At 44.8% G+C, this 72,089-nt stretch overlaps 2 protein-coding genes and 1 non-coding gene across 3 annotated transcripts; 2 read left to right on the forward strand and 1 right to left on the reverse strand.

Moving 5' to 3' along the window:
* Positions 1–11,402: 11,402 nt before the first annotated feature.
* LOC123147651 (PHD finger protein EHD3) lies at positions 11,403–14,963 on the forward strand. The gene is made up of 6 exons (XM_044566911.1): positions 11,403–11,805; positions 12,085–12,276; positions 12,388–12,699; positions 13,288–13,377; positions 13,521–13,568; positions 13,658–14,963. Exons 1-6 carry the CDS (start codon positions 11,665–11,667, stop codon positions 14,570–14,572), a joined length of 1,698 nt encoding a protein of 565 aa, XP_044422846.1. The 5' UTR covers positions 11,403–11,664; the 3' UTR covers positions 14,573–14,963.
* A 2,057-nt stretch (positions 14,964–17,020) lies between these two features.
* LOC123147652 (UDP-galactose transporter 1) lies at positions 17,021–19,805 on the forward strand. The gene is made up of 5 exons (XM_044566912.1): positions 17,021–17,479; positions 18,129–18,378; positions 18,457–18,664; positions 18,948–19,179; positions 19,273–19,805. Exons 1-5 carry the CDS (start codon positions 17,369–17,371, stop codon positions 19,483–19,485), a joined length of 1,014 nt encoding a protein of 337 aa, XP_044422847.1. The 5' UTR covers positions 17,021–17,368; the 3' UTR covers positions 19,486–19,805.
* A 1,209-nt stretch (positions 19,806–21,014) lies between these two features.
* Positions 21,015–21,087, reverse strand: TRNAR-UCU (transfer RNA arginine (anticodon UCU)). The gene has a single exon. It is a non-coding gene; the product is annotated as a tRNA-Arg (tRNA).
* Positions 21,088–72,089: the final 51,002 nt, after the last annotated feature.

Genomic DNA, 72,089 nt, shown 5'->3' on the forward strand with positions numbered 1-72,089 from the left:
CTTATCATATCTATTAGATCTCACTTCCGTAAGTGACCGTGAAGGGATTGACAACCCCTTTATTGCGTTGGTTGCGAGGATTTTATTTGTTTGTGTAGGTGTGAGGGACTCGCGCGTGGCCTCATACTGGATTGATACCTTGGTTCTCAAAAACTGAGGGAAATACTTACGCTACTTTGCTGCATCACCCTTTCCTCTTCAAGGGAAAACCAACGGAGTGCTCAAGAGGTAGCTGTGTAGCTTTCGATCTGCTCCAGATGGCCAAGCGAATTGGCCTGCAATGCGAAGCCGCCGAACACAAAGATTTGTCCGGGGAGGAAGGTTTCTCCTTGGACAGCATCATTATTGACGATTGAAGGGGCCATCAAACCTTTTGCCGACATCACAGTGGAACTCTCAATGAAAGCACCAATGTCAGTGTCAAAACCGGCGGATTTCGGGTAGGGGGTCCCGAACTATGCGTCTAAGGTCGATGGTAACAGGAGACAAGGGACACAATGTTTACCCAGGTTCGGTCCCTCTCTATGGCGGTAATACCCTACGTCCCGGTTGATTGATATTGATGAATACAAGTATTACAAGAGTTGATCTACCTTGAGATCGTAATGGCTAAACCCTAGAGGTCTAGCTTGTATGGCTATGATAATGAATTCTCTCCCTCTCCGGACTAAGTCCTCCAGTTTATATAAGCACCAGGAGGATCTAGGGTTACACAAGGTCGGTTACAAAGAAATGAGTCTACATATTTGGTCGCCAAGCTTGCCTTCCACGCCAAGGAGAGTCCCATCCGGACACAGGTGCAGTCTTCGGTCTTCGTATCTTCACAGCCCATCAGTCCGGCCCACGGCTAACAGGCCGGACGCCCGATGACCCCTTAGTCCAGGAATCCCTCACCCACTGTTATAAATAATAAGTAATCATGGTCATAAAATCACATGATGAAAGTACTGTATATAAAACCACACAATGAAAATAAGCTGTATTTTTAAAATACAGGAAAATTTAGCAGCAACGCTTTTTAGAACAAGCGTACTGCTACTTACAAGTAGCAGTAGCGTTGTCCAAAGGGAAGCGCTACTGCTAACTAGGTATAGCAGTAGCGCTCCCTTTCCAGCGCTACTGCTACTAGTTAGATGTAGCGCCTTAGTGGTATCGCTGGACCCAGCGCTACTGCTATGCATATTTCAAGCGCTACTACTAGGGTTTTCCCTAGTAGTGTATAGTCATAGTCTAGGTTTGGATTCGAATAAGCTACAGGTGCACGTATTTTTTTCTAAAACTCAACAACGTCTCTTTACTGGTACACTAGCTTGTTCTATACGCCTTCTCAAGTCTTTGATTTTCTTTCTTTTTTGCAAGGAAGGAAGGAGGACAAAATTGAGATTTCCTGGGACTCGAACCCAAACCTCTCGGTTGAAAACCAAGGGTGCTAGTCACTTATGTGGCGAACGTTCCCTGGGAGGAGGATGGTAGACGAACGCATTTTCCTCGCAGTTTTAGTTGCAACGCAAGATCGAACGGTCGCAGTTTCGAGAATGTTATCACGCGAACGAGCCAAGTTTTTCTTTTCTTCCTATACATAAAAAGTATGCTACTTGGTGTCAGCGTAGTCAACAAACGATTGTGCCAACCTTGACCGTTGGATTGACATTCAACGTTTGTCGTGTTTCTTCAGTCTCTTCTTCCTCCAGCCGCCAAAGCCAAACTAGCGCCGGCGGGACCGCCTGCTCCCGGCTCCCACGGTTGGCTGTGCTACCACGCATGCATCGTGGCCACATCGCACCCTAAAACTTTGCGCATTTTCCCCGGCTCCTATTCGTTCCCGTCCGAGGCCTCACAATCGTCCTCCGCCTTGGTTCGCTCGCCATGGCGCAGCCCTCCGGTGTTGTCAACATGGTCAACAACCGAGAGAAATGAGGAGATCATTGTACATGGTGAGGATGACAGTAGGGACCCAGCAGCGCACGCAATAATTTTGTTTTTTTGGGACGGAGAAGGGTATCAACTGGGTTGTTCGGGAGATCTGGCCCGTCTAGCACATGACCAGCCCAATTTGTTTTTTTCCTTGCTGAAAATGGCTAGCCCAGCTATTTTGTTTTTTTGCAGAATAACCAACGTAGGCCTACTTGTTTTTCTATGCCCTGCTGGGCCAGGAATCTTTCAAGACGAGGAGGGGTGCATTTTGCCCGGAAAATGGGCTATAAGTAATAAAAAATGGGCTATAAGTAATATTAAATGGGCTATAAAATGAAAAAATACAACAAACAGGCAATTAGTTCCAAAATACTTTTTTCTTTCGGATTTTGATATTTTAAATTTCATTGTTTTTGTGTGGGTAAAATTTCATTGGATTTAAATTAAGGTATGTTTAGTTTTTAAATTAATTTGAATCTGACTAGAAATTTCGGGTTATATGCTGTTTGGGACAGATTTGGAGGCTGACTCGTGGGTCTACTAGGTTGATGTGTATGAAAGGCTCTGTCAACTTAGTCCACAAACGATTCTAGCAGAAGTGACCGTTGGATGTCAATCCAACGGCCGTGCTTCTTCTTCAATATCTGATCTTCTTGCTCCAGCCGCCCAAACCAGCGCCGGTGGGACTGCATGATCCCGCCTCCCATGGTCGGCTGTGCTGCTGCACATGCCGCATCACCCCACCCTACTCCATTGTTGGCCAGACCATTCCTCTACTCACCCACACCTCATGTTATTTTCCGGCGACGGTGTTGGAGATATGCCCTAGAGGCAATCATGTATGATGATATTTCCTATGTGTTTATGAATAAAGATAGTCCTTGGACATTATCAATGGTGTGTATTAGCAAGTATGTGACTTGTTTGTGGGACTATGTATTGTATGATGAACGTCCTAAAAGGTCCCTAGTCGAAAGGGCTGTGTGGACGCGCAGCCAACTAGACTAGCATATGACACGGTCGATGGCTTGGTCTCACTAGCCATGGGGCATTGGATGCTAACCGGATAATATGGACTCGGAAGGATCTGGTCAGATTCGATGTAGTCAGATCCGAGTTGAGATAAGGTCCGAGTCGGACAGACCCAACTATGAGACGCATCGATATGTCATCTGTGAGTCTCTAGTACAACATACGTTCTATGTCCTAAGACCTGAGCTGGCGCATGTACTCGGAATGGTAACAAACTTGCTTTGGGCCAACCAAACGCTACTCCGTGACTGGGTAGTTACAAAGATAGGTTTCGGGCTTGTCCAAACCCATGCTGCGAGACATGGTCGAGCAAGATGGGATTTGCCCCTCCGATAAGGAGAGATATACTTTGGGCCCCTCATGTGATCCGACCAGGATAAGCATGGCCATGCGACAAGGATTATGAGATAATCTGGTTTGTGGTCGGCATCACTGGAATGAGAAAGAGGCCGGGCTAGCACAAGGATGACAGACTCGCCTTGAGCCCGACAACATATATCGTGTGGCAAAAGGAATGGAAGTATGATGTACAGGTTCGCCTAACCAGCTTCATAGTCTGTTTGGTGTTCGGCATGCCTTGCTAGAGGCCGCTACCAACTGTGCAGTTCGGAGGTGATCCAAACTGCGACCAAGCCGGCTTGAACCTAAGGGGTCCCGCGCTTAAGGGAAGGAACCTACGAGGTCGGATCCGAGGACACTGGTCGGATGTGATCCGAGTTATATTCAGATTGTGGCTGAGTAGACTTATGGGCTTTAGGGTCCGTGTGAGGCCCAAGTGTTGAACCCACGATGGATTCCTATATAAAGCGAAGGTGTCGCACACTCACGCGGTTGATCGCTCCATCGCTGTCACTAGGGTTTGCATGTGTTGCGAATAGACACGCCTTCACTCGCCGCTGATTGTGTGATCGGACCTAGCAGTCCGCCGCACGGTGTTCCTCCTGCACGCGTGGATACCGTTAGAGGCGGTGCACCTGCGCCGCTCCGGCAAACTTGTACGTGGGATCTGACGACCGGCTATTCAGGGAGATCAGACGAGGAGGAGACGATCCACGCGGACGCGCTGCCCCAACTCTTCTTCCGCTGCATGGCACTGCGCGTCTAGTGGTAACGAACTATGATCCATCTCCCGTAGCATGTTCTTGGTTGTTTTGCGCGTAGGAAAATTTTAAATTTGCAGTCGACACACCCTATCGTAGATCCCAACAGTGGTATCAGAGTCTCTGCTATAGGATTTGGATTCAGATCGTATGCATATTAGATATGTGGAGGCGATAGATGAGATCTGTTGTCGTTGATGAGATCGGCTATGTGCACGATTGATGTGATCAACTGCACATGGGGATCGTTGAGGCTATGTTTTCTGATGATCGGAGTCGATGAGGTCGTGACACAACCTACCCCTACCGGTCGGTATCTGCCATCGGGGTTAATAGTGGAACATAAATCTGAATCGGGCTCGCGATGATCGATAAGACCGGTCAGATCAGAGAATTCGGCGTGATCGGAGTTCAGATGTGATCTGTGATCGATAAGATCCATCGTGTTCGTAGCGCCTTGTATTTCGTACACGGTCACTCAAACCGGTAGAAGCGATTCTATGCATAACTTTATTTTGCAGGGTTTGATGTGAATAGTATGGCTCATGTGTATGTGATGCATGTGTGTAAATTATACATGGCCTGCGTGTCATGTTTGTCAGCCGGCAGGAGCCAAAGTGCTGTCATTATATTGTATAACGACCTGCGTGTCGACTTATGACTCTATGTAAAATTCATTACTAGTTGTAGTAGTTGGATAATAGAGATCAGGTTGGCGGCTTGGCGGCCCGGCGTGACAAACAAGATGGAGTTTCTAGATGGTCATCAGAGTTGGAGCCGACCTAGAAGAACATCCATGAAGGAGCCATACTATTTCACAATATATGTTTTACTTGTGATTGTTATGCTTATTTGTTTCTATGCATGTTAGAATGGTAGAAAGATCCCTCATGAATATCAAGTAAATTGCCATTCCCGATGTTGCACCTTCGCACGTCAAGTACGTCTAGTAGTGGGCTCATAAAATTGGGGTGTTGCTAGGTGTCCTTGAACTAAAGGGTTCGTGTCAGACACGGACATGCACTGCATTAGGTTAACTTGACAAGGCTATCAAAACGGTTTTGGGCCTTGTGGCAAAAGAGGTCGGGAGTCGGGGTATGAGATACCTACCCGACCGACAGGAGTCGTATAGAGATATGATTAGCAAGGAGTTGCTTACCAGATAGACATGTTGTCTAGCAGTGATCCTAAATATCACTAGTCGCATGTGCTAGTCGGATCCTAGATCACTAGAGTTTGCGGAGGGATGCTGACTTCAGTGGGAGTATTTCTGTTTAAGGCTAGAATTACTCTACATAAACACATTGCTTAGTGATTGCATATTTTTCTGTTGTAGATCAATGGCACCACCTGCTCAACCCAACTTTGCATTGAAATCAATTATGGAAAAGGATAAACTGAATGGAACAAACTTTACCACCTGGTATAGAAATTTGAGAATTGTTCTCAAGCATGATAAAAAGGAACATGTTCTAGAGGATCCGCTTCCAGAGGAACCTGTCGATAATGCTAGTACCACAACCAAGAATGCCTACCAGAAACTCGTTGATGAATCAAACGAGATCATCTGCCTCATGCTGGCTTGTATGGAGCCCGATTTGCAGCAGCATTTCGAAGACGTTGGGGCTTTCGATATGATCGAGAGTCTCAAGAGCATGTTTCATGTGCTGGCTAGGACTGAAAGGTTCAACGTCTGGCGATCCTTGATGGATTGTAAGCTGAAGGAAGGTGATCCACTGAGCCCGCATGTGATCAAGATGATCGGATATGTGCAAGCTTTGGATCGGTTGGGCTTCCCGCTCTTGGATGAGCTAGCTACTGATGCAGTTCTGGGTTCTCTTCCGCCCAGCTATGGGACGTTCATCTCGAACTATCATATGCATGGCATGGATAAGAAGCTCACTGAATTGCATGGGATGCTCAAAGTGGTAGAGCAGGATATTAAGAAAGGCACGCATCAAGTGTTGATGGTGCAGAAATCGGCTAAGTTCAAGAAGAGTTGGTCCAAGAAAAAGGCTAAGGCAAAGGGCACGGAGACGGTAACCTCCGCCGCTGTGCCGAAGTCTGGACCGGACTCAAAGACCATTTGCTATCATTGCAAGGAAACTGGTCACTGGAAGAGGAACTATAGCAAGTGGCTTGCAGAGCATGGCAAGAAGGCCGGGAATGCTGCTTTAGGCAAAGGTACACTTTTTGCATATGTTATAGACATTTACCTTGCTGACATACCTAGCAGCTCTTGGGTATTTGATACCGGATCGGTTGTTCACATTTGCAACTCGATGCAGGGGCTGGTAAGAACTAGGGTGTGGCACAAGGGGAGATTGACATCAGGGTCGGCAACAAAGCAAGAGTTGCTGCGTTGGAGGTCGGGACGATGCAACTCCGGCTTCCTTCTGGATTTATTTTGGAATTGAATAATTGTTATTACATTCCTGCACTTAGTTAGAACATTATTTCTGCCTCATGCTTGATGAGTCAGGGTTATGAATTCAATTTAAAGGACAATGGTTGTTCGATTTATTTGAATGGTATGTTCCACGGCTATGCACCCATTGTTGATGGGTTATTTATATTGAATCTAGAACAGGAACCGGTCTGTAACATGAATGTCAAGAGGCATAAGCCTAATGAGATAAATCCGACATACTTCTGGCATTGCTGGCTTGGACACATTAGTCTAGAATGCATGAAGAAGCTCCATGATGATGGACTCCTAACTTCGACCGACTTTGGATCGTTCGAGACATGCGAATCATGCTTGCTCGGCAACATGACTAGGTATCCTTTCGCAAAGAGTTGTGAGAGGGCATCCGAGCTGTTGGAACTGATACACAATGATGTGTGTGGACCAATGAGCACAACTGCCAGAGGTGGCTATCAGTACTTCGTGACTTTTACCGACGACTTGAGTAGATATGGATATATCTATTTGATGAGGCACAAGTTAGAAACTTTTGAAAAGTTCAAAGAGTTTCAAAACGAGGTGGAGAATCAGCTCGGCAAGACTATAAAACTTCTATGATATGATCATGGAGGTGAGTACATGAGCCAGGAGTTTGATGATCATCTGAAAAGCAGAGGTATAGTACCTCAGCTCGCACCTCCAGGTACGCCACAAAGAAATGGTGTATCGGAACGGAGGAATCATACCTTGTTGGACATGGTTCGATCTATGATGAGCAAATCGGATTTACCCTTGTCATTCTGGGGATACGCTCTAGAAACTGCAGCTTTCACACTTAACAGGGTACCATCAAAATCTGTAGATAAGACACCACATGAGATGTGGACCGGGAAGACTCCAAGTTTGTCTTTTCTAAAGATTTGGGGTTGTGAAGCATTTGTCAAGCGACTTATGTCAGACAAGCTTACACCCAAGTCGGACAAATGCATATTCGTGGGATATCCGAGGGAAACCTTGGGATATAGCTTCTACAACCGGGAGGAGAACAAAGTGTTTGTTGCTCGGAACGGGGTTTTCCTTGAGAAAGAGTTTCTCAGTCGGGAGGCCAGTGGGAGGACGGTCCGACTTGAAGAAATTCGAGTACCACTCGGGGACGACTCAGCGGGTGATGAGATCATACCAGAGTCAGTCAGGGAACCCGTAGTGGAAGCGGCACCAGAACCACGGAGGTCGGAAAGATTGCGCAGAGTGCGTGATGTATTGTTGCTAGAAAAGGACGAGCCAACCACGTATGCGAAAGCGATGGTGAGCCCGAATTCTGAGGCATGGTTAGAGGCCATGAGATCCAAGTTAAAGTCCATGGATGAAAATCAAGTCTGTGACTTGGTTGATCCGCCGCCTGGCGTAAAGGCCATTGGCTGCAAATGGGTCTTTAAGAAGAAAACTGATGTGGATGGAAATGTTCAGATCCACAAAGCTTGACTTGTCGCTAAAGGTTATGGACAAGTTCAAGGAATTGACAGCGACGAGACTTACTCGCCCGTAGGGAAGCTGAAGTCGGTAAGGATCATACTAGCTATAGCTACATATTTCAATTACGAGATATGGCAGATGGATGTCAAAACGGCTTTCCTTCACGGAAATTTAACTGAGGACATGTATATGATACAACCCGAGGGCTTTGTCGATCCGACTATCACTAGTAAAGTATGCAAGCTCAAGAGATCCATTTATGGGTTGAGGCAAGCATCTTAGAGTTGGAACATTCATTTTTATGAGGTCGTCACTGGTCTCGGTTTCATCAAAATCGATGAGGACGCTTGCTTATACAAGCAGTTAAGTGGGAGCTCGATTGTGTTCTTGATCTTGTATGTGGATGACATACTACTGATCAGAAATGATGTTTCAATGCTGAACTCGGTCAAGGAATCATTGAATGGCAAGTTTTCAATGAAGGACCTTCGTGAGGCAGTTTACATTTTAGGCATCAAGATCTATAGAGATAGATCGAAGAGGTTGCTCGGCTTGAGCCAAAGCACGTACATAGATAAAGTGTTGAAGCGGTTCAACATGAGTGAGGCCAAGAAAGGGTTCTTGCCTGTCTCACGTGGTATAAGGCTAAGCGAGACTCAGAGTCCTTCGACATCTGATGAGCGAAGCAGGATGAGTCGGATTCCGTATGCCTCGGCAATTGGATCCATCATGTATGCCATGATATGTACACGACCTGAAGTTGCTTTTTCAATAAGCCTAACAAGTAGATACCAGGCCAACCCAGGTGAGAGTCACTGGGCAGCGGTAAAGACTATTTTGAAGTACCCGAAAAGGACTAAAGAGATGTTCCTAGTTTATGGAGGTGAGGAAAAGCTTGTCGTAAGGGGTTACGCCGATGCTAGTATCCAAACCGACAGAGATGATTGTCGATCACAGTCCGGATTCGTATATGTCATGAACGGAGGAGTAGTGAGCTGGATGAGCTCCAAGCAAGATACGATGGCCGATTCTACCAAAGAAGCCGAATACATTGCGGCTTGTGAAGCTGCAAAGGAAGGTGTTTGGATCTGGAACTTTTCTGGATGATCTTGGTATTTTCCCATCATTGGTAAAACCATTGGACCTTTATTGTGATAATCTGGTGCCATCGCACAAGCCAAGGAGCCGAGGGATCACCACAAGACCAGACACATAGATCGGAAATATCACCTGATACGAAAGATCGTAAAGAATGGTGATGTTGAGTTATGCAAAATTCACACGGATGCAAATGTTGCAGATCCATTGACTAAGCCGCTTCCACAATCCAAGCATGAGGGGCATGTAAGAGCTATGGGCATTTGTTGTCTATTTGATTGACTCTAGTGCAAGTGGGAGACTGTTGGAGATATGCCCTAGAGGCAATCATGTATGATGATATTTCCTATGTGTTTATGATTTGCAAGGAATGACGAAAACGATTCCCGAGCTCTTTGTGATGCTGAAATCAATGAAGGTAGAAATCAAGAAAAACATCAAATGTTGATGGTTGACAAGACCACTAGTTTCAAGTAAAAGGACAAGGGAAAGAAAGGGAACTTCAAGAAGAATGGCAAGCAAGTTATCACCTAGATAGATCTTGCATGATCGTAGGAATTTTTTTTAAAATACTGCGTTCCCCAACAATAAGGGAGCAACTGTGCCTGCCTGGCCCCAAAGCAAGTCCCAAAGCCTTCCGCTTTGGTGAAAGAAGATCAGGACGGCGACGCGACATGACGGAGGTCATCGTGGAGCCCTCTGCGCGTCATGGATAATCAGGCGGAGAGTGCCTTTCATCAGGATAAGCATCGGTGCCTGTCCCCCTTTGAATTTGCCGCCCTGTGATAACCCTTTCCTGCTCATATTTTTGGGGAAGAGGTCCGAGGCACCTATAAAAGGGGCAGTGCTGCCACCATAGAAGGGGATCATGTAATCTCTCCATTGCTAGCCCCATAGAGCTCCTACTCATCTTGTAGCTCCAAGAGCACTGTCCACAAAGCAATTTCACTAAGTAGGAGTAGAGTTTTCAACGCATGGTGGCCCGAACTTGGGTATCTCGTTGTGTTTCTGTCGTGCCTCGTGCGTAGCTCGTAGTCTCGTGGTTGTGAGCCAAGTCCCCAGAGTTTGAACCAGGGTTTGGGGGGATTTCCCGTAGCTCAGAATCAATCCCCCGACAATGGTTCCCGACCTCGCGCTGTCGTCTTCTTCTTCCTCGGGCCCTTTGCTTGCATCTTTGGCGTTCGACAAAGGGGATGGAGGAGGCGGCCGTCCTTGATCCGGCGCAACCGCAACAAGAGAGTTCACGGCCCGGTGGAAGTTGGCGCGGCGGCGACAATGGCTCCATGGACGACGTGGTTCCCCTGCCGCTTTCGCTTCATGCCGACGGTAGAAGGAATAGGCGCGACGACTCTGATTGGTCCGATGACGCATGGAAAACGTCAGCCGGGAGGTGTGGTGGCTCCATGCCGGCGACCGGAGGCGCGACAAGGAGAGATGGCGAGGGACATGACATGTTGACGATGGAAGGAATAGGCACGATGGCTTTGATTGGGCCGACGACACATGGAAAACGCCAGTTAGGGGCTGTGGTTGCTCCATGCCGGTGACTGGAGGTGGGCGAGGAGAGGCGGCCAGGGACCAGAGGGATTGGCGACGACGGCCCGAAAAGTGAGGAAGTTCCCCTCCCACTAAATCGCAAGTTGGATAGAGCTAGCGGCAAACTGGTTGAGGAGGGGGAGGGGGTGTAGATTTGGCACCTATACGAGACCTGGTCGAAACGATTTTTCGTCTCCCATATATCGACGGTTATTTTGCGGGGCAGGAATATAAAGCATATGCTAGAGTTGCTCTAAACAGCACGCTCGCTCATGCCTCGTTGGCTCGCCTTTTTTTGGCTCGAATCCCCTCTCTTTCTTGGACGAGCACGCCACCGCCGGAGCAGTCCTTACTGCCACCGTGAGTCTCTCCTCCACCGCTAGGCGGCCGTCGCCCTCTTCAGTCGCGAGCGACCTTGCTCCGCGTCTCTTCCACCGGTCGCCGCCTCTCCTCCACCGCTACTCATACGCCAGCCGCCTCCCGTGGCGACGACCCTACCCAACCCAGGAGCCCCTCCATTGACTGCCGGTCCTCCTTTTCCTTTGCCCTTACTCCTCCCCGCGGACCATCGCCCGCTCCTCTTCACCCCACTGACCATCCAGGACCTCCATCGTCACCCCTTGCTCCTTTGCAGTCGCACTACACTCCGTCCCACCGCCGGCCACCTCCGATCTCTGCCCCCCGCACCGCCATCCACCTCCGAGGGGATGCAGCCCACACCGGCACCGGAGGGGATACAAATTAGAGAGACCGTGCCGAATTGCATATGTCCAAAGCTGTTTGGTGGACCATACAGATAGCCGTCCGTCCGTCACCCAGACAGAAGGCCCAACAGTCCGTCCGTCTGGCTTTCCCTTTTCCGTTTTTCCTCTTCCAAAAACTCATCTCCCACCTTGTCCCGCTCCTCTCTGCTCCGCTGCCCCCCTCCCCTCCCCTCACCGGGAGATCCCAACCCAAATCCTCCTCCGCAACGACCCCCCGAAACCCTAGAAAGTCGCCCCCACGCTGCCTTCGTCCCCTCTCACCCCCTCCGAGGCTTCGCTCCCGGTTCCGGCCACGGGCTCGCTCTGCGCTGGGCATGTGCTGCGGCCGCCGTGCCGGAAGATGACCTCCCAGGACGGCGCCGCCCCGCCGCCGGCCCCGCCCAAGCGCCCTGCCCCGGGGGAGCAGCCGTCGTCCGAGGTTCTCGTCACCTACAAGCGCCGCCGCACGGCCACCCGCGGCGCCAGCTCCGACCCCGGAGCGGTAAGCATTGCAATCCCTAGCCTGCTCGTCTTCTTTCTTCTTCCCCCCTCCCCTTGTTGCTGTTGCAGTTGGAATATCTGGCCGTCTTTGCTCTCTGGCGCCACCAGCCGCCTTTCATTTTGAAGCGCCTAGATTTGCAACTAGGTTCTTCCAATGCCATGAATCTTGCCGCCGCCCAGCAATTCTGTACCCAATAAACGAAATATCTTTTCCTCTGCAGATGTTCTGCATAACTGAAAACTATGCTCAGTGCTTTTCCTTTGCTTGCTCTGTGTGCAGCCTTGTGCCACCACCGTCCCCTGTAGCGGTACTTCTGGCCAAGATGGCCACCAGATCCTGCCCAGACATTGGATTACTTGGAGGAACACGTTGGAGGGCTTCCTGCAATCCCCAGGTGTAAATAAGGGTGGAGGGATTCAGTGCTGCATACAAGATGCGCTCAGATACAATTGCTGTCGATCAGTGCAAAAAGTCAGTAATAATGCTCTTGTTCAGAACATATATCTCATAACAGAAGCAATCTTGTGTATAATGTCTATGATAGGAATTTCCCCTGATAGTGAATTTGTCTGTGATTTCCAGGGCAACCTAAATAAAGGCCAAGGAGCGTCAGAAGAGCATCCTGCTGGAGTAGCAGGTGCTAAAGAGATTAGCTCCTCTATTGCATTAAAAGATGCGATTGCAGCATCATTGGATGCCAACACAGCAATGTGCAATAATGCTCTCCTTGACATTTTTGTCTCAGAGAAGTTTGCCATGTTGTGTGATTTGCTAGTTGGAACTTTCCATGTGAGTAAGGTTCATGAGGTCATTGATTTGGGGAAAATTGACGCCAACATGAGAAATGGAAACTATGCACGGAACCCGGCTCTGTTCAACGACCACATCCAGCAGGTAGCTATTTCTCATTCATTCATTGGAAAAAGTAGCCGTGTTCTTGATTATTACCACAATTCAGTGCTAGGCGTTTTGCTATCGCCTAGAGCCTAGTCGCGCCTTCTTTTACTATGATTATTACTGTGTTTTATGATATCAAATAGAGACACGCCAGCATCACTTCTGCTTGGCAGCCTAGAGTAGGCCTTTTATGCACTGTAGTGTCTCAAATGGTCCCTGTATTTTCACCGTGGCATCTGTGAGCACACGTAAACCAAAATTGTCGAATAATTCTTCTGCATGCGCAGTTCAATGCTGGAGTATTAATCCAAGTGAGGAAGTTTTATTTTCCTCCTTCCGTTACTAAAATGGACAGATAGCGAAAAACAACTGTAATGTGTTGGGGTAAGATCAACTAATGGTTAGATTTGGTGAGCTGTGTAGACGGTAGCGCTCCACCTCCCACGCCTCTCAGAAGATGTGTGCTGCTCTTCTTATTTTTTGTCTTTTCTCCTTTTCATCTCTTTTTTTGCTTGCTATAAGTATTCCATGAAACATTCAGGCAAATAATACTTTAATATGTATGTATATTTGTGCATGATATAGATATGGGAGAAGTTTGAACAAGTTGGCCGAGAGATGACAAGTCTAGCCAGCAATCTTCCAATCATTTCACGAGCTTCCTATCAGAAGCAAGTAAGTTTGCAGTTTTTACCCCCATACTTAAGAGACATGTATTTCCGGACAACTGTACCTCAAGCTGCTGTTGATGCTTAACTTGTTGCTATAATTCCTCTTTATGCTGCTGCTGAGCAACACTTATGATATAATCTTTACAGGCTTCTGGAGTTTCTGAAGTAGAGGTTGCTGCTGAGCACAGGATAGAGGTAATTGGTGTGTTTGTGGACAGTTTGCTGGCCACTTTTAAAATGGTTACATCCAGCTAATAATTTTTACTGATTGCATATTTCATTAGGAAACAAGTCTGGGTGGTTTTGTCGAGAAAATCCCGAAGGATTCAAATACGACCACACAGTTCTCCCCATGTGATTCCGGTCATTCTACAATACCAAAGCGATCTGGGACATGTGGACTTGGTCGAACTTGCACTTGCAAACAATGTGGAACCAGTGCAGAAGAAGAAAAAAGCCTTATATGTGATGGATGCGACACGACATACCACTTTGAATGTGTGAAGCGACTCCATCCTGCTATGAAACAAATCCCGGACAACTGGCACTGTCCTGCCTGCAGCAGCAATAAGGGAAAGGGAAAGGGAAAGGGAAAGTCTGCAGGCGCCAAGAAGAATGTTCATGACAGCCTGCATGGTGATTGTCCTCTGTGTGACAAGCTTGAGGTCGTCAAGAAGATAGAACCACCTGAAGTTGCCAGCGGAATCGAGGCAGCCGACGAAAGAGAAGGGAGCTCGGTGCCGAGTGTGGAGGAAGAGAATGAGCCGGACCTGTACACGACCGCCCTGTCGAAGCTGTGCAAGCACTGTGGCACGTGCGAGGACGACGACAAGCAGTTCCTGGTGTGTGGCCACCCTTACTGCCCCTACAAGTTCTACCACATCCGGTGCCTGAGGACGAGCCAGATCGCGCTGGAGAAGCAGAAGAATCTGGAGTGCTGGTACTGCCCCTCCTGCCTCTGCAGGGGCTGCTTCAAGAACAAGGACGACGAGGAGATCACCCTGTGCGACGGCTGCGACGAGGCCTACCACGTGTACTGCATGACGCCCAAGCGCACCTGCGTCCCCAAGGGCCACTGGTACTGCCCGCTGTGCAGCGTGCGGCGGGCAAGGGAGGGGATGCAGAGGTACGAGAAGTCGATCCTGAAGAAACAACAACATATAAGCGCCAAGCGTGCGAGCCAGTCGGACGACGCTTAGCCTAGTTGATGATGCTATTGCTTGGCCAAGAGGGGAGTAATAAGCAGAGCAGCGTTTTGCAAAGATGTTGCTTGGCCAAGCTTTGCTGGGTAAAGGAAAAGGAAGGGACGATGATTATTCTTTGGCCCTCTTTGGAGGGCCATATATGATATATACACTGGCTTGAATAGTTGAATCAGAGCCAGTCAGTTGTGTAGTTGACACTTAGAAAGTCTCGCCTGATGAAACGCTTCTTTTATGTAGGCTGTATTATTATTATTTGCACGAAACATCACTTGATTTGTTGTGTTTTTACTTACTTAGTGCCAGTTGTTCCATTGTAACTCTTGTAAGGAACGAATGATACGACCTTGTCAATCTCTATTCATTGCTGTTGTTTGGTTATAACTAACTCTATTTTTGTGTTATTTTGTCACACCTAGGAACCCTACTTTTGCAAACTGATTTTTCTTTTTGCATGGGTAAACTTATTTGTTGGGACCTTATAATGTAAGAGTACAATGCAATGTGCTTAGAGAGTTGTTTGCGAAAACGTACCCTTACATTATAATTATATACTCCCTCTGTTCTTAAATATAGGTCTTTTAAGAGATTCCACTCTAGACTACATACGGGGCAAAATGAGTGAACCTATACTCTAAAAGACGTCCAATATATCCGAATGTAGTCTTTATAGTGAAATTTCTAAAAAGACTTGTATTTAGAAACGGAGGGAGTATATAAGCAATAGGTCTATGCTATAAAATACGCATCGGTGCTTAAGAAAACACAATTTTATGGTTTTACAAAGGGCGCTGATAGGCGCCGGTGCGCCGGCCGAAAGTTTCGGCCGATCTAGCCCAGGCCGTTGGATGTGAGCCGCGCGGGTCGTTGGATCCAGGAAAAAAAAACGAATCGCCCCCGGCTTCTTCTTCCTCCCGCACGCACGCGTAAACGCAGGAAAAAAACGGATCTCCGCGGGTCAGCCTCCTCGTGCTCGCCCTTGGACGCCGCGTCGCAGCTCACCGGGGCCGCTCGCCGTCGCAGCTCGCCGTCGCAGCTCGCCGGGGCTGCTCGCCGTCGCAGCTCACCTGGGGCGTTCGCCGTATGCAGCTCCGTCGGGCCGGGCGTGTCTCCCTCCCTCTGGTTGCAGCACCGCCGGGTGAGGGTTCCAGCATTGTCGCAGTCCGCCATCATAGCTCGCCGCGTGCCCGTCGCAGCACCGCGCGCCCATGCAGCTCCGTCGCCGCCGCTCACCATTGTTAGCTAGCCGTTCTCGGTTTGAAGCTTTTTTAGAAGCGCGTTGTAGCTTTCCTCCAAGCCGGTTGCAGCTTTTTGTCGCTGCGAGATGCCGACCCCCAACTACCTCATATCCAGTTGAAGCATTTTTCAAGCTGGTTGTAGCTTTCGTGGCTACCGGATGTAGCATTTTTCAGCACTGGTTGCAGCTCTGACGTACATCCGTTGAAGCCCCTGCTTCTTTTGATTCCAACAAAAATGTTGTTGGTTCCAGCTCTCGATTTGCAGGTTGTAGCAAAAACAAAAGCTGGTTCCAGCTCTGGGTTTTGCCGGGACAAAAATCATTTGCTGGAAAAGCATTGCTGGTCGCTGCTTCCGCCGGTTGCCGTGGTAGCAAAAAACATGCTAGTTGTAGCAAAATCCTGCTACGGTTGCAGCAAAACATCGTTGTCGTCGTCGCGAGGGTCCGAGCTCCGCCTGATGGATGTAGCAAAAAGCTTCGCCGGTGGTAGCAAAATTCAACTATGGTTGCAGCTTCCCCCTTGTTGTGCAGTGCCATTGAAGCTTTCTATGTCTATGGTTGAAGCTTTTTTGAATGGCCGTTGAAGCTTTTTAGGTGATGGTTGCAACACTTCTATACGCGGGGTGGATCCGGGCATGGCGGGCAGGCAGTTATGGTGGGCGGCGAGGGAGCGCCCTGGCCGCCGGCGATGGAGCTTGTGGTGGCCCAGCCGCTGCCCGGGAGGAGGAGGAGGGGAGGGGATGCGCGCCCTTGAAGGCTGTAGGTTAGGGATGGATCTGGCCATGGCAGCAGGCAGCCATGGCGGCCGGCGAGGGAGCGCCTGGCCGCCGGCGATGGAGTTCGTGGAGGCCCAGTCGCAGCTCGGGGGAGGGGAGGTGCGCGCACGTAGGCTGAAGGTAGGGGATGGAGGCACGTAAGGAAGGAGGCGGGGATCGCGCGGGCGCGTTGCCAGCGTGGCGTGCGAACCGGCGGAACGGTTCGGCCGGTGCGCCGTTTGTAAACACTTCCCTTTTACAAACGCCTACTCTAAAGCCCATTGCATTGTACTGCTACTGCAGGGTTTGACAGGAGATTCGGAGCGGCAAATCCTAGGAGTTAAATTGTTTGCTAATTGCAGTGGCGAATCTCGTTTGCAATCGTCTGTCATTATCTCGCATGCCACGTGTCCAGGCCAGGATAGAAGCATGACGTGAAGGTAAGGAAAGCAGTAACGCGTTCCATGATGACAGGGAAGAGCCTCTCCTCTCCCTCCTTCACACAAACCGAGCTCTCAACCTAAAACCAGGACCAATCCTGGCCTGTGTACCCTCTTCTCTTCTTTCTCCCATATCTCGTGTCTTTCCTTCTCTTCTCAAGAGATCGACGGCGCCGCCTCAAGTTCTCGGCTTTCTAGAACCTTCTAGAAGAACCGCCGATGCCTTATAGAATGGGTCGTCCGGAGAGGAGTTTTCGATGGATTAATTGATTATTGATTAATTGGTTCCGGAACGCCGGCCGGTTTCGGTTTCTTCCCTGGGCCTTGGCCTTCTTCTTCATCTTCTTTCGGAAGAGGCGCGATGGAGGATGGGAAGATGGGGAACGTGGCGACGGTCCGGGCGGTGCTCGCCATCCTCCAATGGTGGGGCTTCAACGTCACCGTCATCATCATCAACAAGTGGATCTTCCAGGTCCCAACTCTTCTCCATCCCCCTTTTTTATTTACCTTTTATTTCCTCCTCATCCTCATGTGCGCCTCCTCGTGTTTTGATGGGTTGATCCGTGCCTTCAGGTGCAGATTAGCTAGTGATTTATCATGCCACGAATGTAAAAAAAAAGGAGTTATCGGATTAGGTTTCCTTGCCAATGGTAAAAAAAGAACTTTTAGGAGGAGAAACAAAACCTCAAGTCCTTCCTTTCGTTCATGTGTTTGATTGCTAGTTTATTCAGAGTTAAACTAGAGGGTAAACCAACATGCCCTGATGATCTAAAAAACCAACATGCCCTGATGATCTAAAAAACCAACATGCCAGGTTTCAGGCTTCATTCAGAGTTTTTTTTGTACTGATATGTTTGACAACAAGATGAATCTAAACATATTTCACCTCCAGTGACATATGGATGAATATTCCCCCTGGGCTTCTTCCACCATCTTTGTTTGGGGGCTTATTTTATGTTTGCATTCAGTTGTCAAGTACAAGTCTGATTTCTTGGACTAGAAATATACAACATCCTGCTGCTGGCACTGGCACTATCCTCGTTAATAAAGAAATTATCCTCGTTAATAAAGAAATTATCTGCTCCTTGCTCTCGATGATTTGAAGTTTTTCTTCGATGCAGAAACTGGAGTTCAAATTCCCTCTGACCGTGTCGTGTGTCCACTTCATATGCTCTTCTATTGGAGCCTATATCGCAATCAAAGTGCTCAAAGTAAAACCACTCATCGAGGTCGCCCCCGAGGATCGCTGGAAAAGGATATTCCCCATGTCATTTGTGTTCTGCATAAACATAGTGTTGGGAAATATCAGCCTGCGGTACATCCCGGTCTCTTTCATGCAGACCATAAAATCCTTCACTCCTGCAACAACAGGTTCTCCCATTTCTTGCTCTCCATTCAACATGCCCTTTTCACGACTGCTGTCGCATATTCTGATTCATTGAAGAACAGTTATTCTGCAGTGGTTGGTCTGGAGGAAATATTTTGAGTGGCGCATATGGGCTTCTTTGATTCCAATTGTGGGTGGAATCCTCTTAACTTCAGTAACTGAACTAAGCTTCAATATGTTTGGTTTTTGCGCTGCCATGGTTGGCTGCCTTGCCACATCTACAAAGACCATCTTGGCAGAATCCCTGCTCCATGGATACAAATTTGACAGGTAAACAGTTGATCTGATCAGTTTACAGAAGAAATGATTACATACCAATCTGTCTCAGTTTTACAACAAAGAATTTAAGGTGTAGGGGAAGGGTGGCTGTTGTCATGTGATGTTTCATAGTAATTGTCATCAGAGATTATCATAGATAATGGAATAAATACCGCTGCTGTCATCATTATTATTATGTAGAATCTCTTGCTATTTTTATAGTACCGCAATCAAGTACGATCTTGCACATTTTCCTTCTAGTGAGGTGATTTGCTGTTCTTTTTCTTCTTTGCAGCATTAACACAGTGTACTACATGGCACCCTTTGCCACCATGATACTATCGATACCAGCGATCGTACTCGAAGGGAGCGGCGTAATCAACTGGCTGTACACATACGAGTCAACCGTCCCTGCACTGGTCATCATAATCACCTCGGGAGTTCTCGCCTTCTGCCTGAACTTCTCCATCTTCTATGTTATCCATTCAACGACAGCGGTGACCTTCAATGTAGCCGGCAATCTCAAGGTGAGAGTAAGAGTGTGAGGCTCTATTCCGCTTTGTTCTGCTTCCCCAGTCCAAGTTTGGCACTGACAAACTGGTACCATGATCGGTTTGTAGGTGGCTGTCGCGGTACTGATCTCCTGGATGATCTTCCGGAACCCGATCTCCGCCATGAACGCCGTGGGGTGTGGGATCACGCTCGTCGGCTGCACCTTCTACGGCTATGTGAGGCATTTGATCTCCCAGCAGGCCGCCTCCCCAAGCCCGCGCACCCCGAGAAGCCGGTTGGAGATGCTCCCCCTTGTAGGCGAAAAGCAAGAGAAGATCTAGCAGCAGGACATATAGGCGCTCTTGACAATCATAGGAATAATAATGAACACACAGCATTTGGGGTTAGAAAGAGCAAAGTTTCGTAGGATACATATTTTGGTGTTGGTAACGATGCTGTACTTGATCCACCCGACTTAATTTCGCTGTTGTTTCATGTCAGTTGCTGCACACGGTTTGTTCTTCGTGGAACTGATCAGACATTTTTTGGCCTGTGCTGCTGGACAAATACTTTCTTGTGCTAGTATAAATTGTTCAGGATGCTGCTTGTAGTAGCATCTGACTACTGACGCTAATAGACTGCTGTTGAAATTTGGGCACAATTTTTTGTTTCCTCCGAAGTGTTTTTTTTTGTTGTTGACGGTGACCATGGCAGGCAACAGCGGGCCTGAACCATTTTCAAATATATTCATCACTGCAAAAACAGAAGACGATACAACACCAACCATTTTCAAATTTATTGAAAAAAAAGAAGACGATACAACACCACAGCTGAAACATGTAGGACGAGGCGATTCGCTGCCCAGGCTCAGCTACATCCGCGATGAACAGAAAATTCAAAAAAAAAACACTGGTGTTGTATCGTTTCTGCCTGAACTTCAAATAATCTGAAATTTGAAGCGCACCTCACGCATCAAATTATCTTCCATGCAATTTTGTTTTCGAATTTTCTCTTCACCGGGTGCAGATGAGCCTAGGCTTAGAAATGGATATTCGCAACATATAGCACACAAAGAAAGAAGAGGAAAATGTATATAGAGAGAGAACCAAAAACAAGCCACGACAAACAACCAGCACCGAGAAATTTATCACCTTAACATTAAAAACAAAAATAACAAGTTCTTACAGATCAGCAGAGGAACAAGCACAGAACACTACCTAAGAGAAGACATAACATGATGATCAAAGGTAATCCATGTTTCTTGTGTTCCACGGACCACGGAGCCCAGCATATAGCAGAAATGCCCAGCATGAACAAACGATCCCCACCGGGAGGAAAACATGAAGCCAATAAGAAGTTTAGCAGAGAAGAAAGACAACAACTACTAGTATTTGGCACAACACCAACAGATCCCCGAACCACCCGTAGAAACTGGACATGAAAAACAATGGTCTCCCAGTTTCAACATTTTTACATAGGGAACACAAATGGGACCTAGCCCAATTTCGCTTACAACATGTTATCTCTAGTATAAGCACAGGATCCTCAAGATGTCGCCTCGCAAACAGCCCGGGAATTTTCGAGCGCCTGAGCCATCATCCATAATGAGCACTAACAAATGTCTATTTTTTATTTTTATTTTTGCTGGTGAACAATGTCTCTTTGCCGATTCATGGATTTAGTGTAAACTCAGCTTTGCTTTTTATTTTACGAAAGAAATGGGAAACTCAGCTTTGCTGGTAAACAATGTCTCTTTGATTTAGTGTAAACTCAGCATCGGGAAACTCAGCTTTGCTGTGTCGTATTTGTACGAAAGAAATGGATAAGTGTGGATAAGGGGGGAAATTAAACAGAAACAGCAAAAATTAGTCACGCTCGGTGGGACTCGAACCCACAATCCTTTGATTAGAAGTCAAATGCCTTATCCATTAGGCCACGAGCGCCTTGTGTTGCACTTTTTCAAGCTTATTTATTTGACATAGGGATTTGAACGCCTTGGAAGTTTGAAGCCTCCGGATTCTTTGGTCGCCAAGAGCTCTTATAAGTTTTACAGTTTTTTTTTGCGGGGGAAGTTTTTCAGATTAATAATACTATATGACTATATGATGATGTAGTGCTCAGGCTGGTTTTGTATCATGTGTCTTTTGCACTTACAGGGCTAGTTCATTTAAATTATATGCGGATGTGTATGATTCTTTTTTACATGTTATGTGACAAAGTATCCATTATCCTACTCTATTTAAGTCCAATTTATTTGGTGGCTGCCAAAATAAGTTGTCCCCTTCTCAACTTATTTTGAAAGCCACCCTCAATTTTTTGGGGGGCTTTGGTGACTTCTGTAATAAGATAAGTTGGGAAGTGGGTACCTTATGCCATAAGCTGTCAGAAGAACTGGACATTACTCTAAATTTATTCCATGTTCGGGTGAACATAATTGATATCCTTGTTCTAGCTAAGACTTATTTTTTGTGGGGAATTCAGAGAGCTTGATTCAACAAAAAAAGGAGATGGCTGATTTGGCTAATCTGTTTAATTACATGTTGAAATACAAAAGTTCAAAATGATGGAACAGGCTCTCCGACTTCTAAAAGAATCATCGCCACAACCAACAGGGAGCTACAACGAGAAGTGCATTGATAGACCAGGTAATGTCAATGTATCTCCATTATCACATGCGGGTAGCCTCGAAACTTAGCAAATATAACGTCATCCTACAATGCCAAAGCTTTCGCAACGAACGGATGAGTGACACCTTCGTGTGACCTTAGCAAATATAATTCTACAGTAATAATTTTATACACAAAAAAAATCCACGGATACCATGGATTCCATGGTGTCCTCCGACGAGGAAGACGCTAGGGGAGGGGAAGAAGATGCGCGAGGGGAGGGGGGGGGGTGATCTCACTGATAACCCACAAGTATAGAAGATCGCAACCGTTTTCGAGGGTAAAGTATTCAACCCAAATTTATAGATTCGACACAAAGGGCGCCAAATAATATTTAAAGGTATTAGCAGCTGAGTTGTCAATTCAACCACACCTGGAGATTAATTATCTGCAACAAGTAATCAGTAGCAAAGTAATATGGTAGTTTTGATGGTAGTGATAGCAGCAACGTCAACGGTAACAGTGATAACAGTAATTTTATAGCAAGTGTAACCGTGATGATAGCAGTAGTAACTTAGCAAGAACAATATAAGATAAATTCGTAGGCATTGGATCGGTGACTTGCTGGATGATATTCATCATGAGACAGTTATAACCTAGGGCGATACGGCACTAGCTCCAGTTCATCAGTATAATGTAGGCGTGTATTCCGTAAATAGTCATACGTGCATATGGAAAAAACTTACATGGCATATTTTGTCCTACCCTCCCGTGGCAGCGGAGTCCATATTGAAAACTAAAAGATATTAAGGCCTCCTTTTAATAGAGAACCGGAACAAAGCATTAACACATAGTGAATAGATGAACTCCTCAAACTACGGTCATCACCGGGAGTGGTCCCGGCTATTGTCACTCCGGGGTTGCCGGATCATAACACGTAATAGGTGACTATAACTTGCAAGATCGGATCTAGAACATGGATATAATGGTGATAACATAAACGGTTCAGATCTAAAATCATGGCACCCGGGCCCAAAGTGACAAGCATTAAGCATGGCAAAGTCATAGCAACATCAATCTTAGAACATAGTGGATACTAGGGATCAAGCCCTAACAAAACTAACTCGATTACATGATAATCTCATCCAACTCCTCACCAACCAACAAGCCTACGAAGCAATTACTCAATCCCGGTGGGGATAATGGAATGGGCGATGGAGAAGGGTTGGTGATGATGAAGAACGAAGATCCCCCTCCCCGGAGCCCCAAACGGACTCCAGATCTGGCCTCCCGATGAAGAACAGGAGGTGACGGCGGCTCCGTCTCGTGGATCACGATAATTCTTTCTCCCTGATTTTTTTCTGGAAAAATAGGATTTTATAGCGTTGGTTTCAGGGTCTGCGGGGCCACCAGATGGGGACAACCCACCTGGGAGCGCCAGGAGAGGGGGCGCGCCCTGGTGGGTCGTGCCCACCCAGGTGCCCCTCTCCGATAGGTCTTGGCTCCAGAAATTCTTATTTATTGTATAAAAATTCCTCGCAAAGTTTCATTCCATTCCGAGAACTTTTATTTCTGCACAAAAACAGCACCATGATAGTTCTGCTGAAAACAGCGTCAGTCCGGGGTTAGTTTCATTCAATCAAATTAGAGTCCAAAACAAGAGGAAGCGTTAGGAAAAGTAGATACGTTGGAGACGTATCACTCACCTCCTCACCCGAAGGTGGCGTCGGTCGCGCTGGTCCGGCGGCAACAAGTGCTGCGATCGGGATGTGGTGGCGGCATGCAGGTCGAGAGGGGGACGAAGTGAAAAAGACGATGGGGTGAATCATACTTAGGCTTTTTTTGTCTAGATAGGGTAGTTAGAAGATGGAATAGTGCTGGCGTGGGCCTAATGGGCCATGCCATAATAAACTGTAGTTAATAGAAGAAAAAAAACTCAGCAAATATCTATGGCGTGACGAAACAATACAACGCCAGTACTAAGGTCATATCAATGTCATACCAAATATAGCTACGCCACAACTATTTGAAAAAAATTAGTTCCCGCATTGTTGGGAAATGGCGCGCCACCAACAAAAATTATGGCTAGTCATTTCTCCACTAGTGCAAGATTAGTTCCCCAAGCTAGATTGGTCTTGCGAAGCTCTCCAACACTCTATAAAGGTGTATGGATGAGAGGCCCCTAACCTGCATTATCCTTTCGAAACGCCAATCGAAATTATCGACACTTTCACTAGTACAGCGAGCTGCTATACAAACCGTTTTTACGCCTTTCCGCGACATCATTCTGAACCGTCGTCAAGTGAGTGTGTGTGATAGGGGGTTCTTCCCACATGATCCAAAAATCGTCGGGATAGGCCCTCCGGTCACACACGCTGGGCAAAATGAGATCGTGTGCAACGATGAGGGATCAAATACAATTATACATGCCCAATTGGTTTCGGTCGTAAGTATATCCCACAGAGCCAAGAAACATTTCCGTTTGTATGTACATTCCATACAGTCATTTCAAGGAATACGTTTCCGTTCTTATGTACATCCCACACAGTCAATCCAAGAAGTACGTTTTTGTTCGTATGTACATCCCACATAGTTAGCCGAGAAAAAGTGTTTCTGTTCGTATATACACCCCACACAGTTTTATATATAGCCTCGTGTATGATAGGTGTAACCGTTTGCTTTTATTCAACTACATCACACACGATTTGTCGATTTGATGAAAAAATTGTATGACATTGAGCTATCCATCACAACCGCTTTTACTGCTAGAACCGTTTACAAAGTTCCATGACCCATTTAGCAGGTTTATTAGTTTACAATTAATAATTTTTATGCAAATTCACATTTCATATCGAACATCTGTTTGCCAATTTCATATGAGCCGCATAAATATATTTTAACATCACAATACGATAGCTACCTGAAAACAACACAATACATCATATAACTAGTTCATCTTCATAAGAACAATATTAGAATAATATATTCATTTCCCTAATCGAGATCAGTCAGGCTCGTCTTATCCACCTCTGCTTTTAGTTCAGTAAGAACCTGTTTTGCACTGACCAACTGGAAAAGTGTCTCCTCATTCGCCAACACCATCTTAGCAAAGTCCAATTTAAAAAATCTGAGCTCATTCTTCATCTTCCTCTTTATTTCTGCATCTTGAAATATTCTTCAGCGTTGACAACACTTTCTCTAAGCCTATCTCTGTTCTCTTTCTCATACATGCTCCAGAGCTTTTGTTGGGGAACGTAGCAATTTCAAAAAAAATTCTATGCACACGCAAGATCATGGTGATGCATAGCAACGAGAGGGAAGACTATCGTCCACGTACCCTAGTAGACCGTAAGCGGAAGCGTTATGAGAACGCGGTTGATGTAGTCGAACGTCTTCACGATTCGACCGATGCAAGTACCGAACGCATGACACCTCCGAGTTCAGCACACGTTCAACTCGATGATGTCCCACGAACTCCGATCCAGCAGAGCTTCATGGGAGAGTTCCGTCAGCACCACGGCGTGTTGACGGTGATGATGTTGCTACCGATGCAGGGCTTCGCCTAAGCACCGCTACGATATGATCGAGGTGGATTATGGTGGAGGGGGGCACCACACACGACCAAGGGATCAATGATCAACTTGTGTGTCTAGAGGTGCCCCCTGCCCCCGTATATAAAGGAGAAAGGGGGGAGGTTGGCCGACCCTCTATGGCATGCCAGGAGGAGGATTCCTCCTCCTAGTAGGAGTAGGACCCTCCTCTTTCCTACTCCTACTAGGAGGGGGAGAGGAAGGGGGAGAGGGAGAACGAAAGAGGGGCGCCGCCCCCCTCTCCTAGTCCAATTCGGACCAGAGGAGGAGGGGCGCGCGGCCTGCCCTAGGCCAACCCTCTCTCTCTCTCTCCACTAAGGCCCATAAGGCCCATTATTTCTCCCGGGGGGTTCCGGTAACCCTCCGGCACTTCGGTTTCCTCCAAAATTACCCGGAACACTTCCGGTGTCCGAATATAGTCGTCCAATATATTGATCTTTACGTCTCGACCATTTTGAGAATCCTCATCATGTCCGTGATCATATCCGGGACTCCGAACTGCCTTCGGTACATCAAAACACAAAAACTCATAATACCGATCGTCACCGAACTTTAAGCGTGCGGACCCTACGGGTTCGAGAACTATGTAGACATGACCGAGACACATCTCCGGTCAATAACCAATAGCGGAACCTGGATGTTCATATTGGCTCCCACATATTCTACAAAGATCTTTATCGGTCAAACCGCATAACAGCATACGTTGTTCCCTTTGTCATCGGTATGTTACTTGCCCGAGATTCGATCGCCGGTATCTCAATACCTAGTTCAATCTTGTTACCGGCAAGTCTCTTTACTCATTCTGTAATGCATCATCCTGCAACTAACTCATTAGTTACAATGCTTGCAAGGCTTATAGTGATGTGCATTACCGAGTTGGCCCAAAGATACCTCTCCGACAATCGGAGTGACAAATCCTAATCTTGATCTACGTCAACTCAACAAGTACCATCGGAGACACCTGTAGAGCACCTTTATAATCACCCATTTACGTTGTGACATTTGGTAGCACACAAAGTGTTCCTCCGGTAATTGGGAGTTACATAATCTCATAGTCATAGGAACATGTATAAGTCATGAAGAAAGCAATAGCAGTAAACTAAAATGATCAAGTGCTAAGCTGACCAAATGGGTCAAGTCAATCACATCATTCTCCTAATGATGTGATCTCATTTATCAAATGACAACTCATGTCTATGGTTAGGAAACATACCATCTTTGATCAACGAGCTAGTCAAGTAGAGGCATACTAGTGACAATCTGTTTGTCTATGTATTCACACATGTATCATGTTTCCGGTTAATACAATTCTAGCATGAATAATAAACATTTATCATGATACGAGGAAATAAATAATAACTTTATTATTGCCTCTAGGGCATATTTCCTTCAGCTTTGTGATACGTCCATTTTGCATCATGTTTTCCTACTGTTATTTACATTGTTTTTATGCATAATAATGCTTTATGGAGTAATTCTAATACTTTTTCTCTCATAATATGCAAGATTTATACAAAGTGGGAGAATGCCGGCAGCTGGAATTCTGGACCTGAAAAAGCTATGTCAGAGTTACCTATTCAGCACATCTCCAAATGAGCTGAAAATTTACGGAGAATTGTTTTGGAAATATGATGAATATTGGAGCAAATAACTACCAGAGGGGCCCCACCAGGTGGGCACAACCCACCTGGGCGCGCCCTGGTGGGTTGTGCCCTCCTCGGCCCACCTCTGGTGCCCCTCTTATGGTATATAAGTCATTTTGACATAGATAAAATAAGGAGAGGACTTTTGGGACAGAGCGCCGCTGTCTCGACGCGGAACTTGGGCAGGAGCATTTTTTCCCTCCGGCGGAGCGATTCCGCCGGGGGAACTTCCCTCCCGGAGGGGAAAATAAGCGCAATCATCATGACCAACAACTCTCCCATATTGGGGAGGGCAATCTCCATCAACATCTTCAACAACACCATCTCCTCTCAAAGCCTAGTTCATCTCTTGTGTTCAGTCTTTGTACCGGAACCTCAGATTGGTACCTGTGGGTGACTAGTAGTGTTGATTACATCTTGTAGTTGATTACTGTATGGTTTATTTGGTGGAAGATTATATGTTCAGATCCATTATGCTATTTAATACCCCTTTGATCTTGAGCATGATTATCATTTGTGAGTAGTTACTTTTGTTCTTGAGGTCACGGGAGAAATCTTGTTGCAAGTAATCATGTGAACTTGATATGTGTTCGATATTTTGATGATATGTATGTTGTGATTCCCTTAGTAGTCTCATGTGAACATGGACTACATGAAACTTCACCATATTTAGGCCAAGGGAATGCATTGTGGAGTAGTTATTAGACAATGGGTTGCTAGAGTGATAGAAGCTTAAACCCTAGTTTATGCGCTACTTCTTAAGGGACTAATTTGGATCCAAAAGTTTAATGCTATGGTAAGATTTTATCTTAATACTTTTCTCGTAGTTGCGGATGCTTGCGAGGGGGTTAATCATAAGTAGGTGGTTTGTTCAAGTAAGAACAATACCTAAGCACCGGTCCACCCACATATCAAATTATTAAAGTAGCGAACATGAATTAAACCAATATGGTGAAAGTGGCTAGATGAAATTCACGTGTATCCTCAAGAACGTTTTGCTTATTATAAGAAACCGTTTTGGCATGTCCTTTGCCACAAAAGGATTGGGCTACCTTGCTGCACTTTATTTACCGTTAGCGTTACTTTCTCATTACAAATTATCTTGCTATCAAAATTACCTATTACCTACAATTTCAGTGCTTGCAGAAATTACCTTGCTGAAAACCACTTGTCATTTCCTCCTTCTCCTTGTTGGGTTTGACACTCTTACTTACGAAAGGACTACGATTGATCCCTATACTTGTGGGTCATCACTTTGCTAGGCACATCTTCAAAGACTGTGGCCACTTTTGATCAACCCACTCCAGATAAGAACACTTTCGTTCATCCTATAATATTTAAAACTAGATTAGTAACAATTATAGGGGAAATGAGTTTCTAGCAACATATAAAATCACCCAACACATATTTTGAAAAACTAAAGAAACATGTTAATTATGACATATCTTCTCAAAAAGATCAATGTGCAAATGAATTAATTGCTACTGAGACAACAACCAAATTCTAAAGCATCAAAAGCTATAATTAACTACAACAACGCTACAAGTTCTTAGTCATGTGCTATAAATAACAAATTGAACATTTTATGAGGAAGCTAAATATAAATGCAACGACATAGTGATGACCCACAAGTATATGGGATCTATCATAGTCCTTTCGATAAGTAAGAGTGTCGAACCCAACGAGGAGCACAAGAAAATGACAAGCGGTTTTCAACAAGGTATTCTCTCCAAGCACTGTAATTATCGGTAATAGATAGTTGTGTGATAAGATAATTCATAACGGGTAACAAGTAACAAAAGTAAACAAGATGCAGTAAGGTGGCCCAATCCTTTTTGTAGAAAAGGACAAGCCTGGACGAACTCTTATATAAAGCAAAGCGCTCCCGAGGGCACATGAGAATTGTTTTCAAGTTAGTTTTCATCATGCTCATATGATTCACATTTGTTACTTTGATAATTTGATATGTGGGTGGACCGGTGCTTGGGTGCTGCCCTTCCTTGGACAAGCCTCCAACTTATGATTAACCCCTCTCACAAGCATCCGCAACTACGAAAGAAGAATTAAGATAAATCTAACCATAGCATGAAACGTATGGATCCAAATCAGCCCCTTACGAAGCAACACATAAACTAGGGTTTAAGCTTCTTTCACTCTAGCAACCCATCATCTACTTATTACTTCCCAATGCCTTCCCCTAGGCCCAAACAATGGTGAAGTGTCATGTAGTCGACATTCACATAACACCACTAGAGGAGAGACAACATACATCTCATCAAAATATTGAACGAATACCAAATTCACATGATTACTTATAACAAGACTTCTCTCATGTCCCCAGGAACAAACATAACTACTCACAAAGCATATTCATGATCAAGATCATAGGAGTATTAATTATAATTAAGGATCCAAACATATGATCTTCCACCGAATAAACCAACTAGCATCAACTACAAGGAGTAATCAACACTACTAGCAACTGATACGTCTCCAACGTATCTACTTTTCCAAACACTTTTGCCCTTGTTTTGGACTCTAACTTGCATGATTTGAATGGAACTAACCCGAACTGACGTTGTTTTCAGCAGAACTACCATGGTGTTATTTATGTGCAGGAGCAAACGTTCTCGGAATGACCTGAAACTTCACGGAGACACTTTTCAGAAAATAAGAAAAATACCTGCCAAAGATGAAGGCCAGGGGGCCCACCATCTTGCCACGAGGGTGGGGGGCGCGCCCCCTACCTCGTGGGCCCCCTGTTGCCTCTCCGACTCCAACTCCACCTCCATATATTGAGTTTCGATGAGAAAAAAATCAAAGAGAAGAAACCATCACGTTTTACGATACGGAGCCGCCTCCAAGCCCTAAAACCTCTCGGGAAGGCTGATCTGGAGTCCGTTTGGGGCTCCGAAGAGGGGAATCCGTCGCCATCGTCATCACCAACCATCCTCCATCACCAATTTCATGATGCTCGCCGCCGTGCGTGAGTAATTCCATCGTAGGCTTGCTGGACGGTGATGGGTTGGATGGGATCTATCATGTAATCGAGTTAGTTTTGTTAGGGTTTGATCCCTAGTGTCCACTATGTTCTGAGATTGATGTTGCTATGACTTTGCTATGCTTAATGCTTGTCACTAGGGCTCGAGTGCCATGATTTCAGATCTGAACCTATTATGTTTTCATCAATATATGAGTATTCTTGATCCTATCTTGCAAGTCTATAGTCACCTATTATGTGTTATGATCCGTTAACCCCGAAGTGACAATAATCGGGATACTTACCGGTGATGACCGTAGTTTGAGGAGTTCATGTATTCACTATGTGTTAATGCTTTGTTCCGGTTCTCTATTAAAAGGAGGCCTTAATATCCCTTAGTTTCCGTAAGGACCCCACTGCCACGGGAGGGTAGGACAAAAGATGTCATGCAAGTTCTTTTCCATAAGCATGTATGGCTATATTCAGAATACATGCCTACATTATATCAATGAACTGGAGCTAGTTCTGTGTCACCCTAGGTTATGACTGTTACATGATGAACCGCATCCGGCATAATTCTCCATCACCGATCCATTGCCTACAAGCTTTCCATATATTGTGCTTCGCTTATTTACTTTCCCGTTGCTATTGCTATCATCACTACAAAATACCAAAAACATTGCTTTTACTACTGTTACCTTTTGCTACCGTTATCACTACTATCATATTACTTTGCTACTAAACACTTTGCTGCAGATATTAAGTTTCCAGGTGTGGTTGAATTGACAACTCAGCTACTAATACTTGAGAATATTCTTTGGCTCCCCTTGTGTCCAATCAACAAATTTGGGTTGAATACTCTACCCTCGAAAACTGTTGCGATCGCCTATACTTGTGGGTTATCAAGACCATTTTCTAGCACTATTGCCGGGTAGCATAGCTCTATTCTTTGAGTCACTTGGGATATATATCTGCTTGTCATTATGAAGAACTTGAGAGATCCAAAAACCAAGATCTATCCCTCAACTACGAGGGGAGGCAAGGAACTGCCATCTAGCTCTGCACTTGATTCACCTTCTGTTATGAGTAAGCTTGCGACACCTACACCTGCTTCTGCTATTCGTTCTGATATGTCGCATGTTATTGACGATGCCACTTCTGCTATGCATGATACTTATGATGAAACTACCTCTATGCCTGATACTACTATGCCACTTAGTGATTTTCTCGATGAACAACTTGCTAGGGCTAGAGAGATTGAAAATATTGAATCTGATGATATTGATGAAAGTGATGATAAAGAACCACTTGCTATTCCTAAGGTTTATGTATTTGATCAAGATGCTTCTTTAGCCATTTTAGCTTGCAGAAATAGAACCGAACTTAAAAAATTATTAGCTAAATGGAGTAAGCAATCTCTAAATGATAGAATGAAACCTGACCCTGCTTTTGCTACTTCACCTATCTTTGTTACTGATAAGGATTATGAATTCTCTGTTGATCCTGGTATAATTACTTTGGTTGAATCTGATCCTTTCCATGGTTATGAATCTGAAACTGTTATGGCACATCTTACTAAATTGAATGATATAGCTACCCTGTTCACTAAAGATGAGAGAACTCGCTACTTTTACATCCCTAAAATATTTTCTTTCTCATTAAAGGGTGATGCTAAGATATGGTTTAATTCTCTTGATCCTGGTTGTGTGCATAGTCCCCAGGATATGATTTATTACTTCTCTGCTAAATATTTCCCTGCTCATAAGAAACAAGCTACTTTAAGGGATATATATATATAATTTTGTGCAAATTGAAGAAGAGAGTCTCCCACAAGCTTGGAGGAGGCTTCTCCAATTACTTAATGCTTTGCCTGATCATCCTCTTAAGAAAAATGAAATACTTGATATCTTTTATAATGGACTAACCGATGCCTCCAGAGATTACTTGGATAGTTGTGCTGGTTCTGTTTTCAGGGAAAGAACACCGGATGAAGTTGAAATTATATTGAATAATATGTTGACAAATGAAAATAATTGGACACCTCCGGAGCCAATTCCCGAGCCTATTCCTAAACCAACTTCGAAGAAGAGGGGTATTCTATTTCTCAGTCCCGAAGATATGCAAGAGTCAAAGAAATCTATGAAAGAAAAAGGTATTAAAGCTGAAGATGTTAAGAATTTACCTCCTATTGAAGAAATACATGGTCTTAATTTACCACCTGTTGAAGAAACATATAATCTTAATTCATTACCTATTGAAGAAACTCATGGTCTTGATAACCCAACACAGGTAGTAAAGGTAAATTCTCTCTATAGATATGATAAAGCTGTAATCCCGTTTACTAAATTTGCTAGCCCATGTTTAGATGAGTTTGATAAATTTATGGCTAAACAAGAAGATTTTAATGCTTATTTTGGTAGACAATTGAAATATAATTGAAATATGCTTGGACACTTGGGTGATTATATGGCTAATGTCAAAGGTGAACTTAAACTTATTAGTAAACATGCTTCTATGGTTACCACTCAAGTAGAACAAGTACTTAAAGCTCAAAATGATTTGCTCAATGAACTGAATAGTAAAGATAATGATTATGCTATTAGAGTGGCTACTAGAACTGGTAGAATGACTCAGGAACCCTTGTATCCTGAAGGCCACCCTAAGAGAATTGAGCAAGATTCTCAGAGAAATAATTTAGATGCACCTAGTGAAGGAAATATGCCCTAGAGGAAATAATAAAGTTATTATTTATTTCCTTATTTCATGATAAATGTTTATTATTCATGCTAGAATTGTATTAACCGGAAACATAATACATGTGTGAATACATAGACAAACAGAGTGTCACTAGTATGCCTCTACTTGACTAGCTCGTTGATCAAAGATGGTTAAGTTTCCTAACCATAGACATGAGTTGTCATTTGATTAATGGGATCACATCATTAGGAGAATGATGTGATTGACTTGACCCATTCCGTTGGCTTAGCACATGATCGTTTAGTATCTTGCTATTGCTTTTTTCATGACTTATACATGTTCCTATGACTATGAGATTATGCAACTCCCGTTTACCGGAGGAACACTTTGTGTGCCACCAAACGTCACAACGTAATCGGGTGATTATAAAGGTGCTCTACAGGTGTCTCCAAAGGTACTTGTTGGGTTGGCATATTTCAAGATTAGGATTTGTCACTCCGATTGTCGGAGAGGTATCTCTGGGCCCACTCGGTAATGCACATCACTATAAGCCTTGCAAGCATTGCAACTAATGAGTTAGTTGCGGGATGATGTATTATAGAACGAGTAAAGAGACTTGCCGGTAACAAGATTGAACTAGGTATTGAGGTACCGACGATCGAATCTCAGGCAAGTAACATATCGATGACAAAGGGAACAACATATGTTGTTATGCGGTCTGACCGATAAAGATCTTCGTAGAATATGTAGGAGCCAATATGGGCATCCAGGTCCCGCTATTGGTTATTGGCCAGAGAGGTGTCTCGATCATGTCTACATAGTTCTCGAACCCATAGGGCCTGCACGCTTAACGTTCGTTGACGATATAGTACTATATGAGTTATGTATGTTGATGACCGAATGTTGTTCGGAGTCCGGGATGAGATCACGGACATGACGAGGAACTCCGGAATGGTCCGGAGATAAAGTTTGATATATGGGATAATAGTGTTTGGTCACCGGAAGGGTTTCAGAATTCACCGGAAGGGGTTCCGAATGTTTCCCGAAATGTTTGGGTACGAGAACACTTTATTTGGGCCAAAGGGGAAAGCCCACAAGGTTTTTGGAAAGCGCAAAAGGAAGTTTTGCGGAGTCCAGGGGCCAGACGCCAGGGCTGGCGTCTGGGTCCAAACGCCGGGAACCCTGGCGTCTGGCCCTGGAGTCCGAGAAGGACTCTTGCCTTTCGGGTGAAACCAACTTTGTGGAGGCTTTTACTCCAAGTTTCGACCCCAAGGCTCAACATATAAACAGAGGGGTAGGGCTAGCACCCAAGACACATCAAGAAACACCAAGCCGTGTGCCGGCAATCCCGTCCCCTCTTGTTTATCCTCCGTCATAGTTTTCGTAGTGCTTAGGCGAAGCCCCACGGAGATTATTCTTCACCAACACCGTCACCACGCCGTCGTGCTACCGGAACTCATGTACTACTTCTCCCCTCTTGCTGGATCGAGAAGGCGAGGACGTCACCGAGCCGAACGTGTGCAGAACTCGAAGGTGCCGTGCTTTCGGTACTTGGATCGGTCGGATCGTGAAGACGTACGACTACATCAACCACGTTGATATAATGCTTCCGCAAACGGTCTACAAGGGTATGTAGACAACACTCTCCCCTCTCGTTGCTATGCATCACCATGATCTTGCGTGTGCGTAGGAAAATTTGAAATTACTACATTCCCCAATAGTGGCATCCGAGCCAGGTTTTATGCGTTGATGTAATATGCACGAGTAGAACACAAGTGAGTTGTGGGCGATATAAGTCATACTGCTTACCAGCATGTCACACTATGGTTCAGCGGTATTGTTGGATGAAGCGGCCCGGACCGACATTACGCGTACGCTTACGCGAGACTGGTTCTACCGACGTGCTTTGCACACAGGTGGCTGGCGGGTGTCAGTTTCTCCAAGTTTAGTTGAACCGAGTGTGGCTACGCCCGGTCCTTGCGAAGGTTAAAACAGCACCAACTTGACAAACTATCGTTGTGGTTTTGATGCGTAGGTAAGAACGGTTCTTGCTCAGCCCGTAGTCGCCACGTAAAACTTGCAACAACAAAGTAGAGGACGTCTAACTTATTTTTGCAGGGCATGTTGTGATGTGATATGGTCAAGACGTGATGAGATATAAGTTGTTGTATGAGATGATCATGTTTTGTTGAAGTTATCGGCAACTGGCAAAAGCCTTATGGTTATCTCTCTATTGCATAAGATGCAAGCGCCAAATAATTGATTTACTTTACCGCTATGCAATAGCAATAGTTGCAAGAGCAATTGTTGGCGAGACAACCATGTGATGACACATTGATATAGATCAAGATGATGGAGATCATGGTGTCATGCCGGTGACGATGGAAATCATGACGATTCTTTGGAGATGGAAATCAAAGGCACAAGATGATGATGGCCATATCATGTCACATATTTTGATTGCATGCAATGTTTATCTTTTATACATCTTATTTTGCTTAGTTCGACGGTAGCTTTATAAGATGATCTCTCACTAAATTATCAAAGTATAAGTGTTCTCCCTGAGTATGCACCGTTGCGAAAGTTCTTCGTGCCGAGACACCACGTGATGATCGGGTGTGATAGGCTCTACGTTCAAATACAACGGGTGCAAAACAGTTGCACACGCGGAATACTCAGGTTAAATGTCACAGCCCTAGAGTTTGCTTGTAACTAGTGGCATTGCATCCATGCATCATGTTTAAATTTCATGAAATTTGAAATGGGGATTGTTGAAACCCTAGCACCAAATGAATTCAACTAGGTTCAATGAAAATATTTTCAATGATCCCAAATGCCCTTTAGAAAAGTTCATGATTTTTGTTAAAGGTGAAAACCTCTGCCAAAAGTCATGCACATATTTCTAGGCCATTTTGGATTTTTGAATTAATTCATATTGTATTTGCATTTGGGCATTTATATGCTATAAAATATTTTAAATGCTCAAATAATCATAAACTAAAATGTTTACTGTTGGATATATTCTAAACAGTAGCCATGATTAGTTTCATGATTTTTGTAAATACCCTGGCATTTTTAATAAAGCTCCGAAGTTACACAAATAATAGAAAACAGAAACAAATAAACGAAGAGAGAGAGGAAGCCCACCTGGGACACTTACCTGGCCCAGCTCCTCCAGCAGGTCCAACCCACCTGGCAGACCAGCCACCTGGTCGGCCCACCGAGGGCAGGGGCGTCTTGTTCCTCTTGCCAGAAGGCAGAGGAGAAGCTAGCCACGGTGCCGCGACGTGCCACGCCGGCAGCTGCCTGCCTGGCTGTCCCCTCGTCGTCCTGGACGTCTTCCGCGACGCCACGCAACTCCCCGACCCCTCTCACTCTCCCTATGCTCCTCCCCCTCCTCTATTTCTCTCTCCCGAGCACACCGAGAGCAGCCGTCGCCGCCGTTCGCTGCCGCCGTGTCCACCGCATCCTCCTCGCTCCCCCGACCGGCCCACGAGCTCCGCCATCATCCGCTACGCCGTCCCTGCCGATCCACGCGACTGGAAGGCCTCGGAGTGCCACCATCGATGTCATCTTCATCCTCGGGCCCCGACGATCGCCACAGTGATTCGCGGCCGTCCGGACCTCCCCGAGCTTGCTGAGCAGCCCTACCGACTCCATGTGAGCCCCTGCTTCGTTTCTCCCTAACTCCACGCCCGATTTTGAGCTCTAGCCGCCTCCTCCACCGGAGCCGAGATGCTCCGCCGCACAAGCTCGATGCCGGCGACACTCTGGTGACCATTTGGTCATGCGCCGGTGTGCAACGCGTTAGCAGCCTCATGTAGAGCAGCCCCCAAGATTTAGTTTGCATGTTTGCGCGCCATAGCACCTAACCCGAGCGGGCCCGAGCTCCGGAAGCCGCTGCACTGCTCGCCGTCGGTGTTTCCGGCCACCCCAGGCCCGGAGCCCATCGCCATTCGATGCGCCGCTTCGCCAGCGTCCCAGAGAGCCCAACCGCGTACCGAACGGTGCACCAGAGGGGTTCTCCGAAGCCCCTCGCCGCCGCTGACCTCGCCGGCGACTCAACGCCGGCGAGTTTGACCCATTCGACCCGGGGTTTGACCTCCCTGGAGTCAATACATGTGGGCCCCGCCCCTAACTCGTTTAGTTTAGGACTAATTACCCCACTTCTGACACTGACAGTGGGCCCAGTGCCTATCAATTTGATTAGTTAATCCTATTTAACCCTGTTAGTTAATTGAGTCACTGACCAGTTGGCCCCACCAGTCAGGTTTGACCTGGACGGCGTCTGTTGACCTGGTGAGGTCAGCATGACCTAATGCTGACGCAATAAGCATTTACTGGATTTATTCTTATTCAGGAAATTCCAGAAAATAGTATAAACTTCAAAAATTCATAGAAAATAATCTATAACTCAGATTGAAATAAATTATATATGAAAAATGATCAGAAAAATCCAATCTTTCCAGCTGTACTAGTTTCATGCATGTTAGAACACTTTAACCTTGATTTTTAGGTTAAACAAGTTAATGCACTAATATGACTTCATAAAATGGGTTTGCATTTGAATCTTTGGTTCAAATGGACTCATTTCGATATAATCCCACTCTCTCGCTCTTGCTCTCTTTTACTGCATTAGGACAACGGCGATTCAACTGTTACATACTGCGGTAGTTGAACCCTTTTCCTCTGCATGACCTATCATTGCCATAGTAAATAGATGAAACCCACTATCATGAGTAGGAGTTGTTTGAGCCCTGATGTGCCTACTCATTCATGCTTGTTTGTCATGCCTTCTACTGCTTAGATTTGAGTCAGGTCTGATTCATCGGGGATGAATTGGAATGTGGTGAACACGTCCTACTGTTGAGAGCTAAGTGTGTGAACACGATTTGGTAAAGGTAGTGGTGAGAGGCCATGTAGGAGTACATGGTGGGTTGTCTCATTGCAGCCGTCCTCAGGAACTGAGTTTTGTGTTTGTGATCCATGAACAGTTACTACCACACATTGGGTTCCGGTAACTCGATCCCTCTCGACTTATTAATCAACTCGATCTCTGTCCAGGAGTTGCAACTAGTTTCTGGTGTTTGTAGGTAGTGTTAGTAGTCTACCAAGTGGCACCCGGTACAGGTGGGCTTGGGACAGACTAGGCACAGTGGCCCGGTGTACCAAGTGGCACCCGGATGGTGGGCTTGGGAACCCTGTACACATCATTTGGGGCCGTAAGCGACACCCCGGCCGGATCTCCTTGCGGATGGAACCCAAATAGGCGATAAACCTGGATGAGAGACTTGTGTGATTAGTCAGGTCGTGTCCAACTCCCTCACTAGGCTTCCGCTTGAAGATTGCCGAGATACACGACGTGTACATGGTGGTAAGTGGCGAGAGCATGTGTGAAGAAGTACACCCCTGCAGGGTTATCATTATCTATTCGAATAGCCGGATTCCTCGGATATGGAAACTTGGACCCCTTGCATAGTTCATAGACAAGTGAAAGTGGATACTCTAAAATGCACAAGATAAGTGTGGGTGCTATGGATGGCATTCTTGCAGGGAGACGGGGAGCAGATCCATAGTAGTGTATTGGTATGGTGAATTTGTGGACTCGTGTGCGCCACCTCAAAAGAGTTGCTTGTAGTCGTAGTTCAGGTTAGCCACTGAGTCAAAGCTGGCTTGCTGCAGTTAAACTCCACAACCCCCTTTGTTGATACCGATGCATATGTAGCTAGTTCTGATGTAAGTCTTGTTGGGTACATTTGTACTCACGTTTGCCTATTTTATGTTTTGTAGAGAGACGCCAGTCTCGCTAGTAGTTCCGTGTGGACTTCGACGTTTAGCTTGATACCTCAGCTACGATCTTGTGCCCTCGGCAGGATCTGGTAGATAGTCAGGCTTCTCAGCCTTTTTCATTTGTAGTTGCCTGTACTCAGACAAGTTATCCTTCCGCATGTGCTTGTTGCTTGTATGCTCTGTATGTTGGGTCATGAGGCCCATGTTTGTAATTCTTGGCTCTTCGGAGCCTAATGAATAAATACTTGAGTCATAGAGTTATGTTGTGATGCCATATTGTATTTACGCATATCAAGCATATTGTGTGTATGATTGAAATGCTTGGTATGTGTGGGATCCGACAACCTAGTTGTTTATCCTTGGTAGCCTCTCTTATGGGGAAATGTAGTCTTGTGCTTCCATGAGCCATAGTAGTGCTACAGCCCGGTTCACCGGAGTCCTGCTAGCCCAGCACTACTGCTCCGGAACACTTGACTGGTCGGCATGTGATTCACTTCGTTCCTGTGTCTGTCCCTTCGGGGAAATGTCACGCGGTGACATCCGGAGTCCTGCCTAGCCTGCTACAGCCCGGGTTCCCGAAGTCCCGTTAGCCCAGTGCTACAGCCCGGATTCACATGCTGCTGACCGACATGCTCGATGTTGATTCATGTATGCTTGTCCCCGTAAGTTAGTGCCACTTTGGGTTCATGGCTAGTCATGTCGGCCCGGGTTCTCTGTCATATGGATGCTAGCGACACTATCATATACGTGAGCCAAAAGGCGCAAATGTTCCCGGGCCATGGTAAGGCGACACCCGTGGGAATACCGTGTGTGAGGCCACAAAGTGATATGAGGTGTTACCGGCTAGATTGATGTGACTTAGAATCGGGGTCCTGACAGCTTTGGTATCAGAGTCTGACTGCCTGTAGGATTACCAAGCCAAGCTGGTCGAAGTTGTGTCTAGAAATGCTTTAGTTATATAAGGGAATTGATTGTGGATGGGAACGTAAGGCTCTTTTTACTTCTTATCCTCATGACCTTCTGATCTGAGTCATCTTATCTTTTCTACGGGGTTAAGAACTAGGCTTCTCTTCTATCTCTCACGATGACATGTTACTAAACCGTAGTTGCCTAGGATTGTTGAGTTCAAGCCTCAGTTCAGTTCCTACTGCTTCCATATGTTCATAGCTGGCCTCAGAACCTTGATATTGTTATGTTGAGTGGTTATGCCACCATTTTGCAGGATGTCTCAAATCATTTTGAGCATTTACAACTGTTATGCTGTCCGAGTCATTCCAGGTTTCTAAATAGTCTGATGCACTTGCAAATCTTTCCTCCATGTTCCCATTGTATTTTGGGCCAGATTAAGCACACTAATCGGTGTGTTGAGGTACTCCCTTGCCTTGACGTGTATGTTGGAGTTAGTATTTTGACCCTAGGTGTCCTCGAGAATTTAGCAATGCTTTCATATCCCCAGTGTGATGATTCTGGCCATCATTCTTGAAAGCATCCCGTGATGTTATTTCGTATGTAGGTATTCTATTTCTGGGTTCTTGAACCCAAGAATCACTCTACTCACTTCCCGTTGTTAGTGTTTGCTCGTTCCTTTAGGTTATTAGTAACCTTTGAGATAGTCCTCATGGTCCATGGTAAATCCTTCTTTCAATACCATACACTACTTATGGCAGAAGTTCCTTGTTGAACCAAACATCACAATAAGAGTGCTCTTGATGAGTTCTCCATTTTGCATTGTGAGTCTGCCAATTCTACCTTTCTACATGGGTTATCCGGAAGAAATGTTGAGCTTTGCTCGACATACTAATCTATGCATCCACAACTCAGAAAAACATATGTTCCTTTGAGTTGTCCCTCTTTAGTTGTACCCTGACCTCCGTCTATCAAGTGATAGTCAGGAATAGTTGTGCCATCGTGTTCATCAGTGTCTAATATTCTTGTGGTCCGTCAAGCCATTCTATTCCAGAATGACTAGGAGAAACAAACTCCAGTACCTCATCCATTTCTAGGATTGGGTCAAAGCAGTTGTATTTCGCAGATCAAATGCAATCAAGCTATTGGTCTGTTCTACCCTGAAGTATTATCCACTTTATGTCAAGAATGTCATGGGAATTGCACCACCTCCTATGAACTCTTGATATAGTGATACTTCTCGCCATCATCGTTCATTGTTAGGTCTCCGTGTTATTGTAACCGGAATACCGACAAGTGAATCGTGGTGTGTGAAATCGATACTCCTAGCAACCCCGTTGCTTGGTGGTTAATGGACAATATTCTCATCCCTAGCGTGTTGGTTATCGAATCACCATCCTAGGACTGATCGTGCTACCTAGTCCATTTCTGTTGGCGCACTCTTCAATTGATGAGTTAGGATTTTGTCAAACCCTTGCTCTATTGATCACCTCGTCTTGCCTTGAAAAGCAAGATTGTTCTCGAGCTTAGTAACATATCAGTGGTTCGTGAATTTCCGAATATCTTCTCGGAAGTGTTACCAGATTGTGACCTGACCGCTATGTTGAGTTCGTGATCAAGTTGGTTTCTTGTAAACCACTCCTTCTCCAAGGATCCATGTTGGATACCCCTGAGCTAGTTGGTTAAGCTAAACAACAACTTGGAGAGTTGGAAGATAAAAGCTTACCTAATTTAGTTCGTTTCACAGGGATATCCTTGTGTTGTGTGTTAGTTGAAGAAAGATGATATCTTCATCGATTGGTCCCTGTGATCAGTTGTTGGACCTATTGTCTTATCAAAACTTGATTTGAGTATGGGCTATCACCAAATCAAATCAGTACCAACGATGTTCATAATGTTGTCTCACTCGTGGTTGATTCCTCGAGCATACACCATTATATCTTTTGGTCTGACCAATACTATCACATTGATCACATAATGGTGGGATTCCAATGATATGGAAATTACGATGAGTTGCTGTTCAGCCCATCAGCAGCATCTTGTCTCCTCCATGATTCGTGTTGAACATTGAGCTTGTGTTGGAAACTTTTGTAAGCATTGCCTTCGTGTCCTGCTCATGAGGTATATGTTTGGGTGAAAGAAGTGACTTTCTCCAAGTTCACGTGCATTAGGTGTAAGTTGCCGCCATGAATTTGAGAAAGGTTTGTTTCTAATTCCTCTGGTACCATCCCAAGTCAGTTATGCATGTGCAAATGTATTCTATGGTTTGGTAGATTAATTACCTCCACTCCATATGTATTCCCTAGCACACCAAGCCACTGATTGATTTGCTCAAGGAAAAGGAGTCTGTTGTGTTAATTCTAGATCATGCACAAGACTCCGATATCCTCGTTGATGGTTCCCCACCTGAACTCGGTAGTGTTTTATTATAATACTACTATGTGGTCATTCTTGTCTTGGACAACATGCTCACATGTGTGTAGCAGAACCAGCTCATGTTTTGGAGCTTGCTATCGTAGTTCATCTCCCGAGAGTCTCGCAACGTTATCTCGTCGATTTGTGTTGCAACCTTTCTTTTCTAGACATGTTGTCTGAAAAAAATCATGTTACCAGTCAGATCTGAATCTCAGGCAGATATGATGGCTGGAACATCTCCAAGATCTATGATGTAGGTCCCGACGAGGTTGATGCTCTGGCCGACACACCTAGTCGGAAGATCTATTACGGTAGTATCTTGAATGAGCAATTCGACCATCTTCTCCATGAGGATTTGGTATGACTTATTCCACAAGTTGTTCCTTATGGATTTTTGTGCTCCCGAAGTCTGACCTTTACTTGATGGCCATGTTGGCGATGCTTTTAAGCATTGACCGTGGTACCTAGTACATCAAGGAGAACATTAGAAGCGGAGTGCTAAATGTCTCTCGGTTAATCACCCAGATTTTGTTTCCTTGGCCTCGCTAAGGTGAAATCTGAGAAGGTGTTATCTTCCTTTGCATCTGCATCGTCCATCACTATTCATCATGGTAGTATGTTGTGTTGCCAGGATCCTTGACACGGATGTTGGTAGAACCTTGATGAATATGGAAATGCTCAAGCTCTTGAGAGCACGCGCAAGCAAAATCATCCATTGCGTTGTCTTCAACAAGGTAGTCCACATCATCCATTCTAGTCCGGGTATGCCATTTCTCTGAACTCCACCAAACAATTGTTGGTGAATTGCCTTAGGCTAGTATAGAGAGTTTCAATGATCTCCGTATCAAAAGTAATTCTTTTTGCCACTTAAGGGAATAACTCTATGAGTCATCTCCCCTGAGATGTCTCGTTATGGTATCATGGGCAACTTAACTCCTCGCTACCTTGAAACCCCTCACCATCTATTTAAGCGTGGGATGGTTGCCCACCAAATCAAACATCGTCGTCTGTTTCTTCCATCCCTCTTGAGGTATGTTTGTGTCTCAACTCGAGAGAGTTACTGTGTCTCATTCCGTGAGTTGATCGTGAATTGCTCGATCTTCGAGAAGATCGTTTTCTGTAGAATCTATTTTTGTCGTCATCGAGTTGCATGAAGATTTTGAAAGCAAAGATGTCAAGGTAAAATTTGAAGCAATGAATCAACATCCTCGAGAAGAGCAGTTGGATCATGAAGATTGTGATAGTTTGAGTCCCTTCTTCTTTTACCCACGCCTGAACCTCGGGACGAGATTCTTGTTTAGTGGGGTGAGTTGTCACAGCCCTAGAGTTTGCTTGTAACTAGTGGCATTGCATCCATGCATCATGTTTAAATTCCATGAAATTTGAAATGGGGATTGTTGAAACCCTAGCACCAAATGAATTCAACTAGGTTCAATGAAAATATTTTCAATGATCCCAAATGCCCTTTAGAAAAGTTCATGATTTTTGTTAAAGGTGAAAACCTCTGCCAAAAGTCATGCACATATTTCTAGGCCATTTTGGATTTTTGAATTAATTCATATTGTATTTGCATTTGGGCATTTATATGCTATAAAATATTTTAAATGCTCAAATAATCATAAACTAAAATGTTTACTATTGGATATATTCTAAACAGTAGCCATGATTAGTTTCATGATTTTTGTAAATATCCTGGCATTTTTAATAAAGCCCTGAAGTTATAGAAATAATAGAAAACAGAAACAAATAAACGAAGAGAGAGAGGGAGGAAGCCCACCTGGGCCACTAACCTAGCTCAGCTCCTCCAGCAGGTCCAGCCCACCTGGCAGCCCAGCCACCTGGCCGGCCCACCGAGGGCAGGGGCGTCTTCTTACTCCTGCCAAAAGGCAGAGGAGAAGCTAGCCACGGCGCTATGGCGTGCCACGCCGGCAGATGCATGCCTGACTGTCCCCTCATCGTCCTGGACGTCTTCCGCGACGCCACACAACCCCCCGACCCCTCTCACTCTCCCTGTGCTCCTCCCCTCCTCTGTTTCTCTCTCCCGAGCACACCGAGCGCAGCCGTCGCCGCCGTTCGCTGCCGTCGTGTCCACCGCATCCCCCTCGCTCCCCCGACCGGCCCACGAGCTCAGCCGTCATCCGCTATGCCGTCCCCGCCGATCCACGCGACTGGAAGGCCTCGGAGTGCCACCATCGATGTCATCTTCATCCTCGGGTCCCGACGATCGCCGCCGTGATTCCGCGGCCGTCCGGACCTCCCCGAGCTTGCTGAGCCGCCCTACCGACTCCATGTGAGCCCCTGCTTCATTTCCCCCTAACTCCATGCCCGATTTCGAGCTCTAGCCGCCTCCTCCACCGGAGCCGAGACGCTCTGCCGCACAAGCTCGACGCCGGCGACACTCCTGTGACAATTTGGTCATGCGCCGGTGTGCAACGCGTTAGCAGCCTCACGTAGAGCAGCCCCCGAGCTTTAGTTCGCGCGTTTGCACGCCATAGCACCTAACCCGAGCAGGCCCGAGCTCCGGCCACCGCTGCACTGCTCGCCGTCGGTGTTTCCAGCCACCCCAGGCCCAGAGCCCATCGCCATTCGATGCGCCACTTCGCCAGCGTCCCAGAGAGCCCAACCGCGTGCCGAACGGTGCACCAGAGGGGTTCTCCGAAGCCCCTCGCCGCCGCTGACCTCGCCGGCGACTCAACGCCGGCGAGTTTGACCCGTTCGACCCGGGGTTTGACCTCCTTGGGGTCAATACATGTGGGCCGCACCCCTGACTCGTTTAGTTTAGGACTAATTACCCCACTTCTGACACTGATAGTGGGCCCAGTGCCTGTTAATTTGATTAGTTAATCCTATTTGACCCTGTTAGTTAATTGAGTCACTAACCAGTTGGCCCCACCGGTCAGGTTTGACCTGGACGGCGCCTGTTGACCTGGTGAGGTCAGCATGACCTAATGCTGACGCAACAAGCATTTACTGGATTTATTCTTATTCAGGAAATTCCATAAAATAGTATAAACTTCAAAAATTCATAGAAAATAATCTATAACTCAGATTGAAATAAATTATATATGAAAAATGATCAGAAAAACCCAATCTTTCCATCTGTACTAGTTTCATGCATGTTAGAACACTTTAACCTTGCTATTTAGGTGAAACAAGTTAATGCACTAATATGACTTCATAAAATGGGTTTGCATTTGAATCTTTGGTTCAAATGGACTCATTTCAATATATTCTAGCTCGCATTAGCCAAAAACACATTCATATTGCCATGTCATAGCATGCATCATATTGTTGCATATCGTCATGTGTTGATTGTGTTCTTTCTCAGTTGCCGGTGTTTGTCCCCCCTCAGTAGACGTTGATCCAGCGATGAGTTCGATGACACCGATGAAGAACTATACTATCTTCAGAAGTGCTAGGCAAGCAAAACCCCCTCGTTCATTCCGATACAATCCCACTCTCTCGCTCTTGCTCTCTTTTACTGCATTAGGACAACAGCGATTCAACTGTTACATGCTGCGGTAGTTGAACCCTTTTCCTCTGCATGACCTGTCATTGCCACAGTAAATAGATGAAACCCACTAGCATGAGTAGGAGTTGTTTGAGCCCTGATGTGCCTACTCATTCTTGCTTGTTTGCCATGCCTGCTACTGCTTAGACTTGAGTCAGGTCTGATTCATCGGGGATGAATTGGAATGTGGTGAACACGTCCTACTGTTGAGAGCTAAGTGTGTGAACACGATTTGGTAAAGGTAGTGGTGAGAGGCCATGTAGGAGTACATGGTGGGTTGTCTCATTGCAGCCGTCCTCAGGAACTGAGTTCTGTGTTTGTGATCCATGAACAGTTACTACCACACATTGGGTTCTGGTAACTCGACCCCTCTCGACTTATTAATCAACTCGATCTCTGTCCAGGAGTTGCAACTAGTTTCTGGTGTTTGTAGGTAGTGTTAGTAGTCTACCAAGTGGCACCCGGTACAGGTGGGCTTGGGACAGACTAGGCACAGTGGCCCGGTGTACCAAGTGGCACCCGGATGGTGGGCTTGGGAACCCTGTACACATCGTTTGGGGCCATAAGCGACACCCCGGCCGGATCTCCTTGCTGATGGAACCCAAATAGGCGATAAACCTGGACGAGAGACTTGTGTGATTAGTCAGGTCGTGGCCGACTCCCTCACCAGGCTTCCGCTTGAAGGTTGCCGAGATACACGACGTGTACATGGTGGTAAGTGGCGAGAGCATGTGTGAATAAGTACACCCCTGCAGGGTTATCATTATCTATTCGAATAGCCGGATTCCTCGGATATGGAAACTTGGACCCCTTGCAAAGTTCATAGACAAGTGAAAGTGGATACTCTAGAATGCGTAAGATAAGTGTGAGTGCTATGGATGGCGTTCTCGCAGGGAGACGGGGAGCGGATCCATAGTGGTGTATTGGTATGGTGAATTTGTGGACTCGTGTGCGCCACCTCAAAAGAGTTGCTTGCAGTCGTAGTTCAGGTTAGCCACTGAGTCAAAGCTGGCTTGCTATAGTTAAACTCCACCACCCCCTTTGTTGATACCGATGCATATGTAGCTAGTTCTGATGTAAGTCTTGTTGGGTACATTTGTACTCATGTTTGCCTATTTTATGTTTTGCAGAGAGACGTCAGTCTCGCTAGTAGTCCCGTGTGGACTTCGACGTTTAGCTTGATACCTCAGCTACGATCTTGTGCCCTCGGCAGGATCTGGTAGATAGTCAGGCTTCTCAGCCTTTTTCATTTGTAGTTGTCTGTACTCAGACAAGTTATCCTTCAGCATGTGCTTGTTGCTTGTATGCTCTGTATGTTGGGTCATGAGACCCATGTTTGTAATTCTTGGCTCTTCGGAGCCTAATGAATAAATACTTGAGTCGTAGAGTTATGTTGTGATGCCATATTGTATTTACACATATCGAGCATATTGTGTGTATGATTGAAATGCTTGGTATGTGTGGGATCCGACAACCTAGTTGTTTATCCTTGGTAGCCTCTCTTATGGGGAAATGTAGTCTTGTGCTTCCAGGAGCCATAGTAGTCCTCTACAGCCCGGTTCACCGGAGTCCTGCTAGCCCAGCACTACTGCTCCGAAACACTTGACTGGCCGGCATGTGATTCACTTCGTTCCTGTGTCTGTCCCTTCGGGGAAATGTCACGCGGTGACATCCGGAGTCCTGCCTAGCCTGCTACAGCCCGGGTTCCCGGAGTCCTGTTAGCCCAGTGCTACAGCCCGGATTTGCATGCTGCTGACCGACATGCTCGATGTTGATTCATGTATGCTTGTTCCCATAAGTTAGTGCCACTTTGGGTTCATGACTAGTCATGTCGGCCCGGGTTCTCTATCATATGGATGCTAGCGACACTATCATATACGTGAGCCAAAAGGCGCAAATGGTCCCGGGCCATGGTAAGGAGACACCCGTGGGAATACCGTGCGTGAGGCCGCAAAGTGATATGAGGTGTTACCGGCTAGATCGATGTGACTTAGAATCGGGATCCTGACAGCTTTGGTATCAGAGCCTGACTGCCTGTAGGATTACCAAGCCAAGCTGGTCGAAGTCGTGTCTAGAAATGCTTTAGTTATATAAGGGAATTGATTGTGGATGGGAACGTAAGGCTCTCTTTACTTCTTATCCTCATGACCTTCTGATCCGAGTCATCTTATCTTTTCTACGGGGTTAAGAACTAGGCTTCTCTTCTATCTCTTAGTATGACGTGTTACTAAACCGTAGTTGCCTAGGATTGTTGAGTTCAAGCCTCAGTTTAGTTCCTACTACTTCCATATGTTCATAGCTGGCCTCAGAACCTTGATATTGTGATGTTGAGTGGTTATGCCACCATTTTGCAGGATGTCTCAAATCATTTTGAGCATTTACAGCTGTTATGCTGTCCGAGTCATTCCAGGTTTCTAAATAGTTTGATGCACTTGCAAATCTTTCCTCCATGTTCCCGTTGTATTTTGGGCCAGATTAAGCACACTAATTGGTGTGTTGAGGTACTCCCTTGCCTTGAGGTGTATGTTGGAGTGAGTATTATGACCCTAGGTGTCCTCGAGAATTTAGCAATGCTTTCGTATCCCTAGTGTGATGATTCTGGCCATCATTCTTGAAAGCATCCCGTGATGTTATTTTGTATGTAGGTATTCTATTTCTGGGTTCTTGAACCCAAGAATCACTCTACTCACTTCCCGTTGTTAGTGTTTGCTCGTTCCTTTAGGTTATTAGTAACCTTTGCGATAGTCCTCAAGGTCCATGGTAAATCCTTCTTTCAATACCATGCACTACTTGTGGCAGAAGTTCCTTGTTGAACCAAACATCACAATAAGAGTGCTCTTGATGAGTTCTCCATTTTGCATTGTGAGTCTGCCAATTCTACCTTTCTGCATGGGTTATCCAGAAGAAATGTTGAGCTTTGCTCGACATACTTATCTATGCATCCACAACTCAGAAAAACATATGTTCCTTTGAGTTGTCCCTCTTTAGTTGTACCCTGACCTCCATCTATCAAGTGATAGTCAGGAATAGTTGTGCCATCATGTTCGTCAGTGTCTAATATTCTTGTGGTCCGTCAAGCCATTCTATTCCAGAATGACTAGGAGAAACAAACTCCAGTACCTCATCCATTTCTAGGATTGGGTCAAAGCAGTTGTATTTCGCAGATCAAATGCAATCAAGCTATTGGTCTGTTCTACCCTGAAGTATTATCCACTTTATGTCAGGAATGTCATGGGAATTGCACCACCTCCTATGAACTCTTGATATAGTGATACTTCTCGCCATCATCGTTCATTGCTAGGTCTCCGTGTTATTGTAACCGGAATACCGACAAGTGAATCGTGGTGTGTGAAATCGATACTCCTAGCAACCCCGTTGATTGGTGGTTAATGGACACTATTCTCATCCCTAGCGTGTTGGTTATCGAATCACCATCCTAGGACTGATCGTGCTACCTAGTCCATTTCTGTTGGCGCACTCTTCAATCGATGAGTTAGGATTTTCTCAAATCCTTGCTCTATTGATCACCTCGTCTTGCCTTGAAAAGCAAGATTGTTCTCGAGCTTAGTAACATATCCGTGGTTTGTGAATTTCCGAATATCTTCTCAGAAGTGTTACCAGGTTGTCACCTGACCGCTATGTTGAGTTCGTGATCAAGTTGGTTTCTTGTAAACCACTCCTTCTCCAAGGATCCATGTTGGATACCCCTGAGCTAGTTGGTTAAGCTAAACAACAACTTGGAGAGTTGGAAGATAAAAGCTTACCTAATTTAGTTCGTTTCACAGGGATATCCTTGTGCTGTGTGTTAGTTGAAGAAAGATGATATCTTCATCGATTGGTCCATGTGATCAGTTGTTGGACCTATTGTCTTATCAAAACTTGATTTGAGTATGGGCTATCACCAAATCAAATCAGTACCAACGATGTTCATAATGTTGTCTCACTCGTGGTTGATTCCTCGAGCATACACAATTATATCTTTTGGTCTGACCAATACTATCACATTGATCACATAATGGTGGAATTCCAGTGATATGGAAATTACGATGAGTTGCTGTTCAGCCCATCAGCAGCATCTTGTCTCCTCCATGATTCATGTTGAACATTGAGCTAGTGTTGGAAACTTTTGTAAGCATTGCCTTCGTGTCCCGCTCATGAGGTATATGTTTGGCTGAAAGAAGTAACTTTCTCCAAGTTCACGTGCATTAGGTGTAAGTTGCCGCCATGAATTTGAGAAAGGTTTGTTTCTAATTCCTCTGGTACCATCCCAAGTCATTTATGCATGTGCAAATGTATTCTATAGTTTGATAGATTAATTACCTCCACTCCATATGTATTCCCTAGCACACCAAGCCACTGATTGATTTGCTCAAGGAAAATGAGTCTGTTGTGTTAATTCTAGATCATGCACAAGACTCCGATATCCTCCTTGATGGTTCCCCACTTGAACTCGGTAGTGTTTTATTATAATACTACTATGTGGTCATTCTTGTCTTGGACAACATGCTCACATGTGTGTAGCAGAACCATCTCATGTTTTGGAGCTTGCTATCGTAGTTCATCTCCCGAGAGTCTCGCAACGTTATCTCGTCGATTTGTGTTGCAACCTTTCTTTTCTAGACACGTTGTCTGAAAAAAATCATGTTACCAGTCAGATCTGAATCTCAGGCAGATATGATGGCTGGAACATCTCCAAGATCTATGATGTAGGTCCCGACGAGGTTGATGCTCTGGCCGACACACCTAGTCGGAAGATCTATTACGGTAGTATCTTGAATGAGCAATTCGACCATCTTCTCCATGAGGATTTGGTATGACTTATTCCACAAGTTGTTCCTTATGGATTTTTGTGCTCCCGAAGTCTGACCTTTACTTGATGGCCATGTTGGCGATGCTTTTAAACGTTGACCGTGGTACCTAGTACATCAAGGAGAACATTAGAAGCGGAGTGCTAAATGTCTCTTGGTCAATCACCCAGATTTTGTTTCCTTGGCCTCGCTAAGGTGAACTCTGAGAAGGTGTTACCTTCCTTTGCATCTGCATCGTCCATCACTAGTCATCATGGTAGTATGTTGTGTTGCCAGGATCCTTGACACGAATGTTGGTAGAACCTTGATGAATATGGAAATGCTCAAGCTCTTGAGAGCACGCGCAAGCAAAATCATCCATTGCGTTGTCTTCAACAAGGTAGTCCACATCATCCATTCTAGTCCGGGTATGCCATTTCTCTGAAACCCACCAAACGATTGTTGGTGAATTGCCTTAGGCTGGTATAGAGAGTTTCAATGATCTCCGTATCAAAAGTAATTCTTTTTGCCACTTAAGGGAATAACTCTATGAGTTATCTCCCCTAAGATGTCTCGTTATGGTATCATGGGCAACTTAACTCCTCGCTACCTTGAAACCCCCTCAAAACAGGATTAGAATCGGGACTTCAAAGATGTTTTCAATGTCATGGACCATATGAGATGTTCCAGGAGTTGAAGTTAATATTTCAAGCAAATACCCGAGTTGGGAGATATGAAGTCTCCAACAAGTTCTATAGCTAAAAAGATGGAGGAGAATAGCTCAAGCAGTGAGCATGTGCTTAGATTGTCTGGGTATTACAATCGCTTGAATCAAGTGGGAGTTAATCTTCTAGATAAGATAGTGAATGATAGAATTCTCTAGTCACCATCACCAAGTTAGTAGAACTTCGTGATGAACTATGATATGCAAGGGATAACGGAAACGATTCCCAAGCTCTTCGTAATGCTGAAATCAACGAAGGTAGAAATCAAGAAAAATATCAAGTGTTGATGGTAGACAAGAACACTAGTTTCAATAAAAGGGCAAAGGGAAGAAGGGGAACTTCAAGAAGAACGGCAAGCAAGTTGCTGCTCAAGTGAAAAAACCCAAGTCTGGACCTAAGCCTAAAACTGAGTGCTTCTACTACAAAGGGACTGGTCACTGGAAGCGGAACTGCCCCAAGTATTTGGCAGATAAGAAGGATGGCAAAGTGAACAAAGGTATATTTGATATACATATTATTGATGTGTATTTTACTAGTGTTCGTAGGAACCCCTCGGTATTTGATACTGGTTCAGTTGCTAAGAGTAGTAACTCGAAACGGGAGTTGCATAATGAACCGAGACTATTTAAGGGTGAAGTGACGATGTGTGTTGGAAGTGGTTCCAAGATTGATATGATCATCATCGCACACTCCCTATACTTTCGGGATTAGTGTTGAACCTAAATAAGTGTTATTTGGTGTTTGCATTGAGCATGAATATGATTTGATCATGTTTATTGCAATACGGTTATTCATTTAAGTAAGAGAATAAATTGTTGTTTTGTTTACATGAATAAAACCTTATATGGTTACACACCCAATGAAAATGGTTCATTGGATCTCGATCGTAGTGATACACATATTCATAATATTGAAACCAAAATATGCAAAGTTAATAATGATAGTGCAACTTATTTGTGGCACTACCGTTTAGATCATATTTGTGTAAAGCGCATGAAGAAACTCCATGCTGATGGACTTTTGGAATCACTTGATGCTTGCGAACCATGCCTTATGGGCAAGATGACTAAAACTCCATTCTTCGGAACAATGGAGCAAGCAACTGACTTATTGGAAATAATACATACTGATGTATACGGTCCGATGAGTGTTGAGGCTCGCGGCGGGTATCATTATTTTCTGACCTTCACAGATGATTTGAGCAGATATCGGCATATCTACTTGATGAAACACAGGTCTGAAACATTTGAAAAGTTCAAAGAATTTCAGAGTGAAGTGGAGAATCATCGTAAGAAAAAAATAGAAGTTTCTACGATATGATCGCAGAGGTAAAATATTTGAGTTATGAGTTTGGGCTTCAGTTAAAACAATGTGAAATAGTTTCACTACTCACGCCACCTGGAACACCACAGCGTAATGGTGTGTCCGAACGTCATAACCGTACTTTATTTGATATAGTGCAATCTATGATGTTTCTTACCGATTTACCACTATTGATTTGGGGTTATGCATTAGAGACAGCTACATTCACATTTAATAGGGCACCATCTAAATCCGTTGAGACGACACCATATGAACTATGGTTTGGCAAGAAACCTAAGCTGTCATTTCTTAAAGTTTGAGGTTGCAATGCTTATGTGAAAAAGTTTCAACCTGATAAGCTCAAACCCAAATTGGAGAAGTGCGTCTTCATAGGATACCCAAAAAGAAAATGTTGGGTACACCTTCTATCACAGATCCGAAGGCAAGTTATTCGTTGCTGAGAATGGATCCTTTCTAGAGAAGGAGTTTCTGTCGAAAGATGTGAGTGGGAGGAAAGTAGAACTTGATAAGGTAATTGTACCTACTCCCTTATTGGAAAGTAGTTCATCACAGGATTCTGTTCCTGTGACTACTACACCAATTAGTGAGGAAGCTAATGATGATGATCATGTAACTTCAGATCAAGTTACTACCGAAACTCATAGGTAAACCAGAGTGAGATCCGCACCAGAGTGGTACGGTAATCCTGTTCTGGAGGTCATGTTACTTGACCATGACGAACCTACGAACTATGAGGAAGCGATGATGATCCCAGATTCCGCGAAATGGCTTGAGGCCATGAAATCTGAGATGAGATCCATGTATGAGAACAAAGTATGGACTTTGATTGACTTGCCCATTGATCGGCGAGCCATTGAGATTAAATGGACCTTCAATAGGAAGACGGACGCTGATAGTAGTGTTACTATCTACAAAGCTAGAATTGTCGCAAAAAAGGTTTTCGACAAGTTCAAGGTGTTGACTATGATGAGAGTTTCTCACTCGTATCTATGCTTAAGTCTGTCCGGATCATGTTAGTAATTTTCGCATTTTATGTAATCTGGCAAATGGATAAACAAAACTGCATTCCTTAATGGATTTATTAAAGAAGAGTTGTATATGATGCAACCAGAAGGTTTTGTCAATCCTAAAGGTACTAACAAAATATGCAAGCTCCAGCGATCCATCTATGGACTGGTGCAAGCATCTCGGACTTGGAATATACGCTTTGATAAGTTGATCAAAGCATATAGTTTTATACAGACTTGCGGTGAAGCCTGTATTTACAAGAAAGTGAGTGGGAGCACTACAACATTTCTGATAAGTATATGTGAATGACATATTGTTGATCAGAGATAATGTAGAATTATTCTGCAAAGCATAAAGGAGTGTCTGAAAGGAGTTTTTCAAAGAAAGACCTCGGTGAAGCTGCTTACATATTAAGCATCAAGATCTATAGAGATAGATCAAGACGCTTGATAAAGTTTTTCAATGAGTACATACCTTGACAAGATTTTGAAGTAGTTCAAAATGGAACAGTCAAAGAAAGAGTTCGTGCCTGTGTTACAAGGTGTGAAGCTGAGTAAGACTCAAAGCCCGACCACGGCAGAAGATAGAAAGAGAATGAAAGTCATTCCCTATGCCTTGGCCATAGGTTTTATAAAGTATGCCATGCTGTGTACCAGACCTATTGTATACCCTGCCCTGAGTTTGGCAAGGGAGTACAATAGTGATCTAGGAGTAGATCACTAGACAGCGGTCAAAATTATCCTTAGTGGAATAAGGATATGTTTCTCGATTATGGAGGTGACAAAAGGTTCGTCGTAAAGGGTTACGTCGATGCCAGTTTTGACACTGATCCAGATGACTCAAAGTCTCAATCTGGATACATATTGAAAGTGGGAGCAATTAGCTAGAGTGGCTCTGTGCAGAGCATTGTTGACATAGAAATTTGCAAAATACTTACGGATTTGAATGTGGCAGACCCGTTGACTAAACTTCTCTCACAAGCAAAACATGATCACACCTTAGTACTCTTTGGGTGTTAATCACATAGAGATGTGAACTAGATTATTGACTCTAGTAAACCCTTTGGGTGTTGGTCACATGTCGATGTGAACTATGGGTGTTAATCACATGGTGATGTGAACTATTGATGTTAAATCACATGGAGATGTGATCTAGATTATTGACTCTAGTGCAAGTGGGAGACTGAAGGAAATATGCCCTAGAGGCAATAATAAAGTTATTATTTATTTCCTTATTTCATGATAAATGTTTATTATTCATGCTAGAATTTTATTAACTGGAAACATAATACATGTGTGAATACATAGACAAACAGAGTGTCACTAGTATGCCTCTACTTGACTAGCTCATTCATCAAAGATGGTTAAGTTTCCTAACCATAGACATGAGTTGTCATTTGATTAACGGGATCACATCATTAGGAGAATGATGTGATTGACTTGACCCATTCCGTTAGCTTAGCACTTGATCGTTTAGTTTGTTGCTATTGCTTTCTTCATGACTCATACATGTTCCTATCACTATGAGATTATGCAACTCCCGTTTATCAGAGGAACACTTTGTGTGCCACCAAACGTCACAACGTAACTGGGTGATTATAAAGGTGCTCTACATGTGTCTCCAAAGGTACTTGTTGGGTTGGCGTATTTCGATATTAGGATTTGTCACTCCGATTGTCAGAGAGGTATCTTTGGGCCCTCTCGGTAATGCACATCACTATAAGCCTTGCAAGCATTTCAACTAATGTGTTAGTTGCGGGATGATGTATTACGGAACAAGTAAAGAGACTTGTCGGTAACGAGATTGAACTAGGTATTGAGATACCGACAATCGAATCTCGGGCAAGTAACATACCGATGATAAAGGGAACAACGTATGTTGTTATGCGGTCTGACCGATAAAGATCTTCGTAGAATATGTAGGAGCCAATATGGGCATCCAGGTCCCGCTATTGGTTATTGACCAAAAAGGTGTCTCGGTCATGTCTACATAGTTCTCGAACCCGTAGGGTTCGCACGCTTAACATTCGTTGATGATATAGTACTATATGAGTTATGTATGTTGATGACCGAATGTTGTTCGGAGTCCGGGATGAGATCACGGACATGACGAGGAACTCCGGAATGGTCCGAAGATAAAGTTTGATATATGGGATAATAGTGTTTGGTCACCGAAAGGGTTCCGGAATTCATCGGAAGGGGTTCCGGATGTTTCCCGAAATGTTTGGGTACGAGAACACTTTATTTGGGCCAAAGGGTAAAGCCCACAAGGTTTTTGGAAAGCGCAAAAGGAAGTTTTGCGGAGTCCAGGGGCCAGACGCAAGGGTCCCTGGAGTCTGGGTCTAGACGCCAGGAACCCTGGCGTCTGGCCCTGGAGTCCGAGAAGGACTCTTGCCTTTCGGGTGAAACCGACTTTGTGGAGGCTTTTACTCCAAGTTTCGACCCCAAGGCTCAACATATAAATAGAGGGGTAGGGCTAGCACCCAAGACACATCAAGAAACACCATGCCGTGTGCCGACAACCCCGTCCCCTCTAGTTTATCCTCCGTCATAGTTTTCATAGTGCTTAGGCGAAGCCCTACGGAGATTGTTCTTCACCAACACCGTCACCACGCCGTCATGCTGCCGGAACTCATATACTACTTTGCCCCTCTTGCTGGATCGAGAAGGCGAGGACGTCACCGAGCCGAACGTGTGCAGAACTCGGAGGTGCCATGCTTTCGGTACTTGGATCGGTCGGATCGTGAAGACGTACGACTACATCAACCGCGTTGATATAACGCTTCCGCAAACGGTATACAAGGGTATGTAGAGAACACTCTCCCCTCTTGTTGCTATGCATCACCATGATCTTGCATGTGCATAGGAAATTTTGAAATTACTACGTTCCCCAACACCTAGCTCTTCTAAAAACAAGAAAAAGAAAAATGATAGGACTTTGCATGCTTCTAGTGATCCTATTGTTGAAACACCTGAGAATCCAAATGATATTTATATTTCTGATGCTGAAACACAACCTGGTAATGAAACTGAAACTAGTGATAATGTTAATGATAATGTTCATAATGATGCTCAACCTAGTAATGATAATGATATAGAAATTGAACCTGCTGTTGATCTTGATAACCCACAATCAAAGAATCAACGTTATGATAAGAACGACTTTGTCGCTAGGAAACATGGTAAAGAAAGAGAGCCTTGGGTTCAGAAACCCATGCCCTTTCCTCCCAAACCATCCAATAAAAAGTATGATGAGGATTTTGAGCACTTTGCTGAAATGATTAGACCTATCTTTTTACGTATGCGATTAACTGATATGCTCAAAACCAATCCTTATGCTAGGTATGTGAAAGATATTATTACAAATAAGAGAAAGATACCGGAAGCTGAAATTTCCACCATGCTTGCTAATTATACTTTTAAGGGTGGAATACCAAAGAAACTTGGAGATCCCGGTGTACCAACTATACCATGCTCCATTAAAAGAAACTATGTTAAAACTGCTTTATGTGATCTTGGAGCCCGTGTTAGTGTTATGCCTCTCTCTTTATATCGTAGACTTGATTTGAATAGGTTGACACCTACTGAAATATCTTTGCAAATGGCTGATAAATCAACTACTATACATGTAGGTATTTGTGAGGATGTGCTTGTTGTAGTTCCAAATGTCACTATTTTAATGAACTTTGTTATTCTTGATATTCCCGAGGACGATAGTATGTCTATTATTCTTGGAAGACCCTTTTTGAATACTATAGGGGCTGTTATTGATTGCACTAAAGGCAATGTGACTTTTCATGTTAATGGTAATGAGCACACGGTACACTTTTCGAGGAAACAACCTCAAGTTCATAGTATCAACTCTATTGGAAAAATTCCATCGATTATATTTGGAGGTTTTGAATTTCCTCTTCCTACTGTCAAGAAGAAATATGATATTCTTATTATTGGGGATGTGCATATCCCCGTTGAGGTAACATAGTGTTATTCGAAATTTCTTCGGTTCCATGTTATTCGGAATGAGTTCGTTAACAAGACTTGATCAACCTTGTTAGTGGATTCCTTTTGATGATCATGAGATGGATGAAACTAGAAGGCACAACCTTCTGTACCCCACTTTTACTTTCTGTTATTTATATTAAATAAAATAAAAATAAATATTTGTCTGTCTGTTATCTCATTATCCGTGCAATATAAAAATACCTCGAAAATAAAAGTTCTCCAAATGCCCTGAAAATTAAATATGATTTTTTCTAGAATATTTGAGGATTTATGGAACTGAATACACACTAGGGGGGCCAACCACCTTGCCACAAGGGTGGAGGGCGCGCCCCCTGCCTCGTGGGCCCATGGTGGCCCTCCTCCACTTATTCCTGCACCCACACACTTCATCTTCCTCCCCAAACACGAATATCTAGCTCAAACCCGAGTCCAAGCTCGTTTTGCTGCCATTTTCGATCTCCTTGCTCAAAGCACCTCTCACAAAACTGCTTGGGGAGATTGTTCCTTGCTATGTGACTCCTCCATTGGTCCAATTAGTTTTTGTTCTAGTGCTTTATTCATTGCAAATTTTTGCTGCTTAGGTGACTCTGTTCTTGAGCTTGCATGTCAAATTTATATGGTCAAAAGTAGTTTTGATGCATGATATAGTCCCTAGGAACTTGTAGGAGTAGTTGCTATCAATATTATTGAGTTTGGTTTACTTTTATTTTGAAGTTACTAAAAATTTCAGAATTTTTCAGAAAATGATGAGGAGACTTTTGAGGGGCTCATCGAGCCAAAGCTCGAAGGAGAAGGCACCAAAGCCTAAGTATAATCTGCCTCGCACCGCGGAGGTTCGGGCGTGTGAATGGCCTTCTGAGGATTTCTTAAGAGCAGCAGGCATTTATGAAGATTTTCATGAGTTGGCTCAGACTGCAGGCCTTACCGCTTTCCTCCACGACCAATGCAATCAGTATCTCTTGCTCACTAATACCTTTGTGCAAAACTTTCATTTTCATTCTAGGAACTCACCACCTACGGTGGAGTTTCATTTATATGATGAGCATAAGGAGATGTCACTTTATGATTTTTGTCGGATCTTTTTAGTCCCTTTTGGGGGCAAGACAGAAGAACCACATCGTGATGATGTGGAGGGATTTATTGACACTATCACTGTAGGGGAAACAAGGAAGGTTTCCGATGCACGAATCACTAGCATACATTTTCCTGTTTTACGCTATTTTGCATTATTTGCTAGTCGTTGCTTAATTGGTCGCAGAAACTGTGGAAAGCTGAGTATCCCTGATATTATTATTTTGCACCACGGTTTATACGGTGATAACTCTTTTAGTATGGGCAGCATTATTGCCAAACGGTTAAGTCTGAACCGTACCGAGGGCCCCATCTTTGGAGGCATCTATGCTACACGCCTAGCTGCACATTTTAACATACCTATTAGGCACGCTGAGAAGGAAGAAAAAGTGCTGCCCCGTGTTTATCTAGATTATAAAAGTATGGTAGCACATGATTTTATTGTTAAGAATAGGGAATGAGAGCTTAAATATCCTTTGTTCTTTAATAAACATCATCCTGAGACTATTACCTTGCCTGCTCCTTCTTTGTTTGATTTGACTGTAGGCACGTAGCTTGTTCCATTAACGGCTATCCACGCCTACCGGAACCCTGCACCAGCCAAGGAGCCAGAGCCGGAACCACAATTCGATCCTTCACGACAGTCTAATTACCAGTGGGATCCGGAGATGATTGTCAGCCAGTGGCAATCGGAGCCTTCCTCGTCTACATCACAGTATGACCCCAGCTGCTATTATGGATATCCGCCAGGCCAGCCGTGGCCATAGACCAACTTAGGCCAAAAGCCTAAGCTTGGGGGAGTACGTATTTCTCACGGACATTACATATGCTCACACACTCATTGCTAGATGTTGGTCCTCATACTTTTTCATTGTATCATCCATGCTAGTTTACTTTCCTTTTGATGCTTTCTTCTTGTGTGTTTAATAAACCTTAAGAAAAACAAAAAAATTAGTTGTAGCTTTTAATTAATTTACCTTCCATGCTTGTAGTAGTAATTAAAAAGAAAACCCAAAAAGATTTCTTGTTCTTCTTTTGCTTGTTGGGAGCTTTCCCGTGTAAATAGTTTTATTTCTTTTCTTTCCTTTGGGGGTCGATAGGAGAAGACCATGATTAAATTGTTGAAGTGGCTCTTATATGCATTATTGTTGATCTGACAAAAGAGCCCATATTGCCTTGTCATCTCTTGTTTATTGAATGCTTGCAGATTCCAGCTTAGTCCAATGCACGTGCACTATTATTATTATTCACATCGTTCGGTCGTGCAAGTGAAAGGCAATTATGACGATATATGATGGACTGACTGATATGAGAAAAGCTGGTATGAACTCGACCTCTTTTGTTTTTGTAAATATGATTAGTTCATCGTTCTTGATTCAGCCTATTATGAATAAACATGTTTGTAATGACAATTAGAGATTATAGTTTCTTGTGCCATGCTTGATTAGCTATGAGTTATAATGGTTTACCTTGCGTGCCAACATGCTATTGAGATGGTTATGACGTGGTATGATAGGGTGGTATCCTCCTCTAAATGATTTAAGTGACTTGACTTGGCACATGTTCACACATGTAATTGAAACAAAATCAACATATCCTTCACGATATTTATGTTCTTGGTGGATTATATCCTACTCATGCTTGCATTCGATGTTGATTAATTTTAATGCATGTTCATGACTATTGTCGCTCTCTAGCTGGTCGCTTCCCAGTCTTTTGCTAGCCTTCACCTGTACTAAGCGGGAATACTGCTTGTGCATCCAAACTCCTTAAACCCCAAAGTTATTCCACACGAGTCCACTATACCTACCCATATACGGTATCTACCTGCCATTCCAAGTAAATTTGTATGTGCCAAACTCCAAAGCTTCAAATAAATATCCTGTTTTGTATGCTCGAATAGCTCATGTATCAACTAGGGCTGTCTGTATGTTCCATGTTAGGCGGGTTATTCTCAAGAGGAGTGGACTCCGCTCCTCACTCACGAGATAAATGGCTCGTCACCGGGATGCCCAGTCCCATGCTTTATGCAAACTAAATCAAAGTAATTGCAAACAAAACTCCCCCTGGGACTCTTGTTAGTTGGAGGCACTCATTGTTTCGAGCAAGCCATGGATTGATGCTTGTGGTGGAAGGGGATCATAAACTTTACCATTCTGTTTGGGAACCGCTTATAATGTGTGTAGCATGGAAGCTATCGCCATCTCTTGGTTGTTATGTTGACAATGAAAGTATACCACTCAAAATATTATTCACCTCTGTTTCAAAACCGAGCTCTGGAACCTCTACAAATCCCTGCTTCCCTCTGCGAAGGTCCTATCTATTTATTTTTATGCTGAGTCATCATCCTCTTATTAAAAAGCACCAGTTGGAGAGCACCGCTGTCATTTGCATTCATTATTGTTAGTTTACATTGAGTATGACTTGACTGGATCTCTTTTACCATGAATTACAATGTCTAGTTAGTCCTTGGTCTTTAAAGGTGCTCTGCATTTATGTTTTGCGGTCTCAAAAAGGGCTAGCGAGATACCACCTTGTTATATCATATTATGATTGTTTTGAGAAAGTGTTGTCATCCGAGTTTTATTATTATGGCTCGCTAGTTGATTATGCTATTGATATGAGTAAACTTGAGACCTATGTGTTATTGCAAATGTGGTTAGTTATAATCTTTGCTAAAAACTTGAATGCTGGCTTTACATATTTACAACAACAAGAGCAAATAGAGTTTGTAAAAGTTTTTCTTTATCACTTTCAGTTTGTCAACTGAATTGCTTGAGGACAAGCAAAGGTTTAAGGTTGGGGGAGTTGATACGTCTCCAACGTATCTACTTTTCCAAACACTTTTGCCCTTGTTTTGGACTCTAACTTGCATGATTTGAATAGAACTAACCCGGACTGACGCTGTTTTCAGCAGAACTACCATGGTGTTATTTATGTGCAGGAGCAAACGTTCTCGGAATGACCTGAAACTTCACGGAGACACTTTTTAGAAAATAAGAAAAATACCTGCCAAAGATGAAGGCCAGGGGGCCCACCGTCTTGCCACGAGGGTGGGGGGCGCGCCTGCCCCCCTAGGGCACGCCCCCTACCTCGTGGGCCCCCTGTGGCCTCTCCGACTCCAACTCCACCTCCATATATTGAGTTTCGACGAGAAAAAAATCAGAGAAAAGAAATCATCACGTTTTACGATACGGAGCCGCCACCAAGCCCTAAAACCTCTCGGGAAGGCTGATCTGGAGTCTGTTCGGGGCTCCGGAGAGGGGAATCTGTCGCCATCGTCATCACCAACCATCCTCCATCACCAATTTCATGATGCTCACCGCCGTGCGTGAGTAATTCCATTGTAGGCTTGCTGGATGGTGATGGGTTGGATGGATCTATCATGTAATCGAGTTAGTTTTGTTAGGGTTTGATCCCTAGTGTCCACTATGTTCTGAGATTGATGTTGCTATGACTTTGCTATGCTTAATGCTTGTCACTAGGGCCCGAGTGCCATGATTTCAGATCTGAACCTATTATGTTTTCATCAATATATGAGTGTTCTTGATCCTATCTTGCAAGTCTATAGTCACCTATTATGTGTTATGATCCATTAACCCCGAAGTGACAATAATCGGGATACTTACCGGTGATGACCGTAGTTTGAGGAGTTCATGTATTCACTATGTGTTAATGCTTTGTTCCGGTTCTCTATTAAAAGGAGGCCTTAATATCCCTTAGTTTCCGTAAGGACCCCGTTGCCACGGGAGGGTAGGACAAAAGATGTCATGCAAGTTCTTTTCCATAAGCACATATGACTATATTTAGAATACATGCCTACATTATATCAACGATCTGGAGCTAGTTATGTGTCACCCTAGGTTATGACTGTTACATGATGAACCGCATCCGGCATAATTCTCCATCACCGATCCATTGCCTATGAGCTTTCCATATATCGTGCTTCGCTTATTTACTTTCCCGTTGCTATTGCTATCATCACTACAAAATACCAAAAACATTGCTTTTACTACTGTTACCTTTTGCTACCGTCATCACTACTATCATATTACTTTGCTACTAAACACTTTGCTGCAGATATTAAGTTTCCAGGTGTGGTTGAATTGACAACTCAGCTGCTAATACTTGAGAATATTCTTTGGCTCCCCTTGTGTTGAATAAATAAATTTGGGTTGAATACTCTTGTTGGAAATATGCCCTAGAGGCAATAATAAAATGGTTATTATTATATTTCCTTGTTCATGATAATTGTCTATTGTTCATGCTATAATTGTGTTATCCGGAAATCGTAATACATGTGTGAATACATAGACCACAACACGTCCCTAGTGAGCCTCTAGTTGACTAGCTCGTTGATCAAAAGATAGTCATGGTTTCCTGACTATGGACATTAGATGTCATTGATAACGGGATCACATCATTAGGAGAATGATGTGATGGACAAGACCCAATCCTAAGCATAGCTCAAAGATCATGTAGTTCGTTTGCTAGAGCTTTTACGAATGTCAAGTATCATTTCCTTAGACCATGAGATTGTGCAACTCCCGGATCCGTAGGAGTGCTTTGGGTGTGCCAAACGTCACAACATAACTGGGTGACTATAAAGGTGCACTACGGGTATCTCCGAAAGTGTCTCTTGGGCTGGCACGAATCGAGACTGGGATTTGTCACTCCGTATGACGGAGAGGTATCTCTGGGCCCACTCGGTAATGCATCATCATAATGAGCTCAATGTGACCAAGTGGTTGATCACGGGATCATGCATTACAGTACGAGTAAAGTGACTTGCTGGTAATGAGATTGAACGAGGTATTGGGATACCGACGATCGAGTCTCGGGCGAGTAACGTACCGATTGACAAAGGGAATTGTATACGGGATTGATTGAATCCTCGACATCATGGTTCATCCGATGAGATCATCGAGGATCATGTGGGAGCCAACATGGGTATCCAGATCCCGCTGTTGGTTATTGACCGGAGAGTTTTCTCGGTCATGTCTGCGTGTCTCCCGAACCCGTAGGGTCTACACACTTAAGGTTCGGTGATGCTAGGGTTGTAGAGATATTAGTATGCGGTAACCCGAAAGTTGTTCGGAGTCCCGGATGAGATCCCGGACGTCACGAGGAGTTCCGGAATGGTCCAGAGGTGAAGAATTATATATAGGAAGTCCAGTTTCGGCCATCGAGAAAGTATCGGGGGTCACCGATATTGTACCGGGACCACCGGAAGGGTCCCGGGGGTCCACCGGGTGGGGCCACCTATCCCGTGGGGCCCCATGGGCTGAAGTGGGGAAGGGAACCAGCCCCTGGTGGGCTGGTGCGCCCCCCTTGGGCCTCCCCCTGCGCCTAGGGTTGGAAACCCTAGGGGTGGGGGGTGCCCCACTTGGCTTGGGGGGCAAGCCACCCCCCTTCGCCGCCGCCCCCCCTTGAGATTCAATCTCTAGGGCCGGCGCCCCCTAGGGGCCCTATATATAGTAGGGGGGGAGGGAGGGCAGCCACACCTAGCCCCTGGCACCTCCCTCTCCCTCCCGTGACACCTCTCCCTCTCGCTGAGCTTAGCGAAGCCCTGCCGAGATCGCCATTGCTTCCACCACCACGCCGTCGTGCTGCTGGATCTCCATCAACCTCTCCTCCCCCCTTGCTGGATCAAGAAGGAGGACACGTCTTCCCAACCGTACGTGTGTTGAACGCGGAGGTGCCGTTCGTTCGGTGCTCGGTCATCGGTGATTTGGATCACGACGAGTATGACTCCATCAACCCCGTTCTCTTGAACGCTTCCGCGCGTGATCTACAAGGGTATGTAGATGCACTCCCCTTCCCCTCATTGCTAGATAACTCCATAGATTGATCTTGGTGATGCGTAGAAAATTTTAAATTCCGCTACGTTCCCCAACAACTCTACCCTCGAAAACTGTTGCGATCCCCTATACTTGTGGGTTATCAGCAACCCACATGTACCAATCTGAGGTTTTGAGACAGAGATCAGATACAAGAGATGAACTAGGGTTTGAGAGGAGATGGTGCCAACAAATATGTTGATGGAGATTGACCCCCTCTCGATGAGAGGGTCGTTGGTGATGACAATGGCTTCGATTTCCCCCTCCCAGAGGGAAGTTTCCCCGGCAGAACAGCTCAGCTGGAGCCCTAGCTAGATTGGTTCTGCCCAAGTTCCGCCTCGACACGGTGGTGCTTCATCCCTAAAGCTTTCTTCTGATTTTTTCCAGGTCAAAAACACACCATATAGCAGAAGATGGGCATTGGGGGCCTACTAGGTGGCCCACAAGACCGAAGGGCGCCCTAGGGGGTAGGGCACTCCCTCCACCCTTGTGGATGGCAGGTGGCCCCTCTCTGGTGCTTTCTTCGCCCAATATTTTTTATATATTCCAAAAATATTCTCCATGAAGTTTCAGGACTTTTGGAGTTGTGCAGAATAGGTCTCTAATATTTGCTCCTTTTCCAGTCCAGAATTCCAGCTGCTGGCATTCTCCCTCTTCATGTAAACCTTATAGAATAAGAGAGAAAAGGCATAAGTATTGTGATATAATTTGTAATAACAACCCATAATGCAATAAATAACAATATAAAAGCATGATGCAAAATGAAAGTATCACATAGCGACAGTGTTTGGATGACATCAAATTGATAGTAACAGGTGTGTACATGCACAAATTTAGTAACATAGAACTAATAGCACTAACGTTGTCCATTATGTATGCCAAAACCGGTGTCAAGACAACCGTTGCTACATTTGGCACCAGTGCCCTACACTGGCGAGCCGATGCAGAGGAAACAAATCAGGGAACCAGAGTCCGGAGCACCTAGTTGCTCTGATGCCCAGTTCCTTCGTGCCATAAAGATTTAGTATTGTACTGCTTGGCTGCTCGGATGTGTGGACCAAAGTTGGCTGCACAAACTGCTGAAGCAGTGCCAAATAAATTTCTAATGGCGCCGCTGATGAGATGTCAACATTTTTAGATAGTAGGTATGAAGTGTGACACTGTCGTAACATCCAGATTAACATAGCACAATGACATTGTCTGAATCACATCTAACAAATGATTTGTAACAATGAAACTGGGGCTAACCTTCTCTGCACATGCCAGAAACTTCCTCCCACTATCCACAGATTCAAACACAACTAACTTCACGCATGGAGATTGATGGTGACAATGAGCAGGCAGATCTTCAGCCACCCCGCTCCATCCTAGGGAGCTACAAGAGGAAGACATGACTCAAGTCGACCACCGGGTTAAAATCCTTCATTCCAAATCATAACCCGAGAGAGGGAAGAGAGGCATACCCAGGTGGTGAAAGAGTCTTCGTCGGAGGAGGAACCGCTGGAGATGTCATTGAAGAAGACCATGGCGACCGCGGGGTCGAATGCGAGACGATGAGAGCGAGGAAGCGGCTATAGCTTGGGAAGGAAGGAAGCAGGAAACAGGGGAAATGTGACTTGTGGTTAGGGAGAAAAGGGGGTGGGGAGGGGGTAGATATTTCAGCGGTAGGCCAAAAATTTTGAAAGGTGGAGGGAAACTTTGCACGCGGTGCCGTCGGACACTATTCACTTTGAATGAATGTGTGCATCGCAAACGATTCTTCTGATTTACGCGCATGTGATGAGTTGATCATTCAAATATTGGGGGAAATTTCCTTGGGTATTGTCCTCATCCATGTCATTGCATAATTTAACATCGCTTGCTAATTTAGGCACACAAAAGAGCCTACAACACACATACCAAAGTTACTAAATCCAGCAATTTTAGTAATTAAACAAAGCCATTTGACCTAAACATCGCTCTATCAAAAGACCAGCGTTATAAACAAAGGCCAAGTACACATAATTTTAACAAAGCCGCCGACGTGCCGCCCTACGCCTCGCTGGGTAAGATGAGACGTCGATGACTTTTCCTGGTGACATGCGCCGTTGGTGGACTCCGGTCCCCCCGGCTGAAGTTGACTGTGTCGTCGTCCTCGTCCTCGGTGCCACCCTCAAGGTTGTAGTACTCATAGTAGTGGTTGCGCCAGAGCTCGCGCTGGTACTCCATGGCTGATTCCTCAAGAGACAAGCTCTTCTCAACCTTGTCCTAAGCCACGCGCAACTCCTCCTCCCGGTGCTCCTCGATCTCCGTCACCTCCTGCATCTCCAGCTCCTGCTCGTCGATCTCATGAGGAAGCAGGTGCTCCATGCCCCCGCCACCTTTTCGGACGTGGGTTGCATGCTGGATTCCGAGGTGGCCTGGAATATCTTGACGTGTGCGTCCTTGATCTTGGCGTGGATGGCTTTGACCTGGACCAGGGCGACATCGGCGGCGCGGACGGCAGGTCGAGTGCTCTCCATAAAGGTACCACCGGCGGCGGAATCTAAAAAATTTCTAGAAACAAAGTTCAATCCCACATATTGTATGATCGTCCATAAACATAAGCCATGAGTAGGGCAATTTCTTGTCATTAATTTTATCCTCTCTCAAGATTGGGCAACATGTTCATGCTCAAATTGCTTAAAATTCATAATTTGATTTCTAAGGGAAATAATTTTTGCGAGGGAAAAATACTTGGCAATAAAAGCATCTTTACACTTATCCCAAGAACCAATACTATTTCGCGGCAAAGATGAAAACCAACTTTTAACGCAATCTCATAGCGAGAATGAAAATAATTTCGATTTGAAAATATCATTATCCACATCTTCTTTATTTTGCATATCACACAATTCAACGAAAGTATTAAGATGGGATGCATCATCTTCATTAGGACTACCAGAAAATTGTCCTTTAATAACAAGATTTAGCAAAGTGACCTTAATATCACACGACTCCGCACTAGTAGCAGGAGGATCTATTAGAATACTAATAAAATCATTATTATTAGTATTGGAAAAATCACACAACTTAGTATTTTTTTGAGACATCGTGACTAGGAAAACAAGAAAAAACAAGCGAACAAGCTAACAAGAAATGACAAATGATATTTTTGTGTTTTTATGAAAAAAATTTAGAAGTGGGGGAGATGAAAACAAGAGGAAAATAGCAAACAATTTAAATGTAAGGAGATGAAAGTTTATGCGATGGTACTTGATAGATGTTCGTGATGTTTCCCCGGCAACAACACCAGAAAATCTTCTTGCTGCTTGTGAGCTATGTTGGGGTTTCCTCGAAGAGGAGAGGATGGTGCAATACAACAGAGATAAGTATTTCCCTCAGTTAAGAACCAACGTTATCAATACAGTAGGAGAACTTCACCCCCCTTAGCTACTTGCCTTAGCAGTTCTTGCAAGCGAGGAGGGCTTCGCCCCCTTAGCTACTTGCCTTACCACCCAACAGTTGCGAAGATTGTGGGTTGGGCTGGTACTTAGCAGAACAGGTTGGATAGGTCGTGGATTATCCAACAGACCATCAAAGGGCAGTCTTGGACCCTGCAGTCGGCTTCCTCTTTTTCTGAGGCCAATCAACTGATGATGATTGTACGTGATGTTTGCGCTGGAGTGTGAGCCTGTCATACTTCGTGTATTTATCATAGATCAAGTATGTCTGTTTTCCCTGGTCAACTTGGCATCTTCAATGGTGCAGAATTTTGAAACCAGATCAGAGCATCTACAACAGGCATGCAAAAATAAGTTTACAACGCCGAAATAGCAACTTTTTGCACGCCGCAAAGTGCTGGCTCCAGCGGCTGCTACAAAAAATTGCGCACGTGCGCTGCTCCAGTAGAAGGGCTAAAATATAGCTCGTGATACACATACGTATGCAAAAATAAGATAGATAGTTCATAGCATAGATAGTTCACATAGCATAGGTAGATAAAAAATGATACAAAAGGATAGCATATATAGTTCATATCATAGATAGATAAAAAAAGACAATCATATTTCAACTACTCGTCATCGTCCTCCTCCTCCTCCAACTCTGACTCGGTGATGTCCTCCTCCTCCTCATACGTCGTAATGAAGGCGTCAATCCACCGTTCATTGTTGGAGTCCCAGGTCGACGCTTCTTTGAGCTCGATGTTGAAGAGCTCGGCCGCCACATCGACGATGTCCCCGTGATAGGCGACTCACTCCGCCCTCCTTTGCGAGTAGAATTCGCGCGCATCGACGACATCCTTCGGGAAGCGTTTGCGCCACATCACCATGGCCTCCTCGTCCATCTCAGCGATGCCGAGGCGGCGCTCCCGTCTCCAGTTGTCGCGACGGTCCTCGTCAGTGACAAGCCACGGGGGAGGCGTGAGCTCCTGCGCCCGCTCATGCGTCGCCACCTCGGGGAAGTTCATCTCCCTACGAGGCTGCCGGAAGCTCCACGCCTCCATGTCGTATGCGCGGGCGGCCTTGTGGGTGGTGTCGAATGTGTCGAGGCCGAGGCACATCTCACCGTACCAGATTTCGGCAGAGAAGGAGCCGGAGGGGCGCACGCAGACGCCGCGGTAGCCAGAACTTGCTTGGCGGCCCGGCGGCGGCGAGGTGAGAAAAGAGGCGAGAAATAGCGGCAAAGAGAGTGGTAGAGGGGACGTGGCGAGGCACAGAGCGGTGGGAGGGCGCGTGGAGGGGTGCTGGATTTATAAAGCGCGTCGGACGCCGCGCACCAAAACTAGCTTTCGCCGGGACGCTTTTTCGCGTGTGCGTGATCTTTTCCCGCATGTGAGAATCTCCTGCGCCCGTTGGAGCGCGCGAAACCGCTCCGCGCGCACTAAAACCCACGTTTTCCATGCACACGCATTTTTTACCGCCGCTGTTGGAGATGTTCTCAGATAGGCCAGAGAACATTTGGACTCAATGGCAGGTAAGGGTGTTTGAGATGCCTTTATCCTTGCATCCATGCTGAAATGTTGTTATGATGTCTAAATCTAGGTAGTTCGATATAGTATTCTTGACAGACAAGAAACTGGTGCTACTTATGAGTTACGTTGGGATTTCCTCGAAGAGGAGAGGATGATATAGTACAATAGAGATAAATATATCCCTTAGTTGAGAACCAAGGTAATCAATCCAGAAGAAGAACCACGCAATGCCTCGTTAGCAGCACCTAGACACAAAATAACAAATACTTGCACCCAACCCAAACAAGGAGTTGACGATCCCTTGGCGGTTAATTGCAAGGATCAAATCTTGTATTATAACAAAGTAAATAAAATTGCAGCAAAGTATTTTTGGATTTTTATATATGATAAAGATAGACCCGTGGGCCATAGTTTTCACTAGAGGCTTCTCTCTTGAAAATAGCATACGGCAGGTAAACAAATTACTATTGGGCAATCGATAGAAAAGCGAATAATTATGACGGTATCCAAAGCAATGATCATGTATATAGGCATCATGTCCGAGACAAGTAGACCGGCCTCTGTCTGCATCTAATACTATTACTCCACATATCGACCGCTATCCAACATGCATCTAGAGTATTAAGTTCATAAAGAACAGAGTAACACCTTAAGCAAGATGACATGATGTGGACAAAGTAAACTCAATCAATATGAATAAACCCCATCGTTTTACCTTCATGGCAATGATACACATGCGTGTCATGTCCCCTTCTATCACTGGGGTTGAGCACCGCAAGATCGAACCCATTACAGAGCACCTCTCCCATTGCAAGATAAATCAATCTAGTTGGCCAAACCAAATCAATAGATCGGAGAGAAATACAAATCTATAATAATCATGCATATAAGAATTTAGAAAAGACTCAAATATTATTAATGGATAATCTGATCATAAACTCACAGTTCATCAGATCCCAACAAACACATTGCGAAAAGGATTACATCGAATAGAACTCCAAGAACATCGAGGAGAACATTGTATTGAAGATCAAAGAGAGAGAAGAAGCCATCTCGCTACTAGCTATGGACCCGTAGGTCTGTGGTAAACTACTCGCACATCATCAGAAGGGAAGCAAGGTTGATGTAGAGTCCCTCTATGGTTGATTCCCCCACCGGTAGAGTACCGGAAAAGGCCTCCAGATGGGATCTCACGAGAACAGAAGCTTGTGGAGGCAGAAAAAATATTTTGGGTGGCTCTGTGTTGGTTCCCGATTTTGGAGAATTTATAGAGCTGAAATTAGGTCAAACGGAGGAATGAGGGGCCCATGAGGCACATGGGCGCCCCCAGGGCACGTCCATGTGGCTCGTGTCCCACTCATTCGCCTTCTGGACTCCTCCCAAAGCTTCTAGTGTCTCTTATGTCTAGAAACAATTGTCAAAATGTTTCGTGGCACTGCTACCTCTTGAGCTTGCATTGGTTTTTCCCTTGAAGAGGAAAGGGTGATGCAGCAAAGTAGCTTAAGTATTTCCCTCAGTTTTGAGAACCAAGGTATCAATCCAGTAGGAGACAACATGCAAGCCACCAAATACCTACACAAACAAACACCAACCTTGTACCCAACGTGATAAAGGGGTTGTCAATCCCTTCATGGTTATTTGCAACATGGGATCTGATTGAGATGGATAAATGGTAAAGTAATATTTTTGGTATTTTTGGTTTATGGAATGGAAAGTAAAAGGTTGCAAAAGAAAGTAAATAGGAAACTAGAACTATAGACCGGAAACTTATATGATGTAAAGTAGACCCGGGGGCCATAGGTTTCACTAGTGGCTTCTCTCATGATAGCATATATTACGGTGGGTGAACAAATTATTGACGAGCAATTGATAGAAAAACACATAGTTATGATGATATCTAAGACAATGATCATGAATATAGGCATCACGTCCGTGTCAAGTAGACCGAAATGATTCTGCATCTACTACTATTACTCCACACATCGACCGCTATCCAGCATGCATCTAGAGTATTAAGTTCATAATAATAAAGTAATGCATTGGGCAAGATGACATGATATAGATGGATAAACTCAAGCAATATGATATAAACCCCATCTTTTTATCCTCGATGGCAACAATACAATATGTGCCTTGCTGCCCCTGCTGTCACTGGAAAAGGACACCACAAGATTGAACACAAAGCTAAGCACTTCTCCCATTGCAAGAAAGATCAATCTAGTAGGCCAAACTAAACCGATAATTCGAAGAGACTTGCAAAGATATCAAATCATGCATATAAGAATTCAAAGAAGAACCAAATAATATTCATAGATAATCAAATTCATAAACCCACAATTCATCGGATCTCGGCAAACACAACGCAAAAGAGTATTACATCGAATAGATCTCCAAGAACATCAAGGAGAACTTTGTATTGAGAGTTAAAGAGAGAGAAGAAGCCATCTAGCTACTAGCTATGGACCCGTAGGTCTGAGGTAAACTACTCATGCTTCATCTAAGAGGCAATGGTGTTGATGTAGAAGCCCTCCATGATCGAACCCCCCTTCGGGAGGATGCCGGAAAAGGTCCTTAGATGGGATCTCACGGGTACAGAAGGTTGCGGCGGTGGAAAAGTGGTTTTGTGGTTCCCCTGGAAGTTTTTAGGGTACACGAGTATATATAGGAGGAAGATCTAGGTCAGGAGGCCACCGAGGGCTCCATAAGGTTGGGGGCGCGCCCTCCACCCTTGTGGCTGCCTCGTGGCTCTTCTGACTTGCACTCCAAGTTTTCTGGATTGCTTTCGGTCCAAGAAAGATCATCGCGAAGGTTTCATTCCGTTTGGACTCTGTTTGGTATTCCTTTTCCGCGAAACTCTAAAACAAGGAAAAAATAGAAACTGGCACTGGGCTCTAGGTTAATAGGTTAGTCCAAAAAATCATATAAAATAGCATATTAATGCATATAAAACATCCAATACAGATAATATAATAGCATGGAACAATCAAAAATTATAGATACGTTGGAGACGTATCAGGCATTTGGACTCCGTTTGGTACCGACTTCCAGGAAAACCAAAAACGGGCAAAATACAACTGCCACTTGGCACTAAGTTAATAGGTTAGTCCCAAAAAATGATA

This window comes from Triticum aestivum, chromosome 7A, assembly GCF_018294505.1.
Source record: "Triticum aestivum cultivar Chinese Spring chromosome 7A, IWGSC CS RefSeq v2.1, whole genome shotgun sequence".
Classification (NCBI taxonomy): domain Eukaryota; kingdom Viridiplantae; phylum Streptophyta; class Magnoliopsida; order Poales; family Poaceae; genus Triticum; species Triticum aestivum.

What these genes read in the sequence shown, in the direction of transcription:
- LOC123147651 (XM_044566911.1), top strand. Translation starts at nt 11,665, where the DNA reads ATGACCTCCCAGGACGGCGCCGCCCCGCCGCCGGCCCCGCCCAAGCGC. An exon ending in GAGCTTCCTATCAGAAGCAA is followed by an intron (nt 13,378 to 13,520) that starts GTAAGTTTGCAG and finishes TAATCTTTACAG; the next exon opens with GCTTCTGGAGTTTCTGAAGT. An exon ending in CTGCTGAGCACAGGATAGAG is followed by an intron (nt 13,569 to 13,657) that starts GTAATTGGTGTG and finishes ATATTTCATTAG; the next exon opens with GAAACAAGTCTGGGTGGTTT.
- LOC123147652 (XM_044566912.1), top strand. Translation starts at nt 17,369, where the DNA reads ATGGAGGATGGGAAGATGGGGAACGTGGCGACGGTCCGGGCGGTGCTC. An exon ending in CTTCACTCCTGCAACAACAG is followed by an intron (nt 18,379 to 18,456) that starts GTTCTCCCATTT and finishes ATTGAAGAACAG; the next exon opens with TTATTCTGCAGTGGTTGGTC. An exon ending in ATGTAGCCGGCAATCTCAAG is followed by an intron (nt 19,180 to 19,272) that starts GTGAGAGTAAGA and finishes ATCGGTTTGTAG; the next exon opens with GTGGCTGTCGCGGTACTGAT.